General features: G+C 59.1%; 3 protein-coding genes across 26 annotated transcripts; all 3 read right to left on the bottom strand.

Annotated features, from left to right (window-relative positions):
* Window positions 1–4,077: 4,077 nt before the first annotated feature.
* On the bottom strand, window positions 4,078–7,516 carry IFI30 (IFI30 lysosomal thiol reductase). Its single transcript, XM_049640250.1, has 7 exons — window positions 7,338–7,516; window positions 6,155–6,337; window positions 5,997–6,071; window positions 5,656–5,748; window positions 4,696–4,848; window positions 4,457–4,510; window positions 4,078–4,372 (listed from the first exon to the last, which is right to left on the bottom strand). Exons 1-7 carry the CDS (start codon window positions 7,464–7,466, stop codon window positions 4,310–4,312), a joined length of 750 nt encoding a protein of 249 aa, XP_049496207.1. The 5' UTR covers window positions 7,467–7,516; the 3' UTR covers window positions 4,078–4,309.
* A 2,646-nt stretch (window positions 7,517–10,162) lies between these two features.
* Window positions 10,163–24,167, bottom strand: PIK3R2 (phosphoinositide-3-kinase regulatory subunit 2). 2 transcript variants are annotated; one of them, XM_049640248.1, is made up of 16 exons: window positions 23,189–24,167; window positions 20,767–21,515; window positions 17,840–17,932; window positions 17,424–17,474; window positions 17,206–17,337; window positions 16,900–17,110; window positions 16,323–16,408; window positions 16,056–16,164; window positions 15,869–15,967; window positions 15,530–15,710; window positions 15,320–15,445; window positions 13,405–13,547; window positions 12,993–13,169; window positions 12,014–12,085; window positions 11,670–11,840; window positions 10,163–11,345 (listed from the first exon to the last, which is right to left on the bottom strand). In XM_049640248.1, the coding sequence occupies exons 2-16, from the start codon at window positions 21,086–21,088 to the stop codon at window positions 11,138–11,140; spliced, it is 2,181 nt and encodes a 726-aa protein (XP_049496205.1). In that variant the 5' UTR covers window positions 21,089–21,515; window positions 23,189–24,167; the 3' UTR covers window positions 10,163–11,137. The 2 variants fall into 2 exon arrangements, with proteins under 2 accessions (XP_049496205.1, XP_049496206.1); XM_049640249.1 differs by having other exon boundaries at window positions 11,784–11,840.
* A 490-nt stretch (window positions 24,168–24,657) lies between these two features.
* On the bottom strand, window positions 24,658–60,747 carry MAST3 (microtubule associated serine/threonine kinase 3). 23 transcript variants are annotated; one of them, XM_049640238.1, is made up of 28 exons: window positions 60,673–60,747; window positions 54,561–54,592; window positions 44,973–45,061; window positions 44,817–44,889; window positions 44,618–44,638; window positions 44,025–44,103; window positions 43,418–43,578; window positions 43,157–43,232; window positions 42,650–42,859; window positions 42,454–42,555; window positions 42,041–42,173; window positions 40,465–40,526; window positions 39,979–40,064; window positions 38,952–39,160; window positions 38,133–38,271; window positions 35,332–35,464; window positions 34,925–35,090; window positions 34,458–34,559; window positions 33,707–33,829; window positions 32,723–32,832; window positions 31,298–31,434; window positions 30,529–30,773; window positions 29,826–30,032; window positions 29,307–29,533; window positions 28,728–28,850; window positions 27,973–28,109; window positions 27,687–27,868; window positions 24,658–26,703 (listed from the first exon to the last, which is right to left on the bottom strand). In XM_049640238.1, exons 1-28 carry the CDS (start codon window positions 60,709–60,711, stop codon window positions 26,171–26,173), a joined length of 3,936 nt encoding a protein of 1,311 aa, XP_049496195.1. In that variant the 5' UTR covers window positions 60,712–60,747; the 3' UTR covers window positions 24,658–26,170. The 23 variants fall into 23 exon arrangements, with proteins under 23 accessions (XP_049496195.1, XP_049496196.1, XP_049496198.1 ...); XM_049640239.1 differs by having other exon boundaries at window positions 30,529–30,770; XM_049640241.1 differs by having other exon boundaries at window positions 30,529–30,770; window positions 44,817–44,886.
* Between the last annotated feature and the right edge of the window lie 664 nt (window positions 60,748–61,411).

The raw sequence follows: 61,411 nt of genomic DNA, 5'->3' as shown, positions 1-61,411 counted from the left end.
TTAAGATTATAAAATGATAAATTCAACCCTAAGAACAAAACATATGATGAAAGTGAATGGTTTGCTTATATCAAGCATGATACTGAATAAAAAAGGAAGAGAGTCAGATGTTTAACTTTGTAGGTTCTTTGAGTCTGTGATTTTTTTTTTTTTTTTCAGAGAGTGCAAGTGGGGAGGGATGGGGACGGGGGAGAGAGAGAGAGGGAGAGGGAGAGAGAATTTTAAGCAGGCTCCATGCTCATAGTGGATCAGAGTTGCACGCTCCACGGACTGAGCTACCCAGGTGTCCTGTGTCTGTGATTAAAAAAAATTTTTTTTAACGTTTATTTATTTTTGAGAGAGAGAGAGACAGAGCATGAGCAGGGGAGGGGCAGAGAGATGGGGAGACACAGAATCTGAAGCAGCTCCAGGCTCTGAGCTGGCAGCACAGAGCCCAATGCACGGCTCGAACTCACAGACCGCGAGATCATGACCTGAGACGAAGTCGGTGGCTCAAGTGACCGAGCCACCCAGGCGCCCCTGTGATTTTTGGTACTTACCTGATTCGTCAACAAGAAAGATAACTTAGGATGTGGCTAGATGTTTCATGACTCATATGTTCACAAGTGATCTAAGCATAATTTTTAAAAAACGAGTAAGTTAAAAACATGTAAGTGGGATAAAAGTTTATGAGTGAGTGTTTTGGACATAATTACGTCTTATGAAAAGTTTGCTCAAAAATAGTTTGCCCAATCTTTTGGGAAACTTGGAACCTTGAAGTTTTGCTAAGTTAGATGGTGGATGTTCATGGAATATCTAGATCCTTTCCAGATAAGATAAAATAGTGAAATGTTACTTACTAAACTTATTGAAGATAGTCCCCTTTGGCTCCTGAATTTTTACAGAGGGTCTAAAGATATTTGGGCCAGTTTGTGAACATGACCTTTGTCCCATTGAAATATTGTACTGTAAGAAAGCATACGCCTCTAGAAATTATGAAATGGTGGATTTACAGATTTGCTGATCTAGGGCAGAATTGGCCTGTTCTCCAGTTTACAATTGCTGGCTTCCTGGTTTTCACTGGGAATTAGTGGTATATTATAATTGGTATAAGAAAACAAAACTATTATTAATCAGAGTATAGAAAAAAAAAACCCTATATAAAGAATGCAAGGAAAATAGGATGTGTTTTGGTAGGAAATGTACGAGGTGTGAAGGGTAAAGGAGAGTAATTTTGTCCTAGTTAAAGGTATTTAAAGATTGTTTCGGGGTGCCTGGGTGACTCAGTCGATTAAGCCTCTGACTTTGGCTCAGGTCACGATCTCACGGTTTGTGGGTTCCAGTCCCGCGTCGGGCTCTGTGCTGACAGCTCAGAGGCTGGATCCTGCTTCAGATTCTGTGTCTCCCTCTGTCTCTGTGCCACACCCCCCGCCCCCATGCTCTGTCTCTCAAAAAATGAATAAATGTTAAAAAAAATTAAAAAAAAATTTTTTTAAATAAGAAAGAGGGGGGCTCCTTGCTGGCTCAGTTGGTAGAGCATGGGACTCTTGATCTCAGGGTTGTGAGTTCGAGCCCCACATTGGGTGTAGAGATTACTGAAACATAAAATCTTTACAAAAAAAATACGAACGAGGAAAACAAAGAACGAAAACCTAAGTAGATATAGAAAGTTGGAGAGGGAGAAAGAGAGGGAGAGAATCTTGTGCAGTCAAGTTGTCAAAAATCAAATGGATTTATTAGAAGGGTTTTAACAATGAGCTTCAATATCAATAGTGTACCTATGCAAACTGGATTTTTTTTTTTTTGCTTTCTCTGTTAGTTTTTTGTTTTTTTTTTAAATGTGTATTTATTTTTGAAGGAGAGAGAGACAGATCCCTGCTTGGGATTCTCTCTCTCCCCCTCTCTCTGTCCCTTCCCTACTCTCTCACGCACTCTCTCTCTCAAAATACATAAAAACTGGGGTGGCTGGGTGACTCAGTCAGTTAAGTGGCCGACTTTGGCTCAGGTCACGATCTCACAGTTGGTGAATTCGAGCCCCTCATGGGGTTTGCTGCTGTCAGCACAGAGCCTGCTTCAGATCTTCTGTCCCCCTCTCTCTCTGCCCCTCCCCTGCTCATGCACCTCTCTCTAGAAACTAAATAAACATTTATTTTCATTTTTTATTTAAAAAATTAAAAAAAAATTTTTAATGTTTATTTATTTTTGAGGCCGAGACAGAGCGTGAGCGAGGGAGGGGCAGAGAGAGAGGGAGACACAGAATCTGAAGCAGGCTCCGGGCTCTGAGCTGTCAGCACAGAGCCCCACGCGGGACTCAAACCCACAAACCAGGAGATCGTGACCTGAGCAGAGGTCAGACGCTTAACCGAGCCACCCAGGCGCCCCACTAAATAAACATTTAAAAACAAAACAAAATAAATAAACTGAAACAAAAAAGGGACTTAGTATGAAAAAAAAAAAAAGAACAAAGAAGGTCTCATTAAGATTGCTCATATCCCTTACACGTTGAAATGATAATGTATCAGATCCATATCAGGTTAAATAAAACCTCAGGTTAAATAAAATCTATTAAAAAAAACCCAAAAACTTAAGTGATGAATTACTAGGTTTTACTCCTGAAACGAATACTACACTGTATGTTCATTAAATTGATTTTATTTTTTTATTTTTAAAATTGTTTTTTAACGTTTATTTTTTTATTTTTGAGACAGAGAGAGACAGAGCATGAACAGGGGAGGGGCAGAGAGAGAGGGAGACACAGAATCTGAAACAGGCTCCAGGCTCTGAGCTGTCAGCACAGAGCCCGACGCGGGGCTCGAACTCACAGACCGTGAGATCATGACCTGAGCCGAAGTCGGACGCTTAACCGACCAAGCCACCCAGGCGCCCCTAAATTGATTTTAAATAAATAATAAATAAAAGTAAAACAAAAAAAAACTGGGAGTAAAAAAAACGTGTTACCCCCTCCCGCCACTTTATGAGAAAGTGAAAGTCATTTTTACTTCCATTTGCACAATCATTTCAAGATTTCTCATTTATAAACCTCCCTGTTCTTTGAATGCTTCTTTGAACATCTAACCAGGTTTCTTCATTAACCATGAATGAAATAAAATTTTTAACATGTAATCATTTTGTATCAGTCTAAGAATCCTTTTTTTTTTTTTTTTTTGTTTTGTTTTGAAAAGTATCTTGGGGCGCCTGGGTGGCTCAGTTGGTTAAGCGTCCAGCTCTTGGTTTGGGCTCAGGTCATGATCTCACGGTTGTGAGATCGAGCCCTGCATCGGGCTCCACGCTGAGTGGGGAGTCTGCTTCAGGAGAGAGAGGTTCTCTCTCCCTCTTCTTCTGCTCCTCTCCACCCGGGTCTCTCTCTCTCTCTCAAAAACCAAAACCAAAACACTTTTAAGGTATCCTATAATATGTCCTGGTGTTCTCAGCCTGGCCTCAACTTGGCATTATAGCTCCAGATTTTTTTTTTTTTTCTTTTTTTGAGAGAGGGCGCAAGTGAGCAAGGGACAGAGAGGGGCAGAGAGAGAGGGAGACAGAGAGAAGCGGGACTCACCCGAAGTGGGGCTCAAGCTAACCTGATGCGGGACTCGCACTCCCCAACCGTGAGATCATGACCTGAGCCAAAGTCAGATGCTTAACCGACTGAGCCACCCAGGCGCCCACAGCTCCAGATTTTGCTGCTGGCTTGGTCTTTGCACTCTGTTCCTCTTGCCTGGAATGCGGGGATCCACCCCCCTGCCACTAGTGAACGCATTCTTCGAAACTCCCTAGACAAGATCCCTGCTCCACCTTCTGGCTCAACTCCTATTAGTGCGGGGTCAGCAAAAGGGAACAGTTAGTGTTGTGGGTTGAATTAATGAATACCTCCTCTGCCCAATGAACTCCTACTCACCCTTCAGAACCCGAGCCCCAGTGCCCCTATTCCTACGCAGAGCCTTCACTCTCTCTCTGGGGTCCTCCTGCCCTGGTGCCTCCCTCTGGCCCATCTCTGCTCCCTGGGGGACCAGGAACGTCTGTCCGGCTCTGCATTCCCTAGAAAGGAGACTTCTCAGGGGTCTCGGCATGGCGTTGGCCGGAAGAGAGAGATCTGCGAACTTATCAAATGAATCACAACATCCAGAAGTGTTTATTCAACTAGTTTCAAGGTAGCACCGTCACCAGTGGGGCAAGGGTCTTGATGTTGGGGCAGGATTCTGAGTCTGGGCTTCGTGGAATGTGTAGAAATTATCCGGATGGTGAGTAGCAGCCACTGAGAGTCAGGGATCGGAAAAAACGGGGGCAGTGCTCTGGCTCTTCCTCCATCAGCTCCCTTCGAGGGCACCAGCGGTCACCTGAAGCAGAGTTCCCTGTGGGAGCTGGCCACGGGTTGGCAGACATCTGGCTTCTCACCCTGGAGGGGACAGCCGTGAGCTGGCGGTCCCGGAACGGGTCCCTACCCGCCCCCAGCGGCCCCTCTGTTCCCCTTCCAGCTTACCTGGTACAGGTGGCAGACGAGGCTTAGGAGCTGACTCAGGTCTTTCAAGGGCTTCTGCACAAAACACGACAGGAAGTCGTACACTCTCCCCGGCTCCACTTGGCCCAACTAACCTGAGTCCGGCCCGGAAGGGGCTGCAAATGGCTCCTGAGTCTGGCCCCTGCCTCCCAGACCAGTGGGCACATCCATCATCCTGCTCCCTGCCCCGGGGCCACACGCAGGGTTCCGAGAGCTCTTACCCCGTTGACAACGACCCAGGGCACATACTCGTGGCGCGGCTGCAGGGCATCTGTGAGCTGGGCGTTAATGTGCAGGAGTTGCATGCCGCGGTCCCCCATTGCACACTCCATGATGGTGTCCGGGGACACGTCCGGAGCATAGATCTGCAGGCACTGAGGGTGGAGAAGGGTTGCTGGTGAGCTGGAGCATTGCCTCAGCTTCCTCTGTGTTATCTCCCCAACGGTGCCTCCTCCAGTCCCCCCCCCCCCCCCCCCGCCCCCGAGCCAAGCTTCTGTTTCCTCACTGGCAACAGGAGACGTTTGGGTAAGACCCATAAACAGCAGGTGCTTAATGTTTGCCTGAAGGGGAGTCCGACTGCTCCTGCCTCTCGTGAGACCAGACCTGCAGCCCCTAGACTGGCCCCTCTAGCGTCTCATTTTCCTCGGAGCTTTCCTATGTGCTGTTCCCTCCACCAGGAACACCCCTCCGCTTCCTTCTCCAGAATCTTCTGAGTGCTCCCTCCTCCTCACTCTTCTGGCCCCGCTATGACTCTGCAGGGCTGCGGGGCATCCCGGGGTGAGGCCTCTTAGGTGGTCCAGATGTTTGATGAGTGAATAAACGATTGGCATTCATGAGTTACTCCGTTGGGAATTGTTTTTCGTAACCCTCCCGAGAAGTAGGCGGGCCTGTCCTGTCATCCTCATACCCCAGATGAGGATCATCATCCGTATGCCTGTACGTTTCTGTTCATCCAAGCCCAGTTCAGAGGCAGCTCCTCCAGGGAGCCCTCCTTGATCTACCCCTGCCTCCAAAAGATCTTTGTTCCCTTGATTCAGAGATGTGAGGCTTCCCGAGGGAAGGTCACTTTCCTGGGGCTACAGAGAGAGTGGTGGTCGGGCCAAGACTTGAGCCTGGGTCCGTCTGGGTACAGGGAAGCCCAGGGCCTCCCAACCTGGGCCAAGGGGAGGGGTGTGGCTCACCGGCTTCAGGTTTTTCTCCATGTCATCCATTTCCTCCAAGCAGACAATGGTCAGGAAGGCCATATTCCTCTCTAGCTGGTCCCACAGGCAGGCCTGTGGGATAGGGAGTAGACAGGCAAGGGCATGCAGTGGGCCCAGGGCACCCCTACCTACACCACTCCGGGAGTAATCGCGGGTGTTCACTAATAAAGGGGTGAACGAGGATATGACTCAGTGGAGGCACGCAGGCAGAGGATGGGGCCGGTTCCAGTCCCTTCTGAGCCTTGCTTCGGCCTTCCCGACAACGGGCAACGTCCCCAGCCTCTTGCCCCCACCGCTCGGGAATTCTGGGAGCTGCTCACCTCCACCTTGTTAAGCTTGCATTCCTGCTCACCGTGCTGGCATGTGAACTCCCACCTGCCGCTGACATTTTGCTCCTGCAAGGCAGCTAGGTGAGTAGCTGGCTGGCCCGCCGGCTGCCCCCTCCCCTGGCGCCTCCGTGTCCCCAGTGCCAACGTACCTGGGCATTTCCATAGGGCACCAGCGTGACGTTGAGGATCTCCAGGACCATCAGCCAGGTCGGGAAGAGTTCTCGGATCAGGAAGGACCGACAGCCGGGGCACAGTGCCTCGTAGTAGAGGCTCACGTTGACAGGCGGGGATTGTGACTTCCCGAGGGGCCCCTGTGGGCACAGGTCCCCAGCCTGTGTGGGAGGAAGGGGTGTGAAGGGAGTACAGCCCCGCTTGGTTCTCTTGCAGAAAGGTAGCTGCAAACAGTAGGTGCTCCATTTTGCCCTCCTTTCGGACGTTGCCAGGTGGAATCCTGACCCTAAGGCTTTATTGCATCCCTAAGTCTTCCTAGTTTTTCTGCAAAACAAAGACTTGCAAACAGTAGGCACTTAATTTATGCACAGCTCTTGCTTTCCTTCAGTTGAGGTGAAACCCCTGGCCCAGGGGAACTGTATGCAGTAAGGACCCGAGGCATGCCCATTTCTGGTCACTGCCCTCAATCCTGCCTTCTCAGAGGTGCATACCACGGGAGACTAATTCATGCTCATTTGTTGCCACCTCATCCCCCAGAGCCTTGGCCCCCCGAGCTGAGCAGGGCCCTACCCTTGCGCTGACTCCTTATTTATTCTTCCTCTTAAGGGGCCCAGGTGAACCCCTCCCAAACCCCACTGCAGAGGCGGCGCCTAATATGTGCTGATTTCCGGTTTCGGCTGACGGATGGCAGCAGCCAGCGTCTGTGCAGCAGTGAGCAAGTCGCTCAGCCTCCGGGACAACTGCTTGCTCGGCCCCAGAAGCACGCGAGCTCTTTCTTCCCTGGCCGGAATGCACCCAGTAAGCAGCACCTGCAGGGTCGGTGCCACGGGCAGACTTATCTGGGCTTCCCCTGGCATACAGAAGGAGACTCCTTTCCCGCCCCAGACGTACACAGTAGGTGCTCAATGCACCCCCGGGCTGGGCGGGCGGGGGTGGGTGGAGGACTGCCGGAGAGTCTCGGACGCGAGATGGGAAAGTGAAACGAATCCGAGCGCGGCCACGGTGCCCGCGGGTGGGGTTCGGTACCCGCCGGGACAGCGTCCCCGGGACCCTAGGCTTTCCCGGCAAAGTCCGGGGAGAGGGGAGGAGCCGCCTGTCCCGCGTCGCCCCCTGCCTGGGCGTCGGTCCCCGCCGGCCCACCCGCCGCGTCGCCATCCCTACCCGGCAGGCGGCCGCCCCCTCGGGGAGTCTGTCCAGCGAGGACGCCCGCGCCACCGCGGGGACCCCCAGCAGCAACAGCAGCAGCAGCGGCGGCGGCGGCAGGAACGGCAGGGGTGGCGACGAGGCCATCACAGCCGGGCCAGCGTGCGGAGGCGGGAGCAGCGGCCCGGGGAAGGAGCAGCCTTTAACCCCGCGGTGGCCCAGCCCCCAGCCGGACCCGCCTCCCGATGCCCACGCCCCTGGGGGCTGGGGCTGGCGTCTCTAGGTACCTATTGACCTCTCTGGGTCCCTGTCCAGCTTGTCCCCCACCCTCACTCCCACCAGGTGCTGGGCCCGCCATCCCGAGGAGGCCGTGGGGCCGCCTTTCCATCTCTCTCGACCCCTCCCAGCCCCCAGGGTCGCCCAGTCACGTGAGGCTGGGGCAAGAACTCGGGGAGCAGAGATTAGGTGGAGGCTTCAGAGATAGACACAGAGAGAGGGAGAGAGAGAGAGAAAGAAGGGTCTCCATGGGCCCACAGACAGCTCTGGGGTTGGCCAGGGTGACCCAGGCCCCCGTTCCTAGCTTGGGAGCCCCGTCTCCCTACCCTGCTCTCTTATGGGGGAGCAGGGAGGGGCTGCACAGCCGGTCCCCGCACCCCAGCCTTGCGCGGGGAGCCCCTCACTCTCGACCATGGGATCTGCCCCTCGCCACCCCCTCCTCCTCTCAGGCTCCCCAGCCCCGGTCCTGCCCCTCGCGCCCCCTCCTCCTCTCAGGCTCCCCAGCCCCGACGCCTCAGTGCCACCAAGCGTGGTCCCGCGGGGCTGACTCAGGCTTGGCCACAGCTGGGCCAGAAAGCAGAAGCCAGTGAGGGGAAGGCCCCTCACTTCTCTGGGTCCTCCCAGCCCTGGCTGGGGTGGGGGTGGCGGGGCAAGAGGAAAGCTGGAGTTCCTTCTCTCCTCCATCCAAAGCTTGGGGGGGGGGGTGGGGGTGAGCATCCAGGCCCGCAGGGAGCTCCCATGGGAGGGAGGGGGGCTGACCGTGGGGGACGCAAACCGGGTTTGTCTCCAGACTCTACTGGACATCTCAAGCGATGGACCCTCAGCTTCCCCTTCTGGAACATGGGGAGAAGAGTGAAGTCTGGGGAAGAAAGCCACGTGGTGGGCTCAGAGGCAGAGGGAGGGTTGCCCCAGGCTAGGGGTGGGGTGGCCCAGCTGGAAAGGTGTTGACACAAGACCCAAGACCGAGGTGCAGGCAGAGACTAGCCTGAGGTGGAGGCTGGGGGTGATGAGGGAATAACCCAGACGTTCAGACCTTGCAGGGCCTCAAATACCAGGCATGACACAGGACCTGATCCCACGGGAGGAAATGCCCAAACCTGGCCCAGATCACACAGCCAAGTCCCCAGCTCCCCAGCTCTGCCTCCTTCCGGTCTGGGAGAAGCCCCAGCCTCCCAGCCTGGTGTCCATGGCAGCAGCTTTGGGCGGGGGCGAGGGGGTTCCCTAAAGTCCCCACGGCTGGATGGTCCTGCCAAATCTCTTTGAACCCTTTGCAAAACCCATTTCTGTGATGTCTCTGGAAGAGGAAGCCCTACAACTTTGTAGACTTTGTGTGCACTTCTCCATGCAGGGCAGGGCAGAAGAAATAATCCTAAATTGCTACAAGTTTTCCAGTGGTTACTAGGCCCCAGCCCGATTGGATGAATTCCCAGAGGTAACCCCATTCCTTTGCTTATCCAAGCCTTAAGAGACTTGCTCTTGGGGGTGGGAGTAGCAACTATCCATCCTCCTTGGTGAGAGGAATCTGAGGGTCAGATCCTCTGGGGAGAGGATCAGAAAGGGGGGGGGGGGGACTGTCCCAAGGAAACATAGCAGGTGGCTGAGTGCAGGCACCTGCTGGAGGCCATGTGGGCTGTTATCTCTTGTCTCCAGGCTCAGCCTGCTGGTGTCATGGGACCTAGAAGGTGACCTTTATCCCGTGTTCCCCCACGCAGTGGGTGAAGACCACAGGGGAGACAGCGTCTGGGCTGGAATCACTCACAGGGCACAGCAGGGGCGGTCCTGGGGAGAGCCCGGGCGCTCAGGCCAAGGGAGGCAGGTCCTGCCCCTGGGAGCCCAGTGAGAAACGGTTCAGAGGGCAGCTTTGTTCATTTATCCTGGGCTGCTGCAGGCATGCTGGGCCCTGATAGGTGCCGCGCCCGGAGGGGAGAGGGCAGAAAGCTTACTCTCCATAGGGGGAGGGGGGAGGAGAGGGGAGGGCTGAGAGACCGGGACCTTGGGGAGGGGAGGATGGCGATTGGTCAAGGTCAAAGACACCATGAGGCCCCAGGTCAACGTCCTCTGGGACCTGGAGGCCTGAAAGTCAGGGGTGGGTGTGGAGGGGGTCAGAGGAGAGTCAGCAGGGAGGGGCTGGCACTGAGGGCATTAAGGACATGGAGGGGGGGGGGGGCTTCTGCGTGTGATGAGAGGGTTGTGCTATCGACCCCACCTGGCAATGACGAAGCTGCCCATCAGAGGGGAGGCGGCTTCCCTGAGGGCCTGGCTGGTGGCCGTGGGCTGGGACTCAAACCTGGGGGACAGCCTGGATGCTGGTCAGAAGCCGGGCTGGAGTCTGGGGTGCCTTGAGGAGGCCGTGGCGCAGGGCAGAGCTCAGGGTTTGAGCCTCTCTGCCCTGTGACCTTGGGCAGGTCTCTCAACTTCTCTGGTCACAAGCAGCTAAACCGGGTGGCGGGGAGGGAGGGAGGACTGTCAGCCTTCACTGGCTGCCGGGTCTGTGTGACCCTGTGAATGCCAGGGTCCCCAGCACACGGGAGTCATAGAGAAGTCCCGTCACCAACAACAGAAGCATCCACACGTTCGATGTTTTATATCCATATCAGTATCAACGTACTATACAAAACCTGCCTGCCAGCCTAGCTGGGCAGGCAGGAGGTGTGGGGGCGGGGGCGGTCCACGGGTAGTGTAGAAAACCAGGACTCTCATCCCAAAAGAGGAGAGAAAAAAGGGGCTTTACAGTCAAGAGAAAATCAAATCAGAACCCAACATGATCGAGGAGAAGCCTTGAACCTACACTGAGTAGAGGTGCCGTGGGCAGTGATGCGTCTCAGCCGCCCAAGCGGTGCCGGGGGGCCTCTATTTCTGGGAGGCCTGGTGCCGGGTGGGGCCGGCTTGTGAGTTTATTTTTAACTCTTTTCATTTTGGGGCATTGCTTCTTGGCCGGTGGCCCCTGTGGGGGGGATAACCAAGTGGTGGTTTCACTTCAGGGTTTGGAGGGGAAGTTGGGTCTGGGGGCGGGTCCCGCCCGGCCCAGACTGTCCCAGCCAAAGTTCTTGGAAGTGGCCAAGTAAAGTTCCTTCCTGCCGTGACCCCAGGTCTATGGCTTAAAAATCGGGGCACCCAGGCTGGGGCCGCACAGCCCAGGGGCCTCTGTAAACATGGCAGGTGCAGCCAGGTGGGGCTTCGGGGACCCCGGGGGTGGGGGGCTCTGGTGGGCAGGGCGCACAGGATTAGGGGTGGCCAGAGCCGTGGGGAGGGCAGTGCCCATGGAGGAGGCGGGTATGGGGTTGGGGAGGTAGGACCCCCAACCCGGAGACACAGAGGGACAGAGAGAAGGACCGACAGGTGGGGAGGGAAAGAGACAGGGTGACAGGGAGAGACGGAGGGAGGCTCAGAAAGAGAGATGGAAAGAGAGACAGGAAGAGGCTCCTAACGGAGACAGACAGACAGAAAACCCGGAAGAAGGGACAGAGGCAGAAGGATGGGACTGCCCCCCCCCCCCAGCCTCCGGGCCCCGGGGGTGACCGCTCCGGGCCGGTGCTCGGTGGTCAGCGGGTGGCCGGCGGGGGCCCGGGCCCGGGGGCCCGCACGGGGTGGGCGAGCGTGACGGTGAGCGCGTCGTTGTGCTGCACCAGGGAGGCGTGCTGGTAATGCAGCACCAGCTCCTTCAGCGACCCGTACAGGTTGTAGGGCTCCGCGAAGCCGAAGCCGGTGGCCGTGCGGTAGATGACACAGTGCTTGGTGTCGCCGTCCACCCTGCAGGCGCAGGCGAAGGGGGCGCTCAGGTGGGCTCCTCCCGGGCTCTCCCCGTTCCCGCTACTCCCACCAGGTGACCTCGGCGCTGGACCCACGTCCTGGACCCCACCCACCCTGGTCCGGATGCCACCGCCTCCTGCCTTAGCTTCCTCCCTTGCCTGTGGCAGCCATTGTGGGGGGGTGCGGCGGGGAGCTTCTTCCTGGCCATCTTCCCAAGGTCTAGCACACAGTACGTGCTCAGCGAGAGCTCTCAGGAGGAACACGCACATCCCCCACCCCTGCGCTCACTCCCGGCCCCCCCCCCCGCCCTCCCCCGGCACTCACACCACAGAGCAGGCATAGCAGCCCCGCTGGCTGCTCTCGCGGATGAGGAAGGTGCCATCCCGCTTGCCACTCAGCATTTCCTCAGCCTGCGTGCGGTTGATCTTGCCCACGTACCACGTGCGTTCCTCGTGGTGGGGGAGGTCATCCTCGTCTTCCATCAGCGCATACTGGCTGCGGGGGAAGCAGGGAGGGACCCTGGTCACTCACCCACAAGCCTCTGAGGCTCTCCTGCCGCCTGGACGACTCACCTGCCCTGGTGAACTCCTACTCATCCTGCAAAACCCACCGAAATCGGCCCCGTCCTCCGGGAAGCCTTCCCGGGCCCCCATCGGGTGTCCACTTACTCCTCGGTCTCATTTTTGATCCCCAACCACTCGTTGATTTTCTTCTGCCGGGCACCTTTCTGGGTAAGCCACCTGGAGGAAGAGGAAAGGTAGGCTCATTCCACCCTGCCGGGAGGGGAACAGAGCAGCACAGGCAGGCTAGCCCACAGTGGGTCAGGGCAGCCCGGCGGAGGCAAGGACCGGCCTACAGGAGTGCACGTTCTGGGTGCAATACCGCCGGTTGCCACAAGGGGTCAGCCTTGGCTTGGTCAAGGACAGCTTGGCCCCGGGGACCTTCCAGGGAAGCCCCCCACTTACTATGTTTCCTTTAACACTTATCCGACCCCTAGAATGGGCCACCCCAGCAAGGTCTTATCGCTACCAGAAATTTAGGCCTGAGGGCTGCACGGCAGTGTGCCTTCACATGGGAGGGGGCTCTGTTCCGTACCTGTTTCCCTCAGCTGTTAAGGGCTAACTTTACAAAGAACTTTGAGAGAACAGAATGAGCTAACGCGCACACGGTACTCAGCACAGTGTCTGGCACATGGCAGGTACACGTACGCATCTCAGGCGGAGGTGGGCGAGAGAAGCCCTTGAGGAAGCCCTCGGCGGCTCGGGGTGGGGGGCAGGGGCACGATTTCAGCTCGGGCTGGGGCTGCTGCGACCCTCCCGTGCGCTAGGCCGCGCGGTTGGCATCCACAGACTGGCTTCTGCTGGAGGCTCCCAGTGACCAAGCTCCGTGGGAACAGTGTTCCCATTTCGCAGACCACTATGAGGCTGAGGCCGCCCCGTACCTAGGTAGCCCTTCCTGGGGGGGAGGGGGCTAGGAGGGGTCTGATCGACAGGGCCGGGGGGGCTCGGGGACAGACGAGGGGTCTCAGGGGCAAGGCGGGGCCGCTTGGTGGAGGCAACGAGAGTGAGGCCCCGGCAGAGATCACCCCGCCAGATGTGCCTGAACTCACGAGGGACTCTGCAGCCGAGCACAGAGCCAGGCACTCACACGAGGTACTGGTCTCGGATCTTGCGGAGCTGCATGAGGTCTGGCTTGAGGCTGTTCATGCGCTTGTCGATCTCCCGGTTGTCGGAGGCCTGTGCCCGCAGCTCCTGCTCCAGCTTCGTGCGGCTCTCGTGGATCTCGGCGATGCGAGACTTGAGCCGCTCTGAGTTCAGCAGGATCCTGTGGGAGGGGCGGCTCTGAGGCCTCAGACGGCGCCCCAGCCTCTACGCCTTTGCACTGCCGCGTCCCTGATTTCTTTCCCGCGAACTCCTATTCATCCTTCAGAGCCCATTTCAAACGACCCTCCCTCCCCCTGGAACTCGGGGTGTCCCCTCTGTTTCCTTTCTTTCCCCAAGCGCCCTGTGCCAGGTCAGGGTAGGGCGGGGGGTAGGGCAGGGCAGAGGAGCCGACTCACCTCTGCATCTCTTTCTCGTTGCCCTCACGCCGGAAGCGCTCCAAATACTCCTTGCTACACTTCTCTTGTGTCTGGCCCTGCTCTTCAAAGATCTTGATGGTCTCGTTGAAGGCCTCGATTGCTGTGCGCTTCATCTGCAACTCCTGACATGGCGGGGGGGGGGGGGGACTCTTAGCACCTGCTGGGATTCCTTTCAAGTCCCTCATGAGGGGTGAAGGCAGATTCCCCACTCTGATATGGAGACTTTGCTCACGCTGTTCCCTCCATCAGGTGCGTCATTCCTCTAGCTCCTCCTGTACTGAACGGACTCCTATTCAGCCTTCAGAACCCCACTCCCCAAACCCACTCTCCCTTTAGATCCTCTCTTCTGGGTACCCTACAAACACCTGGATCTGTTAGCACTGCTGAGAATTAAAGACAAATCTAGGGGCACCTGGGTGGCTCAGTTGGTTAAGCGTCCAACTCTGGGTACTGGCTCGGGTCATGATCTCACGCCTAAGTTGCCGGAAGCTTAGGTCTGAGAGCTGCACGATAGTGTGCCTTCAGCGTGCCATGCTGACAGCACAGAGCCTGCTTGGGATTCTCTCTGTCCCTCCCCTGCTCACGTGCACTCTCTCTCTCTCTCTCTCTCAAAATAAATTTAAAAAATTAGAAAAAATGACAAATCTAGTTGCTACACACAGGGCATGGGGCTCCCTCTCAGGGTGCATGCTACATGGAGTACTTTCAACATATCATCTTGTAGAACCTGCCAAGAGCTTCCTACAAAGCGAGAGCTATTAATGGGGAAACTGAGACTCAGGGGCCCTAAGTCACTCCCAGGATCACAATGTTCATCACCCATCAGGCAGGCGTCTTGTCTGCTCAGAGCTTCAGACGACCCATCAGTAAAAAGGGGACAAGAGGGGCGCCTGGGTGGCGCAGTCGGTTAAGCGTCCGACTTCGGCCAGGTCGCGATCTTGCGGTCCGTGAGTTCGAGCCCCGCGTCGGGCTCGGGGCTGATGGCTCGGAGCCTGGAGCCTGTTTCCGATTCTGTGTCTCCCTCTCTCTCTGCCCCTCCCCCGTTCATGCTCTGTCTCTCTCTGTCCCAAAAATAAATAAAAAACGTTGAAAAAAAAAAAAAAAAAAAAAGGGGGACAAGAAAGAAATTCCTCGGGGATGGCAGGGGGAACCGAGATATTCTCTGCCTGAAATGGGATGTCCAGTCTGAATAAGCTGCGTCTCAACTTACAGAAGTAGATTTTTTTTTTCAACGTCAGAAGTAGATTATTAACAGTGTTTGAGTGATAAAACCTCCCTCCCCCTTCCCTGTTTAAAAAAAAAATTTAATGTTTATTTTTGAGGGAGACACAGACAGAGCACGAGTGGGGGAGGAGCAGAGAGAGAGGGAGACACAGACTCCAAAGCAGGCTCCAGGCTCCGAGCTGTCGGCACAGGGCCCGACGCGGGGCTCAAACTCACAGAAGATCCTGACCTGAGCCGCAGTCAGATGCTTAACCAACCGAGCCACCCAGGCGCCCCATCCCCCTTCCCTGTTTTAAAAGATGTTGCTCTTTCCCGTGATCGCCTGACCCTTTGTCTCCATCAACTCTTTGTCAGGTTATCATCACTCAGAATAACATCCAGGTTGAGGGGTTATGGAGAAATAAGGAAGACCCGCGGTTCCAGATGGGGAAAGTGAGGCCCCGAGAAACGCAGAGGCTCCACCAAGACATTTTCTAGGTCCTGACTCAGCTGCTCCCGGGAGGCTGGCTGGTGCCTTCCTTTTTTGAAAACACATGCATTGATTTCTGCCTTTAGGGCAGTTCCGGGTGCTGATGACTGCTCTGTGACCTGGAAGCAGACGGCTGTCCCTACGGCCTCGCCGCCGCCCCCTCCACGCCTGGGTCTCCCCACGTGTGCAGGCCAGTGGTACCTGGGAGGTGCGTGTGTACTCCTCGTAGAGCTGGTCGTACTCGCGGCTCTTGTCCTGGTACTGCTGGTGATAGACTTTGAGCTGGGCGCCCACCGCCTCCACGCTGTCCTCCTTGACGATCTGGTCCTAGGGACACCCGGGGTGATCAGAGAAGCGGCCTGGGGCACTTGTGCCGGAGGCTGGCACTGTCCTCCCACCCTGGCCGCAGACCTGCTGGTACTTGGACACCGGGTAGAGGAGCCGTGTGTCCAGTTTGGCATTGTACTGGGCCAGCGACTCGTGGCGGTAGTGGGTGATGAGGTCCACAACGGAGCAGAAGGTGAGCGGCTCTGAGAAGCCATAGTGCCCGTCACGATGGAAGACCTTAATCAGCTTGTTGTTCCCGCCTTTCCTAGGGGCGGGCGAGAGGGGTGTCAGCAGCCCGTGGGATCCCCAGCCGTCCGGACACCGCACGTGCCCCACTCTCCAGGCAACCCCCTGTCCTTCTGCCCTGGGTGTCCTCCCTCCCACCTCTCACACCCAGTCACCCCTGAAGGGGCAGGCCCCCACCTGAGGGTCAGTGTGTATTCCCCCTGGATCTTGCTGGATGCATCTCGGACCAGAAAGGTGCCGTCGGGTGTGTCCCGGAGTTTCTCATTCACTTCCTCCCTGCGGGGACACCCAGGATTGGGGCGCCCACCGGGAGACCCTGCCCTTCGGGCTCTGCCCGCCACGTGGCCCCGTCCCACGGCCATACCTGGAGATGTCACCCCAGTACCACTCGGCATCCTGCAGGGAGGGCGGGCTCCCCCCGTTGGCTAGGCCTGCGGGGGCTGGCTTGGCCTTGGGGGGTTTGGGCGGCAGCGCTGGGGGACAGGGAAAGAAATGTACACTGAGCACCAACTGTATACCGTGGCTGGCTCCTATTGCAACAGAGCTTGCTGATGCGGGCAGGACTCCAGGTCAGTATTCGTGATTCCCAACAGTAAGAGCTAATATTGGGGTGGGGGGCGGGGAGAGTCACCTGGGGGTGCGACCTCCTGCTCTTCCAGATGTTCCTGAAGCAACTTCTCCACCAGCAACGCCGGGAAGTCAGGGCTGGGCTCAGTCCTAGGGGGAAGGGGAGCGCAGGGGGTAGGTAGGGTCTGAGGCGCACAGGGTCCCGCATCGGGCGGCAGACGTACGTGAAAGCACGTGTAGGGAAGAAGACGGGCAGGTGTGGGGGCCCCCCGCCTGTTTACGTGTATGCAGTAAGCACTCGATAAATGTTCACACACCAAACACACGGGAGTCTAGCACCTAGGGTGGGAGGGGGAGCGGAAGCGAAGGTGCACAGCTCCACCCACGAGCCTCGTCTGCGGTCTAGGCCCCATCGCTTCAAGTCTCAAGGCTGCTGGGGTCTTCCCGGAACCACAGATCCCACCCCGGTTATCCTAACTAGTCCCGGCATCACAACACCTCTGGCCTCTTAACCCCGGGGCCCCGTTCACACTCCTTTATCACGGCCTAGACCCCACCCTGGGCGGAGGCTCCCCGCCCCTCCTCCCTGAAAGCCCGTCCCTTTTAGCTCCGGCTCAGCCCCGCCCCCTCTGGCGCCTCACCCGTCGGGCGCGCCCCCTGGCGGCGGCGAGGGGGGCGGCGCGCGCAGCAGCAGCGGCCCGAAGGTGGCGCCCAGGGCTCGCACGGCGGGGCCCGGAGCCGGGGCACGTCGGGCCACCCGGCCCAGGTGCTGGAGCAGGAAGCGCAGCGTGAGCGCGCGGTGCAGTGGCAGCGTCGGGGGCTCCAGCGCCGGCCCCACGGGCCCCGTGGCCTCTGCGGACACACGGCCGGGGCAGGGTGAGCCGGGGCCGGGACCGGCGCCGGTCCGCCCCGGCCCCCTTCCCACCCGGGCTTCCCGCCAGGCTCACCCCGCAGGGCCCGGCGGGCCTCGGCCGCAGCCTCGGGCGTCACGAGGGGGGCGGGCAGCGCCAGCAGGAAGCCCTTGACGCCATCTGCCAGGGCTGTGGCGTCCCACTGCTCCACGTCGCTCAGGGACCAGTCTGCGGGGGCAGGGGGGGCAGGGTTGGCCAAGGAGGCCCAGGGCCAGTTCTCCCCCCAACCCCTGCCCATCCAAGCTTCCCCTCACCTGTGCGCGGGGCGGGCAGCTCAGGCCTGTAGAGGGATTCGCTGTCTAGCCCTGGAGGGGTAGGGGAAGGGGTGGGTCAGCTCCACCCCAGATGGCAAGACCAGCTCTCACATGCATCCCCGTACCCCTTGTGGGGCCTGGGATGGCTACTCAACCTCCCAGAGATCGGAAGAGCAGGGGGAGGGGAGACAGGTGGTGCCAGAGGGCACAGCACATGCAACCGCAGGTCCGGTGACCACATTCCCATCCAACCCGGTAGGAGTCACTACTGCCCCACCTCCACGTGGAGGCCCAGAGCATCCAAGCTCAGCTTCTTTCCATGCAGAGTGGGTCTGGCGGCCCCGTGAGAGGATGAGTGGCCCGTCACCAGAGATAAGCAAGCAGCATACATGGGTTGCAGCCGGGCGGAGGCTCACCTGTCCGCTCAATGGCCTCCACGAGCTTCACCAGGAGCGGGGGAGCCACATCAGGTGGGGAGAACTGCTCTGGCAGGTCAGGGAGCGTGAGGCCTGGCAGAAGGGGACAGCGTGTCGGTGGGGTCCCTGGAAGGACTCCAGGCCTTCTTCGCCTGAACCTCCGCTTGGGCGGCTCCCGGTAGGGTCGGGTCTAGGCAGGAGCCTGGCATCTGAACCGCCATCGTTTGGAAGCCAAAAGGCCGGGCTGAAGCGGCTGGGAGGGTTGAGTTGGTGGCAAACGATTTTCTGGGTTAAAGTCCCAGTTTACACACTTTCAGAGACCAGGTAGAGCGGGCTGATTAGTGTCTCCCAAAATGAAATGTCCGCATCTTAATCCTGACACCTGCACGACCTTAGTACGCGGATACAATTAAGGTAAGAATTTTGAGACGAGATGTTAGATTTGGGGCTCTCAATCCAATGACTGGTGTCTTTATAAGGAGAGAAGGCCAGGTGAAGACAAAGGCAGAGATTGGGGTGATGCGCCCACAAGCCGAGGAACACCTGGAGGTGCTGGAGGCTGGAAAAAACAAAGAACCACCCGTTCCTGGACATTCCAGAGGGTGTACGGCCCTGCCGACACCTTGATTTTGGACTTGTGGCCTCCGGAACAGTGAGAAAATACACTGTTGCTTGAGGCCACCCGTGGGAATTCACTACAGTGGTGCTGCCGTCGCTCACTGTGCGACCTTGGGTACAGAACCCGCCCTCTCTGAGCCTCAGTTCCCTCGAGTAAGAAACCGGTTCCTGGTGTCATTTCTCCCTGAGTGGGAACAACAAAGCGGTTGAAGACAATAAAAGGACAGTCTCCCCTGTCCGGGTCAGAACACCTCATTTCAAGGACCTTTCCCCATTCTCTAAGTCATCTTGCTTTAAAAAAAAAAAGTATTTCTCCCGGTTTTAAAAATGCTGAACCCCTTCCCAGCGGGTGTCAGAGGCCTTCCTGGGCCCGCGTTTCTCGCTCCACCGGGCCCTTTGTGTTCAGGCGTGCTCTGCCTGCATGGCCACCATTCGATGCGGCTCCGGCCCTCGGCAGGGACGCCCTGGCATCCAGCAAGGGCAAGCCCAGGCCTGCGGGGCCTCCCTGAGTGATGGGCCAGGTGGTGCCTCAAGCTGGAGAAAGGCCCAGCTACGTCAAAAACACTAAAGAGGAAAAAAAGAGAGAGAACAAGGGGAGAGGAGGTGGGTGATGGTGGCAGGGTGGGGGCACAGGTTTGAAAGTTGCCTGTGGCTCCTCTGCGAAGCGGGGGAGGGAAGTCTCGTGAGAACAGGTGTCACCCCCATTTTATTGATGGGGGAACTGAGGCTGAGGGAGGGAGCAACCACCCTCTGGGGGCCCAGGTGCGACACTGACGTTGTGCACTAGCTCCCTGTGTGGGATGGAACGGAGGGGACACGGGCAGTCACAGCACGTTGCTGGGTGGTCCTAGGGCCCTGGAGAGGCAGGGCCTGCACATGCAAAGGACCAGTTCTTCCTGCTGCCAGATGAGGAAACTGAGGCCTGGAGAGGGCTGGCCCCAGCCGCTGTCACCTAGTCCTGGAAGACTTGGAGGGCGGGGCTGGGCAGCCACTCGGAGTGGGCATGTGTGTGGTGGCTGGACCGAGGCCAGGCAGAGGAGGGAGGCGGCTGTTACCAGGGGGAGAGGCAGATTTTGGCTGGGAGCCCGGATGGGGCCGCCTCCTGCTCCTCCAGGCTGAGGCGGGACGTAGGCCCCGGCCCTGGAGGCGCCAGATGCTGCAAACCCCTAGCAGCACCACACCACAGCCTCTGTTTCCACCCCCCCCCAACTCGGCCCCACGCTGTGGGGTTCTGCTGTGACCCTCTTGGGGCATCAATGTCCCTCTGGCACAAAACCGGGCAGGCCAAAGGTTGGGGCCATGGCGCCTCCCAGGGCCTTGGTCTTCCCTGGGGGATGTGCCCACGGTGAGTGGTTTGACTCCTTTGCACCTGGGTCTCCCCATCTGTAGGCGGGGCCTCCCTGGGTTGCTGTGGCGGGGGGTGGGGGAGCAGACTACCAGGCACTCAGCACTTAACCAGCCTCCTCCCCACAACCTGAGCCTTGGTTTCCCTGGCTGGAACCCGTGTGCCCTGCCCAGCAGACAGCAATTTCAGCCTACCCCCAGTGCCCTCATTCTGCACTCCTACCACTCGTCCGGCCCTTGGCAGGGCCTCCACCTCCACGTGCCTCGGAAGTGTAGATGGCCAAGGGTCTTTGGGGGAGGCATGTGGGGTCCTCATACCCCAGTGTGCTACATGGCCTGGAATGATCATCCCATCCTCTTTATTTAGGCTCTGTGGCTCCCTCCATTTTGGAATCCAGGTAAACTTAGGGCAACAGAGAGGGGGTTTCTCAAGGGACCCTATCAGTAAACTGAGGGACGAGGCTAAAGTGAACCTCTGAATCCTGCCGAACGCTCCCCACTGTGCTCAGAATCAATCCCACAAAGTCCCTGAGGCACAGCCCCTGTTGCGTGGCCCTTCCCTTCCCACTCGGCTCCACGGGCTGTTCCCCGAACCCGCCCCTCCAGCCCTACCTCTCAGCCTCTGCCTTTGCTGTGCTTGCTGCCTGGAGCCCTTCACCCCCAGCTCTCCCCTTGTGAGGCTCCTTCCTCACAGCCCTTTTCGTTACCTAATCACTTCTCGTCACTTGTCACTCCTTGCACCAGGAGCCCCACAAGGGCAGGGCCGGGCCCGTGTCCACCGCTGTGTCCCCGGCGCCATGAACCGTGCCCAGCCCTCGACAGCAGTGCAGTCAACACTTGCTGACCAACCACATGTCCTTATTCCTCCTCCCCTGGAAGGGGTGCCATTGCTTCACTAGAAAGAAGAGGAAGCTGAGGGTCTGAGGGAACCCCCGCCCCTGCCGGGGCCCCTGCCTGCTGCTCACCTGGCTCAGGGGGCCCGTCCCGGGGCCTGGCGGGCAGTGGGCGGGGGCCACGCGGACGAGGGCCGGGCCGGGCCAGGGCTACAGGACCCAGGAACTCGACGTAGGTGCCGGGGAAGTCACCTCGCTGCCGCGTGCGCTCATTGAGGCCCGGCATCCAGCCCACGCTCTGTGGGCAGCGCTCGTTGCCCTCGGCCACACCCAGCACCTGCAGGGCTGCTCGGCTCACCACCAGCACGTCGCCGGGCAGCAGCTCCAGGTCCTCCGGCCGCTCCCGGCGGAACGGGTACAGCGCGCGGTACTGGAAGCCCTCGGCGCCGGCCATGGCTGGGCAGGGTGGGGTCTGGACGGTCAAGCTGCTGCTCGGGGCCCCGGTGGCCCCATCAGCTGGGGCGACGGCCGGGGAGGGTCCGCTGAGTCGGCCTGGGGCACCGAGACCACTATTTCTACCAAGAAGTTAGTTACAGGTGACCACGGGGGTCGCTCATGCCTTGCCTCCCACCATCATTCCACGACCCTGACGTGGGCCGCTCATGGCTCGCTCCACCATCCGTCAACTGGTGGGAGGGGGTCGGCAGCGTGGTCTCAGGTCACTCGGCCGCTGCGTCCCCCCTCGATCCGTAGGGCAGGGCCAGGCTGCTCACTCCCTCACACGGGGGGCCATCGGCGCCCGAGGCTGGCGGCTCTTCCGGCTGCGCCAGACGAGGGGGCCGAGGGCACAGGCTGTCACCATGCTTGGCCAGGACGCCGACCTAGGGGGAGATGGGCAGGGCAGCGTCAGCCGGGTCGGGCTCCTGCCACCCCCACCCCCAGAGATGGGCCCAAATCTGAGGTTGGAATCCCCTCGCTGGGTAACCTTGGGCCAGTCCCAGCCCCTCTCTAGTCTTGTTTCCCCAGCTGTAAAATGGGCGTAACAGCAGCCCTTGGGGTTCTGGCGAGCTCTGCCCCAGGCATATCGCACGCTCTTCATCGCCCCTGTTAGAGAGGAAGAAACTGAGGCTCAGCGCAGGGAGGTCTTTGTCAGACCAGTGGGCCACGAAGCCAGTTAGACCCCCAGTGGGCAGAGCGTGATGGGGAATGCTTCGGGTAGTATGGGTGTCCCGAGGAGGGGCCGGGCCAGCTGAACACAGGGGCCAGCAAGGAAGCAAAGAGGTAGGAAAGCAGGTCCAGCTGGAGGCCCCAGCGCGGGCAAAGGACTAACGAGTGAGTCCAAGGTCCCTGCGGGGGGAGAAATGAAGGTGCGTGCGTGCGTGTTCCAGCTTGGCTCAATGAGGGGCCTAGAGTAGGATCTCAAAACGTGAGGGGGGGTGATGGGAGGACAAGGGGACCTCCATGCAGCCAGGAGAGGGTTAATGGCAGGAGGGCATCACAGCTGCCAAGGGGGAGGCTGCTGGACGCATGGCGATCCGTGATCACGCCCCAGGAGCACCCAGCCTCGGGGAAACAGCCCGCCACGGACGGCATTCCCAGTCTCAGCCCCACAGGTTCGGTCTTCCTGAGACTGGGGAGTGGGGGAGGGCGTGCTTTTCTAGAGGGCGGGTCTTCAGAAAGGATAGGAGAGAGTACTGGCTAGAGGGAATAGTACGTGCAAAGGCTTGACAGTGGGAAGTTGCTTGCCAAGAGTTCAGGGTGGCCCGATGAAAGCCACCCACCGTCGACCGCGCTGGTCCTCGAGTGCCAGACAGAGGGGTCGGGGCTTTGTCCCCCGACCACGAGAGCCCCAGAAGGGACTCTCTGCAGGGAGGAGAAGCTAGCTCCCCGTTCCGGGGTGCCCAAACGTACCCGCTTCCTGGACCCGGTACCACCATTCTACAGGTGGGGAAACTGAGGCCCAGCGAGGGGACGTCCAGGAAACCGCCTGGATCCGCTCGCCTGCCGGGCCCCCGCGCCCCAACGTGCACACGTTTGCACACGCCCCGGTGTGTGCGCCCGGGGAATCCAAGAGGCCGGGTGGAGGGGCCAGGCCTGGCCAGGGGCTCGGCGGCTGGACGCAGGGCCCGCGCGCTCACGCGTATTCAGAGGCGTGCCCGGGCCTGCGTGGACCCGGCAGCCCCCAGGGGAACGGAAGCGGAGACGACCCCCGACCCTCCTGCATCTCACTATGTCCCACACAAAGCCTGGGTGCCCCTTATTACTGCTCGACGCCCCGCTCCAGGCAGGGCCTCCTTCCATCGGGGGCCGCAGTCCCGGCGCCTTATCTCTGCCTGGGGGCACCGCGTTCCTCTCCCCACCGTCCGGGGCAGACTGCACCGCTGCCAGGTCGAACCCGAGGCCTCCTGCTCCCGGAGGCCCCCGGTTCCCGCGGGGCGCGATGCGGCTAGGCGCTCGCGTTCCGACTTCCACCTCGGCCCCGCGCTCTGCTTAGGCGCCCCGCATTGGCGCGCACGCCCAGCCTAGCCTGCCACGCCAGCCGGCCTGGACTTACCTGGTCGCGGCCGCCACCGCCGCCGCGGCCGCCGTCACACGGAGCGGAGCCCGACCCGTGGCTCCGCCGCGGCCGCCGTCGCCGCAGCCGCGGGATCCCCGCCTCCGCCACAGCCGCCGCGGTTCCGAACAGCCGGGCCCGCCCCCGGCGGAAATGGCCGAGCGCGTTCGGGCCAGGCGCGTGAAGCGAGGCGGGGGCGGAGCCTGGGGATGGCCGAGCATTTCCGGAAAGAGCCGAACATCCTCCCGCGGGACTGGCGGGCAGAGGGTGCCACGAGATAGCCGAGCATTTCCGGAAACAGCCGAGCGCAATCGCGTCAGCTAAGCGTTTCCCTAAGCTCGGCTCGGCCCGGCTGGGCTTCGAGATGACCGAGTGATTCCGGAAATCGCCGAGCGTGTCCCCCAGCTGGTGGAACCGAGGCTGAGCCCCGAGCCTGCAGTTTCTGCAAAGAACCGCGTGCGCTCGGACCCAGAGGGAGGCCCTGTGAGTCGAGAGCCAGGGATGGACCACAGTTTCCGGAACGGATGGATGGGTCCTAAGGGCGCGAGGCGGCCCCGAGCTCAGGGAGCAGGAGGCGGTGGGGTGGGAAGGGAGCTCGCCACAGGAATCTGAGCTTTTCAGGAAAGAGCCAAATAAGCTGGGATTGAAAGCGTTTCCATGGCAGCCCAGAGCGTCCGGAAACAGCTGAACTATTTGCAGCTCAGCGAGCGCGGGAACACGCCCAACGAGGACCCAGAGACGGACGGTTGTTTCCGGAATAGCCGAAGACACTCGGAAGCGTGGCCCGGGGCTTCTGGTACTGCCCAGAAGTAACCCAAAAACACGGAGTTGGGGTGGGTTCGCGTGCGGCGTGGGGGGCTGTGGGGGGACCGGGCACAGTTCAAGCGAAGACTTGTATAGAAAGGACACAAAGATGGTTTATTTGTTTTATTAACACAGCTCGGGGCCCCTGATCGGTGTCCGGATGAAGCTTTTAAGAGCAGAGTCGGGGCGCCTGGGTGGCGCAGTCGGTTAAGCATCCGACTTCAGCCAGGTCACGATCTCGCGGTCCGTGAGTTCGAGCCCCGCGTCAGGCTCTGGGCTGATGGCTCGGAGCCTGGAGCCTGTTTCCGATTCTGTGTTTCCCTCTCTCTCTGCCCCTCCCCCGTTCATGCTCTGTCTCTCTCTGTCCCAAAAATAAATTAAAAACGTTGAAAAAAAAAATTAAAAAAAAAAAAAAAGAGCAGAGCCTATGATGGGTACTCGGGGAGAGGGCAGGAGGAGGCCAGGGACCCGAGAAGACATCAGGGAGAATCTCACTGGCGAACTCCTGTGCCGCCTTCAAAACCCCTTCAAAGGAAGTCGGTTTTCACCCCGTCCCCACCACACTGTCTCTCCCCTTACCCCTTTCTTTGCCCGTCACAAATCCAGACGTTGGGCCTCCTCTTTGTAAACGTGGGCTTTTATTCACGGTCAGCTCCAGGATGGAAGGGGGGGGGGGCACAAGTCATGCACAGCCTTGGTCTAGCTCCAGCACCAGCCAGTGCTGGGCGAGGGTCTCTGGGAGGGATGCAGAGTGGGCTACCGTGCCTGGAAAGTGCCCTCATCAGGTGGGGCGCAGGGATCGTGGCGGTTCTGAGACGCCCAGTGTGTGTCACACGGCGGCCTGGGGAAGAGAGCTGGGGGTGGATCTGCCGTATCCGACACCAGCCTCTCCGTTCAAGCTCCCTTGTCGACAGTGCCCACGACGGGGCCTGGCTGCATGATTTTTTTTACCAGGGGATCGTGCGACCCGTCTCCACCCCTCGCCAGGCCTCGGTTACTTGTCCGTAAAATGGGGAGGACACCGCCACCTGCAGCCTTCTCAAGGCTGGCTGAGGGAGAAGCCACGAGTAAAAGCGTCTGGCGCAGGGCGGATGCTTCATAAATAGTCATGGGGATTAGTTTTGTAAACACGAGGAAACTGAGGCACAGAGTGGGAAAGCCATTTTCCCAGAGCCACACGAGGAAGCCAAGGTTCAAACTTGGGCCCCATTGCCCCCCAGTCGGGTTTCTCACTCGAATTTCATTCTAGGAAGGCTGCGATACGTTGCAGGAACCCCCCTGTAGGGTGTTTCAGACACATCGTGGTCAAGGGCTCACCCTGGTGGGCACTGAGCACGTGAAATCTTGTCCAGGGTGGACGTTCTTCCCCTGCCCTGGCAGTAGTACCCTTCGAGGCCTGCGCCTCCCCCCCCTCCCCCCCAGGGCATCAGTGTCCCCCTGTGGAGTGGGTGACCTCTCTGCTCCTCCATCAAGGTCCCAGCTCCCACACCCCCTCCCCCGGGCTGAAGCCTTCAGGACTAGAAACAAACTCTAGCGAGACTGGCCTAGGGATAGAGAGGCTATGACAGTGAGACGTAGCTTTCAGCGTCCAGTCCGTCATCGGGATTGCTTTGTTTTGTGGCGGAGGGGAATCATGTACAGACTCTCCAAGTCCTATCCGCATTGGGCCCGGACAGGTAAGCTTGCCTGTACGCCCTCAGGTCGGTGGGTCCTGGGCCAGGATGGGATCAAGGAACACACACACAGAACTGAAACATACAGAAAACCTAGAAAACACAAACATACGTAACTTGTCCAAAGTGCTTCCTTCTCAGCCCAGGGGGCAGCGTCTGCAAATGGGGTCCCAGGTGCAAGGGGCAGGACCCGGGCAGCCACCTTCACAGTGGTGGCTCAGTCTACCTATCGCTTATAAAAAGTAATAAATTAGTCGCAGGGATTTGCTGCTATTTACAATGCCACCCCTGTCCCCCATTTCTGCCCCTACGTACGGCCCCTTCTCTGCACCGGAACACGAAGGAGGTGCTGTCTCTACTTTCCGGTAAGGACTGAGATGGCTTCTCGCCTTCCGGGTGTCACAGTCTGGTGGCTCAGTCTCCATCCAAGAGTCGCTTTACGGAAAAAACATTGCACACAAAAAAAGCCCAACTTCTAGGCCAGGGGGAGGCCAGGTGGGAGGGATCAGTCCTTCCCGGCAGGACCAAGGGCTCCTGGCACAGCCTCGGCGCCCTCCACGGCAATCTGCGGCACAGAGGTGAGCGGCCCGGCGGCCTCCTCGGGTGGCTCATCGAAGCTCACCTCCTGCACGGCCTCCTGCTTCTTGAAGGAGTCACGGCGCTCAGACAGGTGTAGCCGCCGCATGACCACCAGCTCCGAGTCTGGCCCGCGGCCGCGGCGCCCCAGCTCCCCATCCAGCCGTTCACCCGAACCCAGCTTATCGGCCGACTGGCCCCGGCGCAACCGTGGAGACCGGGCGGGTGCAGGTGGGTGCCCGGGGAGGGGCGAGGGTGAGCGGGGTGGGGGCACAGGCACCGGTGGGCAGGCCAGTGGGGAGGGCGGGATGCTGCTGGTAGACTTGCGGCGGCCGGCCTTGGGGCGGGGTGGCCCGAGCTTGGCGGCCAGGCCATGCAGGGAGCTAGGGCGGGTGTGGCCAGCGGCGGCAGGAGAGGCAGGGCTGCTGGAGCTCGGGGATGCACTGGGAGGGGATGCGGTGTCTGTGGGTGATAGACGAGGGTCAGGGCCACCAGCCTGCATGTCCCTAGCCCTGTCGTGGGGCCCTGGGCCTGAGAGCGCCTGCCAAAGCCCACGTCTCTGCCTATGGCCACCCAGTATGCCTGCTTTCCTCGCCTCCTGTAATGTGTGCAAGGTGTTCCCTTGGCTTAGATCTGGTGAACTCCTACTCATCCATCAAAGCCCTAGTTCCTATCCACCCACTTCTCATCTAATGACCTACCCCTCAATGGGCCAAAGATACGCACCCACCATCTGCCCCGTGACCGCCCCTCCACCCCAAGCCTCAGCTGCAGAGGATACCTGGTCTGAGGAAAGGAAAGGCGGCACAGATACCCTCAGCCCCGCAAAGTCAGGGTAGAGAGGGGGCCGAGAGGGCTTCTTGGAGCAGGGGCCTCCTCCAGGAGGCCTTCCCTGCTTCCCCTCAGGGGTGCCCCGGCCTGGTCCTCCCATCACTGGATGCTGACCCAGTGAGCCTAGGGGTGTCTGCCCCTGGCTGTCTCTCACACACATTGGGCCAAGTCCCCATCCTTTCCTGCCCCGGAATGATCTTTCTAAAATGCAGACCCTTCTAAAACATGCCCTCTCTAGCTCACACACCCTCCATAGCTCCCAGCTGCCCACCAATTTAAGCCCAGCTCCTTGGCCTGACCCATCTCCCAACTTCCTCCCTCCCAGCCTTCTCCCTGCTTTCACAACCCTGCAGCCTGGCCCCCTTGGTCCACGATGCTCCCTCTGCTGGGTACTCTCTTCTCTGCTCTCCCGCCTCTCTCCTACCACTTCCAGGCTGCCTTTCAGACCCCAAGCGACTGGAGAGGGCCTTCTGGTCCCCTCGCTTCCTACATCATGTCATTCCCTCCTGTTAAACCCCGCCGGCGGCGTCCTCACCGGGGTCAGGCCCCCCAGACCTGAGCAGCCCCAGGGTGGCCCCGGGGCGGGGCGGGGCGGGGGGGGGGGCCACACCTACCTGCGGGGGCGTCGGGAGCTGGGCTGCAGCAAGGCGTGGTGGGGCTGGGGGAGAGGCTGTGGGTGGGCGAACCCGGGAGGCTCTCGCCGGACGACAGGGAGTGGTGGAGGCCGGAGGAGAAGCTCCGGCTGGTGTGCAGCACAGAGGACTGTTTTGAGATCTTCTTGAAAAGCGACTTCCGGCTGAGGGGGAGAGACCCGATGCGTCAGGACCCCTGTCCCCAGCAGTCTAGGGAGCCTGCTCCCGGTCCTCTGCAGCACTCCGCGCCGGCCCACCCGTCGCTCACCGGTCCTGGGTCTCCCGCCGGCGGCTCCGCTTGCTCCTGCGAGCCATGCGGCCCTTGGCCACGTTCTTCCGGGCGGGGCCCACCTTGATGGAGGTGTTCTCCAGGGCTGTGGTCCGCAGGGCGATCTTGTTGCCGCTCTGCAGGAGGGATGGCGAGGGGGTCACCTGTGTGTCTCCCACCTAGCAAGCCCCCCACGCCCTTCTTCATCCGTCAGAGCCCCAGATCCTATCTACCCACTTCTCGCCTACTGACCTGCCACTCACTGGGCCAAAGATACATGTCCGTCATCTGCCCATCCATGCAGTGAGCTGCCCACCTGTCCACCCACCGGTCCCAGGAGCTCTCCAAACAAGGCCCTGCCTCCTGGCCTGGGCCCACCTCCCCACCCCCAGGCCTCAGCCCCCCCCCCCCCCCCCGGAGGATAAAGATAATACGGACACCCCCAGCCTCGTAAGGCCAGGGTGAGCCAGAAGGAGGGCCAAACGTAGGGGCACCCAGGGGGCAAAGGAGGATGTACGTCCTGGGCAGAGGGGAGGGGACATGCAAGGCCTGGAGGTGGGACCGGGTGTGGAAAGGTGTGGTTCCAGAGGGGAGAACCTCAGGATCAAAAGCTGAGGGGTCACAGGAGCAAAGCAGTGGGGGCAGATCTGGGCCCCTGAGGATGGACGGGACGTGGGGATTCTGGGAGCCCCAAGGGTCGGCAGAGTGGGGTGGGGGTCTGGAAGTCCCAAGGGTGGGAAGATGGGGGGCTGAACCTTCAGCAGCAGCTCGACGACGTCCATGTGCACCAGACCCAGGACTGACTCCCCGTTGATGTGGGTGATGAGGTCCCCAGCTCGCAGGCCCGCCTCCTGGGCAGGGCTTCCTTCCTCCACGCTCTGGGGGTGGATGGTAGGGTCAGGGGGCTTGGGACCCACAGCTGGAGACCCCAGCCCAGCTGGGTCAGCTGTGGGACCCCAGCAAGCTGCTGCCACTCACGTGGTTTCCTTGACCTTGGGTGCTGGCAGGGAGGGAATGGGCCCTGGGCTGGGGGGAGGCAGGACATCACACCCAGTGTGCATCTGCGGGCGTGGGGCGGGAGCTTCGTGCCCAACTGAGGTCTCTGCCCCTCTGTCCATCCCTGTCCGTCTTGCCCAACCCCCTCCCCCTAAGTAAGAGCGGCTGCAAAGACCCAGGTGGCACCAGCTCCCTGCCCTGGGCTCCAAAACCTTTCGGCCAATGAGCTTGCTTTCCCAAGACTAGAAAATGCGGCTCCCAAAGTGAAGTGCCTTGCCAGGGTGAAGCTAGACTCAAACCAAGTCCCGCTGTTCCTGCCCACCCCAAGGTCAGCTCACCCAGACAACGTGGTGCACGGTATAGACATCGCTGTCGCCCATGTAGACGCGGATGGCCCGCAGGCTGAAGCCGTACTTCTTGCCTGAGCTGTGGATGACAATGGGGGGCCGCAGGCTGCCGCACACGGGGGACGGGTCTCGGCTTGGAGAGGAGTCTCGGGACGACGGGTTCGAGGACAGTGAGCGTGGGGACAGAGGGCTCATGAGGGGGCCGCCGCTGCCATCATCTGCAAGGACACGGGTTGGGGGGGGGGGGTCACTCCCTCGCAGGGACGAGGGTGGGGAGGGCACCTCCCCTTCCCAAGCTGACCATTCTGGCTGCTTTGCTGCTGTTCCAGTGTCCCAGGCACGGACCCCCAATCAGGCCTTTGCACATGCAGTGCCCTCCGCCAGGAATGCCGGCCCCCCAGCTCTCCCCGTGTCTCGCTCCTTCCCCCTTCCTGTGGCACAGCCCGAGCCCCGCGGTTACAACAGACGTGGACGGACAAAGCCAAGACGAGGCTGGGCCACGTGCATTACCGGCCGTGATGATGAGCGACAGGGCGGACACGGAGGCTGACTTGGGCACACGGCCCCCGCTGGGGGAGGCCCGAGACTTCTCAGGAGCTGGGTCTCTTTGGCTCCCAAGGCGGCGGCCTCGGCCAGCATCCAAGGCCCGTGGCGTTGAGTGCCGTGTACCAATGCTGTTGCTTCGTAGGCGTGCGTGGCTGAGGGCGGCTGGGTCAGCTAGGGGTCAGCAGGGTTGGGGGTCAGCCCGGCCGGTCTCACCACTCAGTCCTTCGGCCCTCGGCAGGCAGAGCCCCTTCCTCCCCGGTCAGCGTGGACCCTAGTTTGGCTACCTGGCCTTTCTTTAGAGGGTTCTCTCTTCCCATACTTCCTTCCTGCACTGCTCTCCCTGGAAAGCTCCACGCTGCAAGTCCCTTCCTCTAAGCAGCCTTCTCCCACCCGTCAGACCCCCAGCACCCCTCAGAGCTCTGCGGTCTCACCCCCCTCTCCAGTCCCATCCTGACCCGGTGAAGCTGGGGGTATCAGCCCTAGACTGGGAGACAAGCTGAGGCTCGAGGATTCTCTGGGAGCCCTGGCCTCTCCTATCTTAAAGCCTTTGTTAGACAGGCGAATGGTCTCTCTGGAGAGCTCCTACTTATCCTTCAAAACCCATCTCAAATAGTCCCTCTGGGAAACTTTCTACAACACTATCCCGCCCACCCTGGACCTCACCTACCAGAAAGGCTTGAGGGCTTGGGCATCACTGGGGTGGCTGCTGGGGGTGGATCAGGCTCCCCCAGAATGAAGATGGGTCTCTTGGGGCCCGCAGAGGCCGGGCTGGCTCCCTCATCCTCTGACGAGAAGGCAAACTTGGGCATCGTGTCCAGGCTAATAGTACTCAAGAGAGACGGGCTGGGGCCCCGCTCGGGCTGGGAAGACGACGGACAGGAAGTACCAGAGGACGTCCAGGACCTCAGGCTGCTGCAGGGAAGGGCCAAAGTCACACTTGCCAGGCGCCGTCGCCCCGGGACACCCAGTTACCCCTGGCAGCCAGATTTGAACACTCAGCCCAGAACCAGAGGTAATTCGTAAATACAGGGTGAGTTCCCTCTGCTTGCCCCGTCCTCTGCCCAGAGAATTGGTGTTTTTTAAAACCCAGCTTCCGACACTCATCCTCTAGTAGACATTGATTATTTCTGTTGAGTCTGGTCTTTGAGGAACGGACAGGAGTTTGTTAGCGAAGGGTATGCTGGCAGAGGGAACAGGGCAAGCAGAAGCCTAGCAGTAGGACAGCGCACGGCTGCTTTATGCTTGCTGTGGTAAGGGACGCAAAGCCAGAGGCAGCAGTGATAGGGGCCGCGCTGGCAGGGCTCTGACAGGCTAGCCAGTGTGTCTGACCCTTTTCTCCTGGGCCACCGGGAAGCTCCTTGCAGTGTTAGATTTTGTGGTTCCACCTCCCAGCCGGTTCGGAAGCTGGATCTGCTCATACTCTCCAGCCCACCTACCGAATATCCATGCTCAGGCGGCGGCCATACTCGGCCTCGCCGCTGCGCTCCCACCCTTCCTCCCGGTCCTCGCTGAAGCTCCGTTCGGCGAAGGTTGGCGTGGGCTGGGCGGCCAGGAACTCGGAGCTGCTGTAGACCTGGAAGAAACAGAAAACATTAGTAACCGTGGGGGGGGCCTGGGTGGCCCCGTCGGTTGAGTGTCCGACTCACGATCCCAGGGTTGTGGGATCGAGCCCGGCGTCGGGTTCCACGCTGGGTGTGGAGACTGCTTGGAATTCTCTCTCCCTCTGCCCCTCTCCCCCACTCACACACACACATGCGCTCTCTCTCTCTCTCAAAAAAAAAAAAAAAAAGGAAAAAGAGTGAGCTTAGTTGAGTGCTTCCCTGACTCACCACATCCCTAAGAACAGCAGAGTAAAGACGCCCACCGTACAGACGGAGAAACTAAGGTTCGGAGGGGCCCGGCTACCAAGGGGGCCGCAGCCAGGGTTTCTGCTGCTGATCAGGACGCTCCGCCTGGGGCCCAGGCCCACAAGCAGCAGGGAAGGTTTTCTTCATCAAATTGGACACGAAGGAAGGAAACTTAAGCTTGTGAGGCTGTAAAACGTGGCACCCAGCACAGCAGCGCTGGTCACAGTCGCCCAAAAGTGGAAACGACCCAAGTGTCCACCAACCGATGGGTACACAAAACGTGGTCCGTCCACACAGCGGAACACTCCTCAGCCACAAAAAGGAACGAAGCCCTGCACACACGATGCCGCGGGTGAACTCTGAAAACATCCAACTGAGTGAAAGACACCAGACACAGAAGGCAGACTGCGGGTGGCCCGGGGCCGGGGGAGAGGGGAAGGGGAGTGACTGCCCACGGGATCGGGGGTTTCCCTTTGGGATGATGGGAACGTTCTGGAACCAGAGGTGATGGGTGTCCCGACCTTATGAATGCGCGGAACGCCACTGAATTGTAGTTTAAAATGGCTACGATGGGGCGCCACCCCTTTGACCTCTGCCGCTGCAGCTGCCCCTGCCGCCACCCCCCGGGAAGAGGGGGAGGCAGGAGAGGAGCCCACGCTTGTCCGGTGGCTGCTTTCTTGACTGTGTTCGCCATGAAACTGAAATCAGTGCTTGATGTGTTGGCATTCACGTTAACGATGGATGCAATTCTGCGTATCTTACTGTGACTCCGAAAACCGTAGCGTTGGCGTCGCGGAAAGGTACGTCATTTCCAAGGTCATTTCGTTAAAGGTAAAAACTCTACCCCGCCCCCCCCCCCCATCGATCAATCAATCAATCAATCAAACGGCTCTGATGGTATATTTCATACGTATTTCAACCACCATGACGACAGAAAGCAGCAGAACCCCGCCCCCAACCTCGAACCAACGTTTTGCAACATCCCCAGTGTCGTAGCTAGGTCCCTGGGCCCACCTTGCTGAACCGGTGGGAACATGACGAGAACTGGGGGATCTCCGTGGATGACTCCTCGTCGTTGGTCTCCTCGTCCTCAGAGCCCAGGTGGCGGTAGCGTTCCGAGCGCGCTGCAGGACGGAAAGGCACGTACAGCCCACCCGATGCCCCGAGGCGGCCGCGAGGGCTGTAGGGTGATCTGGGGAGGGCGTCCCGGGGTGGGGAGACACGGTCAGGGCAAAGGCACTGAGGTGGGGCTGTGTCTGGTGTATTTAGGGGCCACGGGAGGCTTGAGTTGGCAGAGTGAGGACCTGGCCGAAAAACTCCAGCTGGGTCCCTAAAAACCGTGGGACTGTGGGTGGGGATTCTTGCGTCTGACCCTCGGGAGCCTCGCCCTTGAGATGGGTCACCCAGAATTAGGTGATCGTGTGCATCTTAAACATAAAGGATGCTCCCCACTTTACAGAACAGGAAACAGCTGCTCAGAGAGGACCTCTGACACGCCCAAGATCACACAGCAAGTTCCAGAGGAGGTGCTGGAAACCTAGAGCATTTAACCTGTGTGGCTGGAGCCCCAAGTAGGCAGAGGAAGACTTGTCTGAGCCCACCCACAATGTCGGAGGGGCTCCCTCCACAAGGCAAAGCGAAGCGCCCCTCCCTCCCGTGTGACAGATGAGGCACCATCCTTGGTCAGGGCTGGACGCTCAGGAGGCTGAACCCGCTAGGGACGCCAGGCAAGGGTCTGCCACACTCAGTGCCTTGGTTTCCCCTCCCACAACCCAAGAGGATGCCGTGGCCTCTGGACCCCAGAGGCACAGGAAACCCCAGCCAGGGAGGGGGCAGCTGCTCTGATTACTCAGAAAGCTCAGGAAGTCAGAAGCTCCAGGCCCAGGGCGAGGTGCTTGGGTGGAGACTGTGGCAGACAGCCCCTCCCCACCTCAGGGGCTTGTGGGATAGCAGAGCCCACCCCCTTGACCCCCCCCCCCCCCCCCCACCGCCACTTACTGTCAAAGTAGCTGGTGTCATCCTCGGCTTCGAGCTGTGGCACGAACTCAGCTTTGTGTCGCAGAAGCCCTGCCCAGTCCAGTGTTCGGAAGAAGGGGTGCTGTTTTACCTCGTGGGTGCCACCTGCCAACACATGCCTGGCTCAGCCCTGCGTGTCCCTGTCCCCCACTGCCCCCTGGGCCAAATTTGAGCCCCAACTTGGCCAACACAGAGCCATAAAGATGGCGAGGGGAACAGCCGCTGTTTAAGAGCCCGAAGACAGACAGAATTGGGGCTAGCCGCCAGGCCCTGCTCTTTCCTCTGCTGGATTCTGAGATCCCAAAAGCCCTAGGAGGGCTTTCTTTCCAGCCTTTTCTATGCATTTCTACTCCACGGAGCAGAGAGCTGACTGCGTGAAGGGATCCTGTTCCCCAACCTCAGCTGGTCCTCTCCAGTGGCTAAACTTCCTCATGGACATAACCTGTAGTGTCTGCGTGAGTCTCGAATAGTCCTTTAACCATTAATTAGGTGGCTGGGGAATCTGAACAGTGGGATCCACTGGGCTGGGCCTTTGAGGACCTTAGGACATACCCCACGGTGACCGTGTAGGCTCTCACTCAGCCTCAGTGGCCCTTGTCTGCATCCGACCCAGATACCCGCTATTCCTTCAAGGTCTTCCGCTAGTGCCCGGTGAACTCCTATGCGTCCTTCAAAACCCCAGCCCCAAGTCCCCCTTCTCTATGCAGCCTCTCCCCATCCCACGTCCACATACCAGTGCCCAGACGGTCCAGTGGGCTCTGTCGGAGCAGCCTGGTGATGAGGTCCTGGGCATCTGCTGGAAGGGCCTCATCCCCTTCGGGCCACATGATCTCATCTAAAATGAGGAGAGGGAAAAATAAATCAAGTCAAATTAAAAAAGTAATAATAAACGTAAAAGAAAATAAAAAAGAGAGAGTGAGAGGGTGAGGACAGCCCTTCATAGCACCTCCAACCACCTCCCCTCACTCACTTCCTGCTTCTTTTCCTGGGCACTTTTTTTTTGCATCTGAGGTTCCCTAATTTGCGTATTTCTCTCCCTTGCTGTCTCGCCCTTGGCCATGTCCCCAGTGTCCAGCTGGGGCCAGGCACACCACACGTGCCCAATCCACACACACAGCCGCTCCCTTCGGTAGGGAAACTGCTGCCCAGAGCCCCAGGGCGGCCAAGACTCGAACCGGGGCCACGGTGGGGGAAACGCACCACTGACCACCTGGCCGAAGAGTTCCTCGGGGGTGTCTCCGAAGAAGGGCACACAGCCCACCAGGAATTCATAGAGGACGACACCCATGGCCCACCAGTCCACCGGCTTCCCGTAGCCCTGGCGGAAGATCACCTCAGGCGCGATGTACTCAGGGGTCCCGCACACCTGGGTCAGGCAGAATGGGGAACAGGAGGATGGCCTCCAACTCCAGAGAGACCACGAGGGGGACGGAGAGGCCAAGGCCAGGCTGGGAACGGGGGGTGGAGAGAATTACGGGGCGGGGGGGGGGGGGGGGGGTGCGGTTTATTTTCTCCTTCGTGCTGCGAAGTCTCCCCGCATCCTGAAGGTCAGGATCCAGATAGAGGGGGGCGGCCCCACACCCAGGGCCACCTGCCCGCCCGCACACCTGCTTGTCCACGAACTCCCGGGTGTCCTTCTCGATGTGGCCCTCATAGAGGTTGGTGGCCATGCTCATGAGCCCAATCTTGGACAGGCCGAAGTCGGTCAGCTTGATGTGGCCAAGTGAGGTGATGAGCAGGCTGTGGGTGGGCGGGTGGTGCACTCAGGGCTGGGGGGCCCGAGGTGCCTGGCTTCTCATGCCACCCCGGAACCTGGTGCCACCCCAGGTGGGCTGAGGTCCAGCCAGGGCGGCTTAACTCCCCCGAGGGGGCCGGAAAGCACTTCCCGAGCGCGGGCACATCATCACGAGGACCGACAGGTCTTGGGCAATACTGCCAATCTGGCAAACGTCTCGGTGCACCCACCGGATGCATCTGGTGTCGCTACTGAGCACCTACTGTATACCCCGCTGTTGGAATTTACATGTCCCGAGAATCATGCCATCTCCCCGCTGTGCATGAAAACGCCTGAAACCCACAGTATATTTTTGCACACGTGGCCATTTTTTGTTTTCGCTAAATGCTTTCTTTGCAAGCCCTCGTTATTTACGTTTCCTGTCGAAAAACGAACATACCTTGAGCAGCTGCTGTATACAGAAATATTTCTGTGCACCTCCTGAGGGCACCCGTTTTTAAAACCTTGTACACCTCCCATGCACCCTGCTGATCTAGTTTTCCCGCCGGCTCAAGGATATAAACGCCTTGCCAGATGACAGAACCATACACACCACCGAAAGTCGCGGTTTCGCGCACCTCCTGGTACCTCGGCTGCTTAATTTCTGGAGAGCTGCCTACAGCCAAGTTGTTTGATAAACCGTTTACTTGGCACAGAACTGCATCTATGGACTCTCTAAAGGAACGATTCTGTGCACCCACTGTCTTTAAAAAGTTCTGGGGGTGCCGTGGTGGCTCAGTGGGTTAAGTGTCCAAGTTCGGCTCAGGTCATGATCTCGCGGTTTGTGGGTTCGAGCCCCGCGTCGGGCTCTGTGCTGACCGCTTGGAGCCTGGAGCCTGCTTCGGAATCTGTGTTTCCTCTCTCTCTGCCCCTCCCCTGCTCGCTCTCTCTCTCTCTCTCTCTCTCTCTCTCAAAAATAGGTAAATGTTAAAAAACAAAAACAAAAACAAAACCTTTCCTTCTTACAAATGAAATGATAATGAAATGATGCGATGCCTGGGATATGCTTCAAATTGCCCGGCATGGGGGGTGGGGGGACCCAGGGATGGGGAAGAAGCAGGATGGGCCAAGCGTTGGAAGCTGTGGAAACGGGATGGATGTGGGGAGTGGACGGGGGGGGGGGGGGGGCACTGGACCCTTCCTTCTGTTCTGGTCTGAGTTATGTACCTCCAAAGTCACATGTTGACGTCCGGACCTCTAATGACTACAAACGTGACCTTATTTGGAGACGGGATCGTTGTGTGATTAGTTAAGAGGAGGACGTCCCTGAGTACAGTGACCCCTCATCCAGTGTGACTGGTGTCCTTATAGAAACGGCATTTGGACCCAGACATGCAGAGGGAGGACGCCATGTGAAGAGCAAGGAAATGTCACCACAAGCCAAGAAATCACCACAAGCTGGGGGAGGGTCCTGGAAGAGATCCTTCCCTGGGGACTGCAGAGGGAGCCCTGCTGCTACCTCGATCTTGGACTTCTGGCCTCCAGGACTGTGAGAATAAACTTCTATTGTTTAAGCCGCCCAGTTCTGTGCTATTTTGCTCTGACAGCCCCAGTGAATGAATGCGCCTTCTCTTGACTTTGGGATGTATTTGGAATTTTCCAAAGTGAAAGGAAAAAATATTTCTCTCGCGTGTCTATCGTATACGCCTGTCTCCCTGAACCCTCTGGGGCTGGGCACCGGCCTGTGCCATTTTGCAGATGGGGGTCCCGAGCCTGGGAGGGGCAGGTGCTGCCTTGGGGTCACTCAGGAGACCCCACCCCACTCTAGGATGATCCACGGACCTGATGGCACAGAGCATATTGACAAGTGTTGCGCACAGAGGCCCAGGTACACGGCAGGTGCCAAATACACACTTTATTTTCTAAGCCGCTGGCAAACTACAAGACGCCTGAAAACGTGCAGACTCTTAATGCTGATGTTCGCACCCCTGTGCAGCAAGAACCTAAGACACTCGAGCTCCTTGCCTGGTATCCAGACGGCACTTGATATCAAGAGCAGCCCCTTGCTCTATAAACAGCAGGTGCTCAATTAATGCAGGGGAGAGTGCCTTGCAAATTATGTAGGGGTTATAAAGCACGATGGATTATTCACACACGCGTCTCACGGTCGCCCACGGAGGACCTGGCATGCAGTAGGTGCTTATTAGGTGCTAGAGCAAAATAAACTTCCCAAGGCTCTCAATGAACATCTCTTCCTGTCTTCCCTGCACAAACACACAACAGGTGCTCAAGACATGCACAGTCCCTTTCTTCACACAGAAGGTCTTGCCAAGGGCACGTCCCTGTTCCCTATATACAGCCGGTGCCTCCTAAATGCACGTTCTCTCCTCTTGTGCCGCGGGAACTCTGTGAGGGCACAGTCCCTTCCCCTGTGCGTTGTGTGCACCCTAAACCGCACGTTCTCTCTTTGCCTGACCGCATCTCCATAAACACAACTCTCCTCCCCTCGCATACAGCAGGTGCCTCTTAAGGACCTGTCCTCCTCTGTATACACCAGGTGCCCAAAGTTGCCACTGCTCCCTGTCTTCCTGCTGCCAGGGGCCCATGGGCCAGCAGGACCTGGAGAGGCGGGGAGCTCTGAGCAGCCCCAGACCCCAATCAGAGGCCCCGCTCCCAAAGCCCCAGGCTGCTCACTTGTCAGGCTTGAGGTCCCGGTGCACGATGCCGTAGTTGTGCAAATACTCCAGGGCCAGGACCGTCTCGGCGAAGTACATGCGGGCCATGTCCACGGGCAGTGGGCCCATGTTCTTCAGAAGTGTGGCACAGTCACCACCTGTTGGGGGACAGATGCACTCAGAGGCCCTGGGCTCTAGAGCCTTGCTCCAGGCTTACGAGACCCCCCCCCCCACCCTCCTGCAAAGCATTCCTGGTCTACACCAAACCAAGGTGGGGAACCAAGAAGGGCAGGAGGGAGGGCAGATCCAGATTCCTGATTCTCCCTTGGCAGGGCAGCAGCCCTGCGAGGACACGGTTCCTTACCCTGTACACAGCCGGTGCCTCCTAAGTGCTTGTTCCCCCTCCTTGCCTAGAAGGACCTTGAACAGTGCACACCCCTGCACCACCTGAAGGCCCTGCTCATTCTTTAACTGCAAACCTGGTCCAACAACTCTTCTCCCTGGCCCCCAATCATCCTGGCCCTTCCGACCCACACCTCCCGCCCTCCCTCCTCCTTGCTCTTACTTCTGGCCCCCCGGCCCCCCCTCGCTGGTACCGCCCCCCCCCCCCCCCCGCCTAGGATGTCTGGGTCCCACCCTCTCACACCTCTTTGGACTCCCTCAGCCCCAACTGCCCAGGTTGGACCCCCCCCCCCACCACAGACTGAGGAGCTCCCAAGGCAGGCTGGGACCCCAGGGAGGCCGGAGCACACCCTAGCTTGGTCAAAGGAGGGACTTTCTTCTGGGTAGGTGGTGAGCTCCCCGTCACTGGAGGCATGCAAGCCCTAGTGGACCGCACCTTCCACATACTCCATGACCATACACAAGTGGCGGCGGGTCTCGAAGGAGCAGAACATGCTGACCACAAATGGGTTCTCGGCAAAGGTGAGGATGTCACGCTCCACAAAGACCTGCTGGATCTGGTTCCGCAGAATCAGGTTCTGCTTGTTGATCTTCTTGATGGCAAAGCGCTGCCGTGTGTCTCGGTGCCGCACCAGGTAGACAGCCCTGGGGGAGCCGGGTTCGCTGAGGCTTGAGACCGAGGCCCGGGCGGGCAACGGGACCCGACCTGGGCCCAGAACCCAACCTGCCAGGCCTCTGCCCGCGCTGCGCCCTACAGCCGGGACACCCTTTCTCCTTACCTGGCCCCTGTCCAAAAGCAGCCACCCTACGGGTTTAAGCTGCCTTTCTTGGTGTCACATCGATATGACAGAGATGGCCCTTGGCTTATTTCTTCGCGGCGGACTGAGACCCCTGCGGTCAAAAGCCCCCTGGCACCAAACTCAAATTGCTTTAAATAGGGCCCAAAGGAGCAGATTTTTAACCGTCGAGAGCTTGCCAGCTTTGCATCCGTAGTGAAACGACCCCAAATTTACTAGCCATCCGGAAGACGAACCCTGGGGCTAAAAAGACCCCAAGCCACTGCTCCCTCTTGGGAGCTCCCTGACCCAGACTCCTGGCAGTGCTGCTGTGCCAAATCACCCGGACGCACAAGCCCCTTCTGGATAGTCTTATCCTGTGAAGGACTCCCCCTCCCACCCCAGCCCCACGCGGACCTGTCAAAGTGGCACTAAAATGACGCTCACTGCTCACTACCGCCACCACGGGGCCATCTTTTTCCTTGTATACCTAGAACTCCCTACACCTGGGGCAGGTAATGGCCTAGACGGTGGCGGAGCTTGTCTGAGACCCTGGCCTGGCTGTACTGTGTCTCTACTGCCCTCTTCAGGCCTCAGCTTCCCGGACTGCACAATCAGGGGCCGCTGGACCTCAGGCATCCCTGTGGGCGGCTGAGAAATCAGTCCATGGGGGACCCAAGGACTTACCCGTAGGCCCCGTTGCTAATGAGTTTGATGGTCTCGAAGTCATTCTCACACGGCTTCCTCCGTGATGGGCCGACCAGGGCACGGCTCTAGGGGGCAAAGAAGGGTCAGGGTCCTGCCCCACCTCAGAGCAGGCCGGGCTCTTCCTGCCTTCAAGTCCCAGCCACTGGTCCCGACATCTGATGCTACCTTCTCCTTCCAGACTTCTCAAACTCAGCTTCTGAGTTTCTGAGCTTTGGCTGGAGCCACGTCCTCCTTCCAGAAAACTCCTAGACATCTTCCAAAACGCCCCTTTCCAGTATCCCCTCCAGCCTTGCCCTGTCCAACCGCCAGGGCAGGGCACTCGCCTCTATCTTCTCCCTCAAGTCACAGGCATTTACTAAGCACCTACTACGTGCAACACGTCAGCACACCCAGCCCCTCCCACGGCTGCCTGATCTACCTTGAAAAGAACCCGACAGGTGGGGGCGTCAAAGCTCTGTGACTTACCTCCGGGGACTCAGGTGCTGGAGGCTGTCCTCCCTCTTCAAGGTGACTCAGAGGCACCATTTCTGTGAGACAAGGGAGGAGCCTCAAATGATGCCTCCGTGCCTGTGCCTCGATCGCCCAGAGATTTCCCAAGGCCTCCAGGGCTCATCCTGGGGACGTAGTGCCTCCCTGACCGGCTCCCACGATACCATCACTGCATGCATCATCAAGCCCCTACTACGTCCAGGTCTTGGCCAAACCCAGGCTAGAGTAAGCAACGACTGAGGAACTTTCCAGAAGGACCGGTGGGAAGCCCAGCCTCTGAATGGCACAGCCATCATCCTGGCTCCGAGCCTTGGGCCCGTTAACGCAGGCTGTGACATGGGCCCTCTGGGTCTGGGCTCCTAACATCCTCCTCAGCTGAGGGTGTGGCCCAGAGGGAGCCCCCCACCCACGCCGTTTTCTGGCCCTAGGGCTTTGGCAGAGGGGCGGCCCCGAGTGAGCGGCTGGTGCACATGAGCCGTGATGATGGCACTGAATCGTGACAGTGTCTCACGGTCATGGAGCAAGGCTGGGATGGGACAATGGGGTCTCACGGGTGAGGGAGGTCTGGGTTTGAATACAGCCTCTTTTACTCAGTAGGTTCCCCGCCGGGGACACTGGATAGATGACCTGCCCCACAGTCTCAGCTGCCAACTGCCCGGCCACTTTCTGCTTCCTCTGACCCCGGGGCTGCCCACGGCACCACCTGCCTTCATTGGACAGCCAGGCACAGCCGGGGCCACACAGCCAGTCGACAAGCGGTCTGGCCTGGGGCCCGCCGAGGTCTGAATCCCTGCTCGACCTCATCTGCCTGGAGCCTCAGCCTTAAAAGGGGGACAACGGCAGCCCAGTCCCAGGGATAACAGAGCAGTGATGCTGGGCAGACACCAGCCACTGTGGCAAAGCCCTGCTGACCCCACCACCTTCTCCCATATTTGCTTCTTCCTCAGCTCCAGTCGCTTCCCCCCTCACTGTTCATCCCGCTCACCTCAGGGCCTTTGCTTTCACCCTCCCCCGCCGCCCGGTCCACCCCCTCTCTTCCCCAGATCTGTACCTGGTCACCTCTCCATCCGCCAGGACTCGCTTACACATCAACCTCTCCCCAGAGCCTCCCATGGCCGCACCTGGACCAGGTCAGGTCCAAGTTCGACGCTCCCCGGGTCCCACGTCTCAGTTCTCCTGACTCTGCTGTCTGGGGGGAGTTCTTGACCAGCTTGGTCAAGCCCACGGGTTGGTTGTCCTGTCCGACTCTAAGTCCGTCTCCTGGGCCACGGTCAGATGATGAAATCAGGAAAGTACTTTGGGGACTCGTGGGAGGAGTGGTGGCTCCTCTCGGAGCCACCCCTTGGCAGGTCAGAGGTCCCACTTACAGCTGGCTGACCCAGGAACCCCAGGCATTTTCCCACAGTGGGCCCCACAGGTGGCTGAGGGCAGAGCCACAGAGAGACAAAGGAACATCACGGCAGCTGTGGAGTCGACGGCTCTGGGTTTGAATCACAGCTCTGCCCCGGCCTCTCCTGGGTTTCCTCTTTCCACCCTACTCCCGTCAGCTTACCCTCGAGGGGGTCCTTAGCCAGGCCCAGCTGCCCAATGATGTACTGAGGCAGGTCCGTCTTGATGCCCTGGCCCTCTCGGGCCTGGCCCTCGGCAGCCTCCAGCAGGTGGTAAAACTCCTCAGGGTCAAACTCCTGGGGGTGGCAGAGGGGCTGGTAAGCCGGGGCTTGCGGCCACCTCCAGGCCTCGGCCCGTGCCGTCCCCTCCGTCTGAAGCAGCTTTAACTCTCCCCTCCAGATCTCAGCTCCTGGCACTTCCCCGGGGAAAAGAGCCTAGCCCAGCCCAGCCGGGAGGCACCCCGTGCTCCTCTCCAAACTCCACCCGATGGGCCTGTCTCTTGTATCTCAGCAGGACGGTTCTAGCGGCCTAGTCTCAACCACTGGGCCCCACACCTGGCTGGGTGCAGAGACTCACCAGGCACTCAAGGAGCCTCGCCGGCCTCGAGATGATGATGAGCAGCTTCCGGACAAGCTGGACAATGAAGCCGACCTCCTCACTGTCGGAGCGCTCGTGGGCCTAGGGAGAGGCGGGCGATGGCGTCGCCTGCAGGCCCTTGGCCCTGCCCTCCCCGGGGACCCCCACACCCACACCCCCCCCCCCAAAAACACACATCTTGTAGCAGCCTCTCCAGCTTCTCCTGCATCTCCATGAAGTAGCGGGAGGTGACGAGGGCCTCTCCAGACTTGGCCAGGCAGTCGCGGGCCAGCTCAACGATCTGGTGGTGGATGAAGCCCAGGACGCCATCGGCCAGGGCCAGCCGGGCGCCGGGTGCAAAAGCAGCAAGGAATTCTTCCAGGCGGCCTTCCATCTGTGCCGTGGCCTGGGCAGGGCGGATGGGACAACCTGGTCACTGGACGGGGCTGGGGGGGCAATACACACAGGTGGGGGCAAGACGGGCAGTTGTGGGGGAGAATGTGATGATGGGGACGACGGGGCCAGAGAACTGGGGGGGGAAGAAGCAATATGCCTGGGTTGGAGGGGGGCGCTTTGAGACAGAGAGATAGGGACAGACAGAAATGGAGAGATGGGGGGGATACAGCCAAGAAGACAGGGTGCCAAGGAGGGACAACAACATGGAGGGGAGTTAGGGCCGGTGCAGCCACCGGGCGCTGCCCACCTTGGGGAACCTCTCCCGGTACACATGATTCATCATGACGATTTCATTGTCGAAGTTCCCTGTTGTGCGTCCTGGGCTGAAGGGGAAGGGGCAGGCGGGGGACAGTCAGCTTGTGACGTGGGACCAGAAATCCAGTCCAGGGGAGGGTCGAGGATCAGAGGCCAGGCTTGGACAGGGTCAGGGCCAGAGGTGGAGGAGGGGCCACAACGTGGGCCCCAAAGGCAGCCCGGGGAGGGGCTGAGGTTAGAGGTCAAGGCCCACCTGAGGCTGCGGGAACGGGGACGAAGGTGGGGTGAGCGGTGGCCGCCCTCCTCGTCAGCCACGCTCTCTGAGCTGCGGAAATGCTTGGACAGGAAGCATAGTTCATCCGGTGTCGGCTGGAAAGGAAGCTGGTGGAGGCGCTCCCGGGAGGATGAGCTCGACTGGCAGGAGGGGGTATCAGGGCCACGAGTTCACAGTCAGCGCCAAAGCCAGAACCCCAGCATTACCCCTCAAGGCCTAGGCTGCCTGCTGGTCATTAGATGCTAACAGTCTCCTGCCTGACTTCTACGCATCCTTCAAAACCCCAGCTCTGACGCCCCCTCCTCCAGCAAGCCTCGCCGCCTGCTCCCTAAGCAACCCTAAGACTCCCTCTGGCCAGGCCCTAACCCCACAGGATGGGGATGTCTGTGTCCTCCAGAACGGGGACTCCTTGGGACCGAGGCTGGGTCTTTTCAGGGACCCATACGTTGCCCGGAATGGGGCACAGAGGGGGCAGCCAGGACGTTTGTTGACTGGACAACTATCCGACACCTTGATAAAAACCAAAGACGTGTCCCGCCCCACCTCGCACCCGCCTGTCTGCTGGCCAAGGTGGGACTGTGGGTACCGAGACGGTGGAGCTGGGTGTGTTGGTTCCATAGCCAGAAGATGGGAGAGATGCAAGGGACCATCTTCTGCCGTCAGCCCTAGAGGGGAGAACCAGAAGAGTTGGAAAGAAGGCATGGCCCCCGTGGTTTGTGGGGACTAAGGATGGAGACCGTGGCTGGCAGGTGCTGGCCCTGTTGGAGGAAGGATCTTCCGAAAAGGCGGAGAACAGAGGTTCAAGGTGAACAAATCCACTGTGTGTTTTCTCCTTGCCCTTCCGACACCTCCTCCAGGAAGCCCTCCCTGACCCAGCTGCCAGTGCCTCCCACATCGAAGCTCTGACCTCTGTGAGTTGCAGTTGCTGGGATACATGCCAGTCATCCCCTTGAGACTGAGGACTCCCCAAGGGTCGAAGTCCAGCCTCCCCTTCCTCGGCCCCCGGCACAGGGTACGGCATGTAACGGGTGCTCGATAAATGTTAATGAGTGAACGAGTAACATTTAAATGCTTGGTCCAACGTCAACTCTGACTAAGTAAATTAATGATTTTTAGTGAATTAGTGATTTTAGCCTGGATGGTGTGCCCTCCTCCTCCCCAAGGGCTCCCTGAAATTACCTGTCCATGCGCGGGACGTGGCTGCAGAAGGCCGCGCGTTTGCCGGGGGCAGAAGCCAGGGGTAGAGACCGTCACAGGGCAGGGGACAGGGGAGGGGAAAAGGCGAATGAAGAGGCAGGGCCAACCACCAAGAGCATGCCGCTGCCTGTCCCCTCACCAGTTGTGCTGAGGTCATCCCTCAAAGCCAGTGACCACTCACCTTCGGGCAAAGGGGAAGTTCACGGCCGACGCAGCGGAGAAGTTCCGAGGACTATCCAGGGGGCTGTTGCCTGCTGAGGAAGAAGCAGGCAGGGGAAACTGAGGCAGAGGGGGCAGAGACGGGACACCGCCCCTGCAGGCTTGCTCCCACACTCACCTGTTGGAACTGAGAGCGGAGACAGGGGCCGGGAGAGGGTTGGGGAGGGCGTTCCTACCACCAGGCTTTTGCGGTTCCCACTGCGGCAGCTGTCAGGGAGGTGGGGACAAGGTCAGGCGCTGGCCCAGGCCTCAGGGCTCAGAGGACCGCGTGCCCAAGCCAGAGCGCACATATGGCCAGCTCCGGGGCAGGACGGGAAGCTAGGTGTGACCACTGCCACTCTGCCCCCGGTTGGACTCCTGCATGGCCCTTAGCTCGGCCTTTGAGGTCTGGGGTAGTCATTTTTGACAAATGTTTCCTACTCTTAAAACTCTTATTATTATCAGTGGTGGCATGAAACACTTCCAGACTCCTGGGGGACACTGCACATGGCCAGGAGCCCCCCCCGTGAGCCTTCTCACGCTTCTGTGTTCACCACCCCACCCCCACTCCTTCGCTGACGCCATGCCCCGGCCGGGAGCACTGGCAAATAAGGCAGAGAGTGCAGAGGACCCCGGAGCTCACTGGTGAACTGAGGCAGGTTCCCATTCCATTCCACGCACCCCTTCTCAGGCTCGCTGCCCCAATCTCTTGGCGATCTTCCTCCCCACGATCCCCCCAAAATGCCAGTCCGATCCTTATAAAACCCCGAAAATCAGCATCTCGCACATTAGGTCCTGTCCTCCCTGTCCTACCCAACTTTTGCCCACACGTTTCCCTCCCTCCATCCCCGTTGTCTTCTGGCTTCCAGACCCCCCTGGCCCAGGCCACTCCCACGCTTGCCCAGCCTCTCCCACCTGTGCCCCGGCCCCGGCCCCCGCCCTGGCAGAGGGAAATTGAGAGCGAACCGTCTCCCCACCTTCCCCGGTGCAGTCGCCCAGCAACGGCTCTGCTTGCTCGACAAGTGCAGCAGCCCACATACTCTGAGCCGCCAACGCAGCTCAGTGGCGCAGGGAGGGAGAGAGAAACCTCAGGGCCTTACAGGGCCAGGAATGGTGTCCCAGGCAGAAGGCACAGAGCAGGCTAAGACATGGGAGAGCAGGGTCAGCCGCCGACCCAGGCAACAAGACAGGCAGGGAGGAGGGATCCAGCCTGTCGACGACACCATGTGCACCTGCCCTTCTGAGCTTGTTTCCCCATCTGTACACCCTGCAAGGTGCTGGGAAGATCTGATGAACTACGTACACAGTGTTCAGCTCTGGGCCCAGCACTGGGTCGATGGCCGTGGGCACGTATATGGTCATCTTTCTCCCTACAACTCCTGCAGGGTCTAGTGCACGCAGTGGGAGGGCAGGCAATGCCTCCCCGGTGAATTAAGTCACCCTTTGCCAATCCCAACAAACCCGGAGGTGAGAGACACCAGTTGCACCCACTTCCCAGCCTAGGAAACTGAGGCCACGGATGTCAACAGCCGCAAGGAACTGTCCTGTAGTCTGATGTACAGAAGCAAAAGTGAAACCCACAGGTTCCTGCAAGACTTCCTGCCAACAACCCCCCCCCCCACACCCCCCCCCACAAACCCCCCCCCCCCCAGTCCCACATCCTCTCCCAGCCCTCATCTGGGTCCTCAGCTCCATGCTGCACCCCAATGCATCATTTATCACTAACAGCTGCCTTTGGAAAAAACACTTGGCCACCTCCCTCTCGCTCTCAGGCGGGGCCTTCTTGAAAAGAAAACACAGCCATATTTGAGGTCTCAAAGGGGAACCGGGCATCATTTGTGCACTTCCCGAGCAACTGTCTAGTGTCGGCTATTTGCTCAGCCCTCTCTGGAGAAGGCCCAGGACGCTGAGAAGCTCTGCCTAGCCATTCAATAAACACCCAAGTGGGACAACACAGAGTGAGGATACGACAGAAAACGCTGGCCTGAAGCCAGTTTCCTGTACCCGATCCCTAAGGTGCCCATAAGCCCTCTGTAGCTCCACAGGATCTGGGAGAAGCGTCTAAGCCCTGAACCTAGCATTCCAGGTCCTTCAGCAGCTGGTCTCAGTGCCTAGCCCTCTAGGAACGCCCCAACCCAGCACCAGTGAAACATCTAAGAACAGAGAGGTTAAGGAACTGCCTAAGGTCACACAGCCAGGCAGTGGCTGGGCAGGAATTTGAACCCGAGTCCCGTAAAGTCCACAGCCCTTACCTGGCCTTTTCTTTTCAGAAGAGGAAACAGACTCCAAGAGAAGCCAGGCTTCGCTGGAGGCTAAACCCAGTATTTTACCCCCGTGACCCGGCTCCTGACACACCACCTGCATGCCAGCCTCGTGCGGTAAATATCTGCTTCTGAAACAATATTTCCGCTAACTGAGCCCCGGGGCCAGAGTAGCCTCAGTTTTTCCAAGAAGCTCCTCCCCAGGTCTCCCAGGCCTAGAGACCCGGGTTCGAATCCTGACTCGGTCCCAAGTCCCTTCTGCCTGTGTTACCACCTTAACTATGACCCCAGCGGGCAGACACCCCACTCCGGGGTAACGACGGGCGAAACGAGGGTATCTGGGGTCCTAGAGGATACCTCGATCCCAAAGCGTCCCCCCCTGCCCCCTACCGCCGCACACAGTGGCCCACGCCACGCCGCCGGGATATACTTCTGGCAACTCGTGTTTGCTTGGCCGGCCGCCGCGCCTTTGCCCGCACGGTGCCCCCTACCTCTTGGAGCGCTGCAGCAGCGCGCCCTTGGCAAGGCGGCTCCGGTGGCCTGGCGCAGCCACCGCCGTCCAGTAGCTGGGGTCGGACATGCTGCTTCTCTTTGTGCCGCCGCCGCCGCCCGAGACCCGGGAGGCGCGGGGGCGCAGCGGCGGCGGCGGCGGGGCACGAACCTCCGCGGCGGGATTGGCCCCAGGAGCCCCGCGGAGCGGGGTAGGGGGTGCGCGCCGCGGGGCTGGGGTTAGGGGGCGAGGAGGAAGCGCGCGCCCCGGAACGCGGCCGGGAACCCGCCCAGGCGAGCGCGGGGGCGGGGCCTCGCGGGGGCGGGGCCTCGCGGGGCGGAGCGAGCGACGCGGAAGCGAGGCTGGCGGACCCGCGTGCCGGCTTAGTGGGCTGGGCGTTGCCAGGGCCGCGGGCGGAGGGGCGGGGCGTTGCCAGGGCCGCGGGCGGCGGGGGCGGGGCGTTGGCGCCCGTTAGGTGAGGCGGTGGAACGTAGCCCCCTTCCCTCAAAACGTCAATCTGTTCACGTCTCCTTTTCCCCCTCTCCCCGCCGCGCGAACCCCTTCTGAGTGTGGCACTTGAGACCTATCCGAGGGCCTGGCCTGGCTCATGCTACCGTGCCCACGGTGGCTCCACTTCTTGGAATGTCCTTCCTGCCTGGCAAAATCCAGCGTCCCCTCTTCCAGGAAACCTTTTCTCGTCTGTCTGGCTCTGTCTTCTCGGGCTTGGGCTCCCTGAGGCCCCGGCATCTCTCAGCACTGGACTGGCAGAAAGGACGTGTTGCGCAAACGGAAATCAGGGCATCTGACATGCTTTGCCTGTCTATGGCGAGAAGGAAGAGGGGCCAGCCATGGGAAGTGTTCCCAACAGAGGGCACAACTTGTGCAAAAGCCCTGAGACCAGACTGAGGGGAAGAGGCCAGCAGGACTTAACATGTAAACGTTGCAGGAAGAGTGCAGTTGTAGCGGGAGAAGCAATGGGGAGCCATGGAGGATGTGTGAGCAGGGAAGGGGCATGGTCTGAATTGTTTGTCAATTCCGCCCCCCCCCCCCCCCCCCCCCCCCCCCCCCCCCCCCGCCGGGCGGGGGGGGGGGGGGGAGGGGGGGGGGGGAGGGGGGGGCCGGGGGGGGGGGTGGGGGGGGGGGGGGGGTGGTCTGAATTTTTTTTCAATTCCCCCCCCCCCCCCCCCCCCGTCTTCCATGGGGAACAGGAGCTGTCAGGGGCAGAAATGCAGGTGGCAGAAGGCTAGTGAGAGGCTGTAACAGGGTCTGGGAGGACGACACTGAGGCCCGGGCCAGGGTGAGGCTGTGGGGAAAAGTGGGTAAATTCCAGACCTGGTTTGAGGCCAGTGCACGGGCCCTGCTGAGGGGCCAGATGTGGACGTAAAGAGGGAGGTGGTCGCTTATGACCCTGAGATATCCAGCGTGAGCCACAGGCCAGGGACAGAGCTTCCTGCGTGGGGGCATACAAGATCCCACAGGTCTGGGGACCCAAGTCACCATATGCTGACATACTGTGCCCACAAACCCTCCCCACCATGTGTGCTTCTGCACAGTTAGTAAAGGAATTACCCGTCAATCCCAGCTGTGGTGGCACCCTATAGTGCTTCCGTGCCCCCCATTACTCCCACTGTGCTGGCATCCCCAGCAGCCACTTCTCCCACGCCCATCTGGCCTCAGTTTCCTCCTCTGCAGAACAATGCTGCAGCTGACAATCCAGAATGCCTGTGGCCGTGGCAAAGGCCTCCCGTGAAAGGCTGACTAATGTCTGACCGATGTCTGGCGTCAGCCCCCTGCCCACCAGATCACGTCCCTCCCCAACTCACCCACCCTCTGTGGCTCCTCAGTGCTTTTACAGCAAAACCACACTTCTGGGTGAATCCCTCTCCTAGGTCTCAGAGCCTAACCCTGTCCGTAACTCGGGTTCTGCCTCCCTCTGCTTGCGCTAAGTGACTATGTAAATGGCAAAGCCCCAGTGAGCGTACAGAACCCTACCCTCAACCCCTCCGTGGTCTGACCACCCCAGCCCTTCCCACCTGCCCATGCACTGTCCACACCCCTCCCAGCTCTATACGCTGTATGGTTCTTAGTTCCCTGGATAGAAAAATACAAATTCTTCCTGTCCCTGACATTCAAGGCCCCAGAGGGAACATTCTTCTGACGGTGCTTTTTATTGCCCCCTTGTCCATGAGGGCCGAATTCACGACCTTGAGTTCATGACCTTCTTCGATTACCTCCTGCTCACCACCACAGGCAGAGCCCTCCCACCTCCTTCCCATTTGTCCATGCCATAAGCATTAACTGAGCACCTGCTGTATACCAGGCCCCGCCCTAGAATAGAGAGGCCAGATCCAGCTCTGGCCCTCAAGGGGCTCCCAAACCTCTGGGTGAGAAAAATAACCTAAGAATCACACAAGAAAACATGGAAATCACACCCATAATGCAGTCTCAATGAGGGAAATGGACAGGCATAATGGATGTATCTGGGGCTTGGGAGGCCCTGAATGGGGGCTGTGTTCAGAAAAAGCTTCCTATCTGAGGGCTTGATAGAGACGTGACAAACAAAGAAAGGAGGAAATGGAGCTCTGGGCAGAGGAGTAGCAAATGCAAAGGCCCTGAGGCTGGACCAGCTTATATTCTGGCAGCCCAGGAAGCCTCATGGCTAGAGTATGGTGAGCCAGGTAGGGAGATAGGTGACAGGGAGACAAGAGGTGGCAGGGGCCAGACTCATGGGGACTTGGAGGCTGAGAGAACAAACGTGGGCTTATTCCTAGGGTACTTGGAGCAGGGGAGGCAGGGACCCATTTTCTTGCCTGGCCCAAGGTGATGGGGCTCTGCTGCCCTCTGGTGGCGGGTGAGGAGGCTTTTCTGCTCAGAGCCCCAAACTCTCTGCCTCCATTTGCTCCTGATAAAACTGGCTCAGCTGTTGTTCACTTGGTGGTTGAGGCCAAGCGGTCGGTGTCAGATTTGGCCTGCCACTCTTTCCCAGGGTACCTCTGCACAACATACTCTGATGTCCTGGGTTTCCTCCTCCCCTAAGTGGGGGGTACAGCAGTCCCCACTGGATACCCCGACCTGGTCTAGGCCCCACCATTTTCTACCCAGATGTTATCCTGGCCACCTCCCTTCCTATCACTTGTCCTCGGCAGACCTTTCTTCCCCCAAGGCAGCCACAGAAGCTTTTCAATTCTTGGTCCTGCCTCAGGACCTTGGCACGTACAGTTCCCATTGCCTGGTACTTCTCTTCCCCTAGCTCTGCCTAGACCTTGGCTAAAACACCACCTCCCCCAAGGGGTCACCGTCCGAATGGCTCTTGTTTGTCTCCTCACTTGTTCACTGCCCACCTCCAGAGATGTGACTGAGAGACCCATGAGGGAAGGATTACGTTAATCTTGTTCACAGCTATGCCCTTAGCATCTGGCTCACAGTAGGTACCTACTTAATGAAGGGAACTGTCTGTTGCCCAGCACCCAGTGAGGGCTCCAAATTGTTCTCTCTTCTCCCCACGAAAGGTCTATGGAAAGAATCTAATCAGTTCATTCATACTGAGGTATAAATGATTGATGGGCCACTGAATTCCAGACATGACTGACTCACACATCTGTCACCTCCCTGAACTTTTCCCAAGCCGTGCGAAGAGCCCACGACAACCCTGATCTTCCCTCCTATAGAGGGGGCAAGACCCTGAGACGCACCAGTCACAGAGGCTGCCTCAAACCCTCAACAGACTCTGGTAGCCAAGCTGGCCCTGATGCTTGAACCAGGAGAAGTGGCGTCTCCTCTCAGCCTCAGTTTCCTCGGCTGAGAAATGGGGACAGGAAGGGCGCCTCCCTCTCGGCTTGTGCAGGAAACAGAAGGTATTTGGTACAGAGCTGGCACTCAGTCAAGCTGGTTCTTTCCTCCTGACGCCACTTTGCCTGGGACAGTGTGTGGGGCTCTAAGGGTGAACTCTCAGCTTTGTGTGTGTGTGTGTGTGTGTGTGTGTGTGTGTGTGTGTGTGTCTACATTCAGAGGGAGGAGCTTTCTGGCCAGCTGAGCTGGGTGTGGGGAGGGTCCTGGAGGTCACAGGCTGGAAGGCAAGGCTGATTCAGCAGGGAGGGCCCAGAGCAGGCTGGGAACCCAGCATCTGTCCCAGGGATGTCCTTGGGCCACAGCTCAAGTTCTAGCCTCACCTTGGCCACCTGTCGGATGGAGGACCTGTTGGCTATGGTTGAAAATGGAATTTCCCCCATCCAGGCCCTAATGTGGATAGTAGTTTCATTTTATGGAGGGGTAAACTGAGGCCCAGAGAGGTGATGTCACCGGCCCACAGTACCTTGGTGAGGAAGCTGGGTCTGGGTGGCTTCCAAGGTTCTGGGGTGCCAGGGCAATGTCCGAGCCCCGCCCCCCGAGTGCTGTCACTTACCTCCAGGGATGCAGGCCCAGTGAGGGGCTGCAAGGGCTGCAGGGGCTGCTGGGGCTCAGCAAAGATGGGCTCTGGCTGCTCGGAGACAGACTGTAAAGAAAGAGGCCGGGGACGGTGAACCTGGTGGTGGCCCCTGCGTGTGGCCGAATCCGAATTCGGACCAGGACTTAGGTTCCTTTAGGGAGAAGGAGCCCCCAAGGCCCGGGATTCTGGGTCTCGCCAAGGCCGCGGGGGTGGGGCCTGACCGATGACCGATGACCCGGGAGGGCTCCCCGGAGGCGGCGGTCTGACTCTGGGCGACTTAAAAAGAGACGCGGGGGGAAGGGCGGTTGTCTGTCTGCCTCTCTTCCTCCCTCCCCATTTCCCCCCTTCTTCGCCAAGCACTCACTCGAGGGTCAGCGCCGGGATGTGAAGCTTGTCCCTGCGAGACTTCATGCTGAGGCCGGGGTTGCGTCTACGCGGCTGGGTGCCAAAGCCCTCTTTGTGGCCCCCCCAACCCCTGATGGTGGCGCGATCGGACAGACCCACAGACGCGGACGTGGGGACAGCACGCCTGGCGGGCGCGACGGACGCGGCGGCGCGGAGGCCGGGCCGCCGGGGGCGCGGGGGGCGGGCTCTCTCCTCCTCGGGGCGGGGCTCGGGCCCCGCACCTGCGCGCAGGCCCAGCCCAGCAGGAAAAGTCGGGCTGCGGGAGGCTGGAGTGGCAGGTGCCACCCCCTCCCGGAGAGAGGGACACCGAGGCTGCCGGGTCTCGAGCCCCAGGGCTGCGCGGCCGAAAAGGAAGGGCGGTCACTGCCTCCTCGATTGGCATTATTGCTCCATCGCCTGGCCCCACCCCTTCCCGGCCGGGTCTCTGCCCTCGCCCCACCCCTCCCCGGGAGGTGCGGGGGTGGGAGGGGGTTGTCTCTGGGACCCCGGATCTGAGCGCGTCCTGCCCCTATTCCCCCACCGCCTGCCGCTCAGCACAGCCCCTCGCGGCGGGTCTCAGCATCCCCACGCACATCAGAGGCCGGTCCACGCCTCCAGGCCTTTGCTTCGCTGGGGTCCCTGTCTGGAGCGTCGTCCCCCTCACCCACATCCCAGTTCGGTCCCATGGGCCCCTCTTCGGCGGAGCCGTCCCTACACAAGAACCCATGGCGCCCCGAGTCCCACCCTCCCTTTTGCCCAGCCCAGTTCCCAAGACTCCGGGGTTGTGTCTGGCTATGGCCCCCCCTCGACACCCCACTTAGACCCGGTCAAGAACGCGGTAGGTAGCAGAAAGCAGACAGCTCTCAGGGAGTCTTTGTCCTCGTTCTGCCCCGTGGCCCAGGACTTTGTCCTCCGTGGTTCTGACTGATTCCGGTCCACCACCCCGCCGCGAGCCTGGGCAAAGGCCAGGGACAGTGCCCGCCTTCGGGTCAATGCCGGAGCCCCGCCCCTACGGGCCCCTCAGGCTCCTCCCCACCAGCTGCACATCCCCAGTCCATCAAGAACGTGTGGTCAGGGCTCGGGGGCCAGTCTGACCCCATCCCCACCATCAGATTTCAAACTCTCATCCAAACCCCAGGACCTCCCTCCCCTCTCCCTTCACCTCCCCTGTGCTCTCTTCACTCCAGCTACTGCCGTCTCCATGATGTTCTTTCAATGCCAAGCTGGTTTGCACCCCAGGACCTTTGCCCATGCTGTTCCCTCTAACTGGGATGCTCTTCCCCTCAGACTTTCCCTCTTGCCTCTTCTTCCTCTTCTAGATCTAGGCTCAAATGTTACCTTCTCCAACAGGGCTAAATCCCATCCCCCCCTCCCCCACAGCTCCTCTGTTTAATTTCTCCCCTGCAGTACATCTCTTCACCATAACTCTCCCCAAGAGAGTGTGAGCTCCATGGGCAGGGTCCAGCATCGATTTGTCTCTGTGTCCCCCCCCCCCATGCCTGGAACAGGGCCTGATACACAGTAGGCACCCCAAAAAAGTTTGTTAAGTGGGTAATTTCACTGCCGGGCAAGAGAGTTCCCATCCCTCAGGCAAACACCACCCCCAAAGAGCGGGTGTCTACACTCACACACCTCCGGACCGCTAGCACAAGGCAAAACCCTCCCTGTCCTGGGCTGTGCTTTCCCGTCTGTAAACCAGCAAAGACACCACACAAAACGGTCTGTGAGCTCTGGGATCCGAAAATGCCAGCCTACAGAAAAATGCTAATGTGACCCTGAAGGATACAATTTTCTACCTGTGTTCCCTGACAGTGAGCTCCCCGTCATGGGAGACATGCAAGCCGGCTCCAGGATACTTGGCTGGAATCCTCTGATTTGGACTCTAGATGCTAGACAAGGGTTCCTTTTCCAACCTGGATGCCCTTGTCCCAGCTGTGCAACCCTACAGCGCTTCAACCTCCACATTTGCAAACTGGCGTGGGCCCCCAGCTTGTGCGGGCCAAATGAAGCACTTCCAAAACACTTTGCAAACACTGGGGGAAAGGATCAAGGTGAGCAGCTTTGTTGTAATTATCAAATAAATTCACAGTCTGGAGGCTGCCGCTGAAATCTCTGTGCCCAGGACCGTTGGGTCCAGCCCAGCCCACTGGCCTTAGGTGAACTCACCCACGTCCCCGGCGTGGCAGGCTCAGCTCCTTCTGAAATGAGAGGAAACAGGGGTCATTCCCAAGGAGACAGGCCCTTCACATCCCCGGCCCTCCACCCACCTCACCCCGAAGGTGGCCCCTCGCTCACCCAGCTCCAGCCGATGCCTCCTTTCTGCTGCCCCATATTCTGGGTTCTGCCCTGCCTCAGAGCCTTTGCACCAGCTGTGTCTTCTGCCAAGACTGCCTTCCTTCCCCTCTGGTGCTAGTCAATTGCACATCATCCCTCAGCTCAGGCACCCCTTCCTCCTGAAAGCCCTCCAGACTCCCAATCACCTCCCTGCCTAGCTCAAACCCTCCTTGTACTAAAAATAACTTCATTATTTTATTTGATTTTAAAGTGTATTTATTTATTTTGAGAGAGAGAGGGAGCCAGAGTGGGGGAGGGGCAGAGAGACAGAGAGAGGAGACAGAGAGAGAGGAGAGAGAGAGAATCCCACGCAGGCTCAGCACTGTCAGCGCAGAACCCGATGCGGGGCTCGAACTCACGAGAACATCGAGATCATGACCTGAGCTGAAATCAAGAGTCGAACGCTTAACCGACTGAGCCACCCAGGCGCCCCATAACTTCATTATTTTAAATAACAAATTAGTTATATTTGTAAAGAAGGATGTCAATAGTGGCTAAATAGTAACAATTGTTCGAGGAAAGGGAGATTCTTGACTCGTCCTCACTCTGCCCCCTCCCAGATCTGAAAGTCACTTCTGCAAAGCTTATGTGGATTTGTGTCTTGGGAACCGACGGGGGGTGGGGGCACTAATCAGTGACTCCCTTTTGAAGACCCTTTTAGTGCTCAGCAAGCTGACTGCACCAACCCTGGGTGCCCTCGCCATATGCAGGGCAAAAAGCCGTGCAGTTGGGGGTCACAGTGACCCCGGAGTCCATCCTCAAATGTAGCTCACCCAAGAAGGTTCCTGAATTCTCAAAAGGCCATGTCACGCAAGTTTAGAATCTAGGGATACTCAGACCTGGGTCCAGATCTATTTATTATCTGTTCTTGCCTGGCTGTGGGACCTTGAGCAAGTAACTTGTGCAATTCGTGCTTTGATTTTCCCACCTATAAGGTGGAGGGTAACATCAGGAGGGTCCCAGGGTAGTGATGATCAGCCATTATTATCGTGGCTGTTGTGCGTTGTGTTACTGTTGAGCTCAGCAAGGGCCTAGGTGGACTATCGTAATACCCGATAAATTTTACCGAGCCACCTAATACATACAGACCAGGAGCAAGGGCCGTTTTTCAGGCTGGGAAACTGAGGCGCAGAGGGAAGCCAGCTGCCCATGTCTCTTGGCAAGGAGAAGGAAGGGAATCCAGGTCTCTGGACATCCCCACCCCCCCCTGCTCCCCCCCGCCCCCCAACACACACGCCAGGGCGGTCCTGTGGAGGACAGACACATGACTATTTTTACCTAGGTGGGCTCTCCGGACTGCCCACATCCAGAGCGGGGCGTTCACCATGGCAACCACTGACGTCATCAGCCCCCACAGCCAATTCAAGGGGGCTGGAAGCTGCCCGGTGCAGGCCGGGGCTGGGAGAGGTTGGCTGGGTCCCCCAGCAGGGGAAGAGGAGGGTCCAAGAGGAGGGGTGTCACCCCGAGGCCTGACCCCAGCTACCCTGAGCCCACAAAACCGGGCGGTTCAAGGCGGGAAGAGGCTGACCTGCCATCCCGTGGTGTTTCTGTCTGCCTGAATACCTCTGGGAATGGAGAGCTCACTATCGTTCAGGGCAATTGATCACAGTCATAGGAACCACCACCACCATTAAGGCCTCCTGCTGCCCCCTCCAATTGTTATGGGGTCTTATGCCAGCTTACCCCTCTCCTCTAACCCGTGAAACAGCGAGGAGCTGGCATCTGAACCCAGGACTTACTTGCTCTGGCACCCCCTCCTCCATCCCAACCATTTCCTTCCAAAGCCCTGGCCGTCCTGGGTTCCCAGTCTGGCTCCCCATCATCTGAGCTGTGTGACCCCCGCCAAACAATTTCACATCAGTTTCTTCATTTGGAAAGCCTCCCGGTTCCATAGGGTCCTGGGAGGAATCAAGAAACAAGCTAAGAGCCCGGCACTGGGGAGGCTTCGATAAATCAGTGCCAAGACAATGATTTTGTGAGGTTAATAATAACCACCAATTTAACCACAAATTTTAATTTGCTTCCAAAATACAAAAAGATGTCAAGTGGCAGAGAGAAGCGAGGGAAGGTCGGCAGCCCCCTGCAAAGGCTCTGTGGAAAGCTGGGACCACATGGAATTCTCCCGGCACCGCCCCCGGACCCTCTGCTCCCAGAGCCATCTGCTTCCGCCTTCAGCCCCCTCTTTGCCGGCTGTTCTCAAGGAGTGACTCCCGCATAGACCAGAGTAGGTGGGGGCCCGATCCCTTGGAACTGCCCTTTAAAGATAATATTTACGGCAACCTCTTCGGTTCTTGGCTGGGCTGGGCAATGCTGCCTCCCAGCCAGAAGCCTCAGCTCCATCCTGAGGAACCCCCCGGGGCATGGACACCCCCACAACTGGAGGCACTGGGGAGACCCAGGGGGAGAGAAGGGGCTGGAGGTGGGGGGAGCCAAGAGGCTTCCTGGGCCGGGGGGTGGTCAGGCTGGTGGGAATCTGTGCGGTGGGGGTAGGACTCAGGCCGGCTGGCACCAAGCCCCACGGGAAGTTGGCAACTGCAGTGAAGGGAGAGAGAAGTCAGCAGGGACCACAGAGCACCAGCCTGAGGGCTTTTTGGAGGAGAAGAGTAAGCTGAACTGGGCCACGAGGATGCAGGATGGACCTTCCAGGGAATGCCTCCAGCAGCAGCAGAGACAAAGTTCAGATAGATACAAGCTCTGGCCACCTTCACTGCCCCTGGATTTGGAGATCTGGTGTTTGAAAAGTCTGTGGTTCGTGGGGCGCCTGGGTGGTTCAGTCGGTTAAGCATCCGGCTCTCGATTTCGGCTCAGGTCATGATCTCACGGTTCATGAGTTCGAGCCCCGAGTCGGGCTCTGTTGCTGACAGTGTGGAACCTGCTTGGGATTCTCTCTCTCTCTAAAGAAATAAATAAAAACTTAAAAAAAAAAAAAAAAAAAAAAAAGAAGCATGGCTTGTGAAGCAAAGGCCCAAGTGGGAGATGATAAAAAAAATAATGATAGAGGGGCGCCTGGGTGGCTCAGGCAGTTGAATGTCCGACTTTGACTCAGGTCATGATCTCACGGTTCGTGGGTTCGAGCCCCGCGTCGGGCTCTGGGCTGATGGCTCAGAGCCTGGAGCCTGTTTCGGATTCTGTGTCTCCCTCTCTCTCTGACCCTCCCCCGTTCATGCTCTGTCTCTCTCTGTCTCCAAAATAAATAAACGTTAAAAAAAATTAAAAAAAAATAATAACGATAGAATAATAAGAATAGTAGTCGTAGCAATAACAATGCGAGGAGTAGAGCTCACGTTAACCGGCACCCATAAATGCTGCACAGAAGACTGAGCTTAACCCAAAGCGGGAAGGCCCAGTGCCCAGCTCTTCCTCTGACCCAGCGCAAACTGGGGGTCCAAGGGCCAGACCAGTTCCTGCTTACCACCTCCCAGCACACTGCCCCCGTCAGATTAGCCAGCCTTCCCACGGATATGGTCTGTACTAGCCAGTCCGCAACTGACTTGAGTCCCCTCCACTTCCTCAAGCTTTTATGAATCGACTCTTTGACCTTTGGAAGAGTCAGCCTCCAGAGTATCTGATTGGCTCTGACCAGGAGGCTGCTACCTGCTTGGCTGGGGGTGCTCCTGGGCTCATTAACAAAGCTCCGAGTTAAGGTACCGGGTAGCTTATGCTCCAAACCCAGGCCCTCCACGTTTTTGCATCCTCAGAAGCCAGACTGGTTAGCATTCCAAATCTCTTAATTTCCCTCTCTGATCCTCAGTCTCCCTCTCCGAAAAAATGAGGCTAATAATAGCACTGACCTCTTGTGCTGTTAGGAGAATTAAATGCACACACGGTGCTTCGCGTTTGTGGGTGCCCCTTACTGTGAGACATGATTTATATTTCTACTATTATTATTTTTTTAAAGTTTTTAAAAATGTTTATTTATTTATTTTCAGGGTGGGGGGAGAGGGGGAGACAGAGAGGGAGAGAGAGAATCCCAAGCAGGCTCCGCACTCCGTGCTGAGCCCAACACTGGGCTTTCCTGGCCTCTGGCCCCCTCTGTGGCCCCCACCTGCTCCAGAGGAGTCTTTCAAAGCCTTCAGGTCTGATAGTGTTCCTCCCTTCCACCGGCACTTTCCATAGCTCCCAATCACCTTAGGGAGAAAATCTAACCTCTTCAAAATCGGCACTGGAACGCCCTGAAGCAGAGGGTCCTAGTTTCCCCACGCAACATATATAGTTACATGCTTCTGGGCCTTTGCATGTGCTGTGCCCTCCACCCAGAATTCCCTCACTCATCTGGGCAATCTCTACTTGTCCCTCTGCCCCCACAGAGCAAGAGGGCGAGCCAGACCTGCCTGGGTTCGAAGCCTGACTCTGTCACCTACGTGCTGTGACACCTGGGCAGGGGCTAGGCTTCTCTGAGCCTCAGTTTCCCCTTTTGTAGCATGGGACTCGTCATCAGGGAGCGGGTGCCTCTTCCCCATGAAACAGGCCCCCACTTCTTGACGTCAGCAGCGCCCCCATTCGCCTACCCGAAGGCAGTTTCTCTATTTTAAGAGGCCGCGGGCGGGGCTCGCGTCTAACTGGGGCTCGGGGCGGGGCCTGTCCCCCCACAACACCCCACCGCTCACCGCCCCCTCCCCTACGCCCAGGCCCCTCACTGTTGCCTCTGGCCTCGGACTTTCCCCTTGCGGCCCCCGCCCCCGCCACGCCTGGGGGTGGGGGCGCTTCTGCCTTTCATCTCTGCCCCTGCCCTCCCGGACCCCACCCCCCCCCCGTCCTTCCAAGGTTCTAGCTTCCCCCCGACCCTCTTTTTTCCCCCTCCCCCCCCCCCCCGCACCCCCCCGCCCCTGCCCTGCCACCCGCGCTGCTTCCTCTGCTCCAAGACCACCCAGCAACGCTTGGGTCAGGCGCCTTCTCCAAGAGTGCCTGAGCGTCCCACACTGCAGCTGACAACTCCCTGGGGTCACTGCTGCTCTGGCGTCCATACCCCCCAACAGGCTAGGAGACCCAGGAGAGCGGTTTCAGAGGGTGAACACCCCGCCGCCTCTCCAGCAGGCACTCAAGAAATGTTTGTTGGGTAAATGATGAATCCCAGGTTCCCGACAGGCAACCTGGTGGCTCCTTAAGGGTGTGGTCTACGCCTCGGCTAGATCATCTTAATTCCCTTTGCACAGAGATGGGGAAACTGAGGCCCAGAAAAGTCAAAGGAGTCGCCCATCGGGGTCCCGTGGCCCCTGCGTGGGTTCGAACTCTCTCACGCACAAACTCAGGGCCAGAGGTCAGAAAAGGAGGGCCCTTACAGCCAATGGGGAAACTGAGATCCGGATAAGCAAAAGTGTCTCCTGCCCTCGACACCCCTCCCCCCCGCCCGCCCGGCCCCCCGCAAGCCAGTTTGCAGTGCTTTCCGCAACAGAGAGCCAGTTAAGGCTGCCGGATTGAACCTCTGTCGGGCGACCTCGAGTTTGTGACTTTTCCAGACCCGAGCCTCAGTTTCCCTGTCTGACAAATGGGCGCCCGGACAGCCCCAACCTCCTTGGCTCACCTTAGGGGTGAGCTGAGGCTGGGGCGCGGTGGCGCAGCGAAGGCACGAGGCAGGTAATGATCCACATTAATTAATAAGAATATATCACTAGTAAAAAGATTAACACGACGAGGACCATATGGTGAGCGCTCAAAGGCTGCTGTTGCTCATATTATTAGAGCAGCTGGTGGGAAGGGGCCCAACCCTCAGCCCCCGTCTCCCACGCTAGCGCTTGGAGCCTCAGTTTCTCCATCTGTCAAACCAAACGGAGTATATATCCCCTTCCCATCAGGCGAAAAGCACTTTGAAAAGCGGGCAGAAGGAGCGATCGGAGCGCGCGCCCCGCTCTCCGCCTCAGTTTCCCCGGACGCCGAAACCTCGCCCCTGGCACCCAAGCCAGGTGCACTCGGCCGCGCCCTCCGCCCGCCCACGCAGGGGCCTCACCTGGAGCCCTCGGCGCCGCAGGAGGCTCGGCTCGTCCATGGCCCGCTAGTCCGCGCCGCCTGGCCCGCCCCCGGCCCCGCCCCAGCCTGCCAAGCCCCGCCACCCCGCGCCATTGGTCAAGCCGGTCAGCTGACGTGTCCTGGCCCCGCCCCTCCCTGGGAGCCCTCCTGGAAGGGCCCCGCCTCCATTGGATGGGCCAGACCCGCCCTTCCAGGCCCCACCCTTACCCCCCAGCCAAGATGAAACCATTTTTCAATGAATCCTCCTGGGAATAAGGGACCGTTAGCGTCCCCATTTTGCAGAGAAGGAAACTGAGGCTCAGAGAAGTTAGTTGATGTGCCCAGGGCGCACAACAAGACCAGTTCTAGGGTGAGGTGAACGAGACCCTCAGTTCTGTTCAAAATTTGAAAAGGGCCACAAATATCAGTGATTAAGGTACACAAGATTCGAATACAATAGTGTAGAGAATCTAAACTAATGCAAAAAGCGCAGGATGAACTAAACACCAAAAATGCAGGCTCTGACTCTGCCTTTACATCACGCTGCCTTACTGGTTTCACCTTAATTCTGGCCCTAGCCCCAATAAAACTTTATTTACAAGAACAGGCAGCCACTGTTGCCAGTTTCTGTTTTGAGGATGACTCCCTTTGCCGAGTCAGCTGGGCACCTGACTAGGCGCCGAATGAGGACCACCTTCCACAGGTATCTGGTGATAATTGACCAGCCCCCCTTTGCAGAA

Source organism: Panthera uncia, chromosome A2 (genome assembly GCF_023721935.1).
Source record: "Panthera uncia isolate 11264 chromosome A2, Puncia_PCG_1.0, whole genome shotgun sequence".
NCBI lineage: Eukaryota > Metazoa > Chordata > Mammalia > Carnivora > Felidae > Panthera > Panthera uncia.
This window is presented reverse-complemented; position numbering and strand designations above follow the sequence as displayed.

Coding starts and splice junctions, on each gene's coding strand:
- MAST3 (XM_049640223.1), bottom strand. CDS start 44,459: ATGCCGTACCCTGTGCCGGGGGCCGAGGAAGGGGAGGCTGGACTTCGA. Junction 30,033..30,528: donor CAAGCCCTCAAGCCTTTCTG/GTAGGTGAGGTC, acceptor GCTGACCCCTAG/CTGACCCAGCCGCCCTCAGC. Junction 28,110..28,727: donor TCGTCGAGCTGCTGCTGAAG/GTTCAGCCCCCC, acceptor TCCCTCCTGCAG/AGCGGCAACAAGATCGCCCT.
- IFI30 (XM_049640250.1), bottom strand. CDS start 7,466: ATGGCCTCGTCGCCACCCCTGCCGTTCCTGCCGCCGCCGCCGCTGCTG. Junction 5,749..5,996: donor GCAAGCTTAACAAGGTGGAG/GTGAGCAGCTCC, acceptor CCTATCCCACAG/GCCTGCCTGTGGGACCAGCT. Junction 4,373..4,456: donor TCGTCTGCCACCTGTACCAG/GTAAGCTGGAAG, acceptor TGTCCCCTCCAG/GGTGAGAAGCCAGATGTCTG.
- PIK3R2 (XM_049640248.1), bottom strand. CDS start 21,088: ATGGCCGGCGCCGAGGGCTTCCAGTACCGCGCGCTGTACCCGTTCCGC. Junction 17,933..20,766: donor GGACGGGCCCCCTGAGCCAG/GTGAGCAGCAGG, acceptor CCCTTCTGCCAG/GCCTCACGCTCCCTGACCTG. Junction 16,165..16,322: donor GCAGGAGGTCGCACCCCCAG/GTGACTCTCCCC, acceptor CCTGTCCCCCAG/CGCTGCCGCCCAAACCCCCC.